General features: G+C 49.7%; 2 protein-coding genes across 2 annotated transcripts; one reads left to right on the forward strand and one right to left on the reverse strand.

The window, feature by feature from the left end:
* The first annotated feature begins 5459 nt into the window (after positions 1–5459).
* Positions 5460–6129, forward strand: LOC119950949 (calglandulin-like). Its single transcript, XM_038773962.1, has 2 exons — positions 5460–5661; positions 5761–6129. The coding sequence occupies exons 1-2, from the start codon at positions 5475–5477 to the stop codon at positions 5805–5807; spliced, it is 234 nt and encodes a 77-aa protein (XP_038629890.1). The 5' UTR covers positions 5460–5474; the 3' UTR covers positions 5808–6129.
* Positions 6130–13627: 7498 nt separating this feature from the next.
* LOC119950721 (transmembrane protein 52-like) lies at positions 13628–20322 on the reverse strand. Its single transcript, XM_038773395.1, has 5 exons — positions 20216–20322; positions 20004–20056; positions 18312–18347; positions 16554–16720; positions 13628–15035 (listed from the first exon to the last, which is right to left on the reverse strand). The coding sequence occupies exons 1-5, from the start codon at positions 20270–20272 to the stop codon at positions 14794–14796; spliced, it is 555 nt and encodes a 184-aa protein (XP_038629323.1). The 5' UTR covers positions 20273–20322; the 3' UTR covers positions 13628–14793.
* Positions 20323–71639: the final 51317 nt, after the last annotated feature.

The following is a 71639-nucleotide window of genomic DNA, read 5'->3' on the forward strand; positions in this document are numbered from 1 at the left end:
AACGCCGCTCCACCCCACTCCACCAACCCTGCTCCACCCCCCCGCTCCACCCAACCCTGCTCCACCCAACCCCGCTCCACCCCACTCCACCCAACCCCACTCCACCCAACCCTGCTCCACCCAACCCCGCCCACCCACCCTGCTCCACCCAACCCCGCTCCACCCCACTCCACCCAACCCCGCTCCACCCAACCCTGCTCCACCCAACCCCGCTCCACCCAACACCACCCAACCCTGCTCCACCCAACCCCGCTCCACCCCACTCCACCCAGCCCCGCTCCACCCAACCCTGCACCACCCAATCCCGCTCCACCCAACCCTGCTCCACCCAACCCTGCTCCACCCCACTCCACCCAACCCTGCTCCACCCAACCCCGCTCCACCCAACCCTGCTCCACCCCACTCCACCCAGCCCCGCTCCACCCAACCCTGCTCTACCCAACCTCGCTCCACCCAACCCTGCTCCACCCCGCTCCATCCCGCTCCACCCCGCTCCACCCTGCTCCACCCCACACCGCTCCACCCAACCCTGCTCCACCCAACCCCGCTCCACCCCACACCGCTCCACCCAACCCTGCTCCACCCCACTCCACCCAGCCCCGCTCCACCCAACCCTGCACCACCCAACCCTGCTCCACCCAACCCCGCTCCACCCAGCCCTGCTCCACCCAACCCTGCACCACCCAACCCTGCACCACCCAACCCTGCTCCACCCAACCCTGCTCTACCCAACCTCGCTCCACCCAACCCAGCTCCACCCCGCTCCATCCCGCTCCACCCCGCTCCACCCCACACCGCTCCACCCAACCCCGCTCCACCCAACCCCGCTCCACCCCACTCCACCCAACTCTGCTCCACCCAACTCTGCTCCACCGAACCCTGTTCCACCCCACTCCACCCAACCCCACTCCACCCAACCACGCTCCACCCAACCCAGCTCCACCCCGCTCCACCCCGCTCCACCCCGCTCCACCCCACACCGCTCCACCCAACCCCGCTCCACCCAACCCCGCTCCACCCCGCTCCACCCAACCCCACTCCACCCAACCACGCTCCACCCAACCCTGCTCCACCTAACCCTGCTCCACCCAACCCCACTCCACCCAACCCCACTCCACCCAACCCCCCACCCAACCCCACTCCACCCAACCCTGCTCCACCCACCCCGCTCCACCCAACCCTGCTCCACCCAACCCTGACCCACCCAACCCCGCTCCACCAAACCCCGCTCCACCCAACCCCGCTCCACCCAACCCCACTCCACCCAACCCCGCTCCACCCAACCCCGCTCCACCCAACCCTGCTCCACCCAACCCCGCTCCACCCAACCCCGCTCCACCCAACCCCGCTCCACCCAACCCCGCTCCACCCAACCCTGCTCCACCCAGCCCCGCTCCACCCAACCCCACTCCACCCAACCCCGCTCAACCCAACCCCACTCCACCCCACTCCACCCAACCCTGCTCCACCCAGCCCCGCTCGACCCCGCTCCACCCAACCCCGCTTCACCCCACCCCGCTCCACCCAACCCCACTCCACCCAACCCCACTCCACCCAACCCCGCTCCACCCAACCCCCGCTCCACCCAACCCTGCTCCACCCAACCCTGCTCCACCCCACCCCACTCCACCCAACCCCGCTCCACCTCACTCAACCCAACCCTGCTCCACCCACTCCACCCAACCCTGCTCCACCCCACTCCACCGAACCCTGCTCCACCCAACCCTGCACCACCCAACCCCGCTCCACCCAACCCTGCTCCACCCTGCTCCACCCAACCCTGCTCCACCCAACCCCCCTCCACCCAACCCTGCTCCACCAGCCCCGCTCCACCCAACCCCGCTCCACCCAACCCAGTTCCACCCCGCTCCATCCCGCTCCACACCGCTCACCCTGCTCCACCCCACACCGCTCCACCCAACCCCGCTCCACCCAACCCCGCTCCACCCAACCCTGCTCCACCCAACCCCGCTCCACCCAACTCTGCTCCACCCAACTCTGCTCCACCGAACCCTGCTCCACCCCACTTCACCCAACCCTGCTCCACCCAACCCTGCTCCACCACACTTCGCCCATCCCCGCTCCACCCAACCCTGCTCCACCCCACTCCACCCAACCCTGCTCCACCCAACCCTGCTCCACCCAACCCCGCTCCACCCCGCTCCACCCTGCTCCACCCAACCCCGCTCCACCCAACCCTGCTCCACCCAAACCCGCTCCACCACACTCCACCCAACACCGCTCCACCCCGCTGCACCCAACCCCGCTCCACCCAACCCTGCTCCACCCAACCCTGCTCCACCCAACCCCGCTCCACCCCGCTCCACCCTGCTCCACCCAACCCCGCTCCACCCAACCCTGCTCCACCCAAACCCGCTCCACCACACTCCACCCAACACCGCTCCACCCCACTCCGCCCAACCCCGCTCCACTCCACTCCACCCAACCCTGCTCCACCCCACTCCACCCAACCCTGCTCCACCCAACCCTGCTCCACCCAACCCCGCTCCACCCAACCCTGCTCCACCCAACCCCGCTCCACCCAACCCCGCTCCGCCCAACCCCGCTCCACTCCACTCCACCCAACCCTGCTCCACCCCACTCCACCCAACCCCGCTCCACCCAACCCTGCTCCACCCAACCCCGCTCCACCCAACCCTGCTCCACCCAACCCCGCTCCACCCAACCCCGCTCCACCCCACCCTGCTCCACCCAACCCTGCTCCACCCAACCCCGCTCCACCCAACCCCGCTCCACCCAACCCCGCTCCACCCAACCCTGCTCCACCCAACCCCGCTCCACCCAACCCCGCTCCACCCCGCTCCACCCAACCCCGCTCCACCCAACCCCGCTCCACCCAACCCCGCTCCACCCAACCCTGCTCCACCCAACCCCGCTCCACCCAACCCCGCTCCACCCAACCCCGCTCCACCCAACCCTGCTCCACCCAACCCCACTCCACCCAACCCCGCTCCACCCAACCCCGCTCCACCCAACCCCGCTCCACCCCGCTCCACCCCACCGCATGAATCAAGTGTTCTCCAGTGTGAGCAGAGAGTACGGTGAAATGGCTTCACAATGCATTAGAAATTGGTTTCACTGCTTGCTGAATGCTCTGTGCTTTTACCAAGGCAGCTCTACAACTAGGAACAGAATGCCCACCCAAATGTGTGAATGACACGTCCCAAGATTGCAGTTGATTTGTAAGAACGGGTGTTATTTTCAGCTTAAAACCAGCAGAGGGCAACCTTACCTCTCCAAATGGTCTTCCCCGGATTGGACCTGTGGCAATGTTTTCCTTGGATTGGGGGTTTGGGAATGGAGAAGGAAGGGAAACATCTTTGGATCAAAGCAAAACGCTACACTTTAAATCCTATCTAAATAGTTGCAGTAATTACATTTTCGCTGAGAATCGCTCAATTCCATTTGATTGGAATTGTGATCAGCTTCCTGTCATTACTCTCTGTACTGGGCAGATACAGTCAGACTCACTCTGTATCCGAACACAAACTCTCTGTACTGGGCAGATACAGTCAGACTTCACTCTGTATCCGAACACAAACTCTCTGTACTGGGCAGATACAGTCAGACTCATTCTGTATCCGAACACAAACTCTCTGTACTGGGCAGATACAGTCTGACTTCACTCTGTATCCGAACACAAACTCTCTGTACTGGGCAGATACAGTCAGACTCACTCTGTATCTGAACACAAACTCTCTGTACTGGGCAGATACAGTCAGACTCACTCTGTATCCGAACACAAACTCTCTGTACTGGGCAGATACAGTCAGACTTCACTCTGTATCCGAACACAAACTCTCTGTACTGGGCAGATACAGTCTGACTTCACTCTGTATCCGAACACAAACTCTCTGTACTGGGCAATTACAGTCTGACTTCACTCTGTATCCGAACACAAACTCTCTGTACTGGGCAGATACAGTCAGACTCACTCTGTATCCGAACACAAACTCTCTGTACTTGTCAGATACAGTCAGACTCACTCTGTATCCGAACACAAACTCTCTGTACTTGTCAGATACAGTCAGACTCACTCTGTATCCGAACACAAACTCTCTGTACTTGTCAGATACAGTCAGACTCACTCTGTATCCGAACACAAACTCTCTGTACTGGGCAGATACAGTCAGACTCACTCTGTATCCGAACACAAATTCTCTGTACTGGGCAGATACAGTCAGACTCACTCTGTATCCGAACACAAACTCTCTGTACTGGGCAGATACAGTCAGACCTCACTCTGTATCTGAACACAAACTCTCTGTACTGGGCAGATACAGTCAGACTCACTCTGTATCCGAACACAAACTCTCTGTACTGGGCAGGTACAGTCAGACTCACTCTGTATCCGAACACAAACTCTCTGTACTGGGCAGATACAGTCAGACTCACTCTGTATCCGAACACAAACTCTCTGTACTGGGCAGATACAGTCAGACTCACTCTGTATCCGAACACAAACTCTCTGTACTGGGCAGATACAGTCAGACTTCACTCTGTATCCGAACACAAAGAATGGGCTGCAATCTTTTCCATTGCGGAATATTCTCATTTCTGACTATGCTTCAGGCTTTGTCAATATTTGACTAATGTAATTAACTTGCTTTGCAAAGAGTCATCCAGACTCGAAATGTTAGCTTCCGTCTCTCACCACAGATACTGTCAGAACTGCTGAGATTGCCCATCATTTCCTGGATTCCAGCATCTGCAGTCATTTACTTTTATAATTAACTAATATTTTGTTGAAACTATTGATTTATGAAAAAGTGAACTAATATTTACCTGTAGCTATGGTAAATAGACGGACCAGGGATCTAATAATATTGCAATTAATTCTTCAACTTTAACTATTGTTTAAAGGGCAGCACGGTGGCGCAGTGGTTAGCACTGCTGCCTCACGGCGCCGAGGACCCGGGTTCGATCCCGGCTCTGGGTCACTGTCCGTGTGGAGTTTGCACATTCTCCCTGTGTCTGCATGGGTTTCGCCCCCACAACCCAAAGATGTGTCGGGCAGGTGGATTGGCCATGCTAAATTGCCCCTTAATTGGAAAAAAGATTTATTTGATAAAGTGATTTAATAACTATTTTTACTCTGTACTTTATTCTAAAATGAGAAGCTTCCCATTTAATTTCTCCTCTTCCTTCCTGAAGGCACTGACCACTGGAATAACTTTACAGGTTAAACTATCCTTTGGGGTCCAGTCCAGCATGCGAGTGTAGCCAGTGAATGCCGGCAGTCTCTCTGACCATAGGGCAAGATGGATGGGTCTAGCTTATCATTGGGTCTGAACAGGAGTACCTCAGTCTAGCTCAATCCTACCCTAACCGAATATTATTTTCCAATAAGCAGCTTTAGTTATATCCAAAGGTGCAGAGTTCATTTGCAACATTCCCACCTCCACTGTATCCCGTTCCATTAACCTGGCACAGGATTAAGCTTCCGCAGTTGTATGATTCAAGTCATCCATTTAGCAACTGAACCAGTACGACTTTATGACTTACATCTTTCTCGCTTCTTCGCCTTTTTTACATCAAGATATGTCCTGATGAATGTAGGGGAGCCTCTCAATGAAGATGAAGCAGAGCACATGATGAAAGAAGCTGATAAAGATGGCGATGGAACAATTGACTATCAAGGTTGGTTCAAATCGCAGATGTGCAGTGATTAGAAACTGTTAATGGAGCCAGGCTGGCACATGAGACTGAACTGACTCACAAATAACATTTCTTTTCTAGAATTTGTTGACATGATGACCGGTGAATCCTTTAAGCTAATCAAGTAAACAGCACTGAGGAAATATTTCCATCTGGACAGTGAATCACTTGTGCCACATCCAACAGACAACTGCACAACGGTCAACATTTACATCGAGACTCTTTACACCACGATTATTCGATATTTTTTTCACTTTGAGACCTTTCCTTGTTCTATTTTAAAGCATCGCACAGCTGTCATTTCACTTTTGAAAGTCATTTGGAACGATCCGGAAATATTCCGTTACATGGTGTCCAAACTGTCTCAAAGTGGGCTTCGATTCTTCAGTATTCCCAATTGTCAAGTATCTCCGCTCTCACATTTCTAATATTAAAGAAAAACACACATTATGGGTGGACTTTTATTACCCCATCTGTGTGTCTGTGTGTATCTGTGTCTGTGTGTATGTTTGCCTGCCTGTGTCTGTGTGTATCTGTGTCTGTGTGTGTTTGCTTGCCTGTGTATTTGTGTCTGTGTGTGTGTTTGCCTGCCTGTGTATGTGTGTATCTGTGTGTGTGTGTGTTTGCCTGCCTGTGTATCTGTGTGTGTGTGTGTGTGTGTGTATGTACCTGCCTGTGTATGTGTGTATCTGTGTCTGTGTGTATGTTTGCCTGCCTGTGTATGTGTGTATCTGTGTGTGTGTGTTTGCCTGCTTGTGTATCTGTGTGTGTGTGTGTGTATGTTTGCCTGCCTGTGTATGTGTGTATCTGTGTCTGTGTGTATGTTTGCCTGCCTGTGTATGTGTGTATCTGTGTGTGTGTTTGCCTGCCTGTGTATCTGTGTCTGTGTGTGTGTGTGTGTGTGTGTACCTGCCTGTGTATGTGTGTATCTGTGTGCGTGTGTGTGTACCTGCCTGCGTGTGTGTGTATCTGTGTCTGTGTGTGTTTGCCTGCCTGTGTATCTGTGTCTGTGTGTATGTTTGCCTGCCTATGTATGTGTGTATCTGTGTGTGTGTGTACCTGCCTGCATGTGTGTGTATCTGTGTCTGTGTGTGTGTTTGCCTGCCTGTGTATGTGTGTATATCTGTGTGTGTGTGTGTACCTGCCTGCGTGTGTGTGTATCTGTGTCTGTGTGTGTGTTTGCCTGCCTGTGTATGTGTGTATCTGTGTGTGTGTGAATGTGTGTGTGTGTATCTGCCAGCATGTGTGTGTATCTGTGTGTGTATCTGTGTGTGCCTACCTGTGTATGTGTGTATCTGAATGTGTATGTGTATGCTTTTCACAGTAACTTCATTGAAGCCTACGCGTGACAATAAGCGATTTTCATGCGTGTGCCCGTCTGTGTGTGTGTGTGGGTGACATTTTTCAACTCACTGACTGTCTCTATAAAATAATAATTAGCTTCATCTTTCCTGGATAGTGGAACTTTTCGACGCTGAACACCTTGATGCCAGTATATAAATCACAACTTGTTTCCTTAAAGGTGTCATTAAAATTAGATTTTTTTTTTTTTTTTATAAATTTAGATTACCCAATTATTTTTTCCAATTAAGGGGCAATTTAGCATGGCCAATCCACCTACTCCGCACATCTTTGGGTTGTGGGGGCGAAACCCACGCAGACACGGGGAGAATGTGCAAACTCCACACGGACAGTGACCCACAGCCGGGATCGAACCTGGGACCTCAGCGCCGTGAGGCGGTTGTGCTAACCACTAGGCCACCGTGCTGCCCTGTTAAAATTAGATTTAACTGTGCTGAAAGAAAATAAATTGTTAATATTATTTCTGGGTGATGGGTATCCATATCCCAATAGCCATTTACAATTCACAAAAAATAAGGTAGATACTTAATGGCTTGACAACACCTTCCAAGCCCACAACCTCTACCATCTAGAAGGACAAGGGCAGCAGACACCTAGGAAACCCACCACCTGGACATTCCCCTCCAAGTCACTCACCACCCTGACTTGGGAATATATCGGCCGTTCCTTCACTGTTACTGGGTCAAAATCCTGGAAATCCCTCCCTAACAGCACAGTGGGTGTACCTACACCCCAGGGACTGTAGCAACTCAAGAAGGCAGCTCACCCCCACCTTCTCACGGGCAATCAGGGATGGACAGTAAATACTAGCCTACCACAAGCCATGAATGGATGAAAAATAGACAGTGACATGAATGAGATCCTCTTCGCCCAATTCCTAGTGGGATAAGGGCTGGAATTTGCAGAGGTCTCACCCGCAAGCCATCAGAACAGTTAGTGTGTGAAAAGGTGTGGTAAAGAATGTGTTCTGCCGGTTCCACTTTCGACCTCATTGCTGAGCTGGGACTGGCTTCTCAATGTGAAGAAAGGAGGTCCAGCTCCCAGACCTTCCTTCAAATAGCCACATGCACCAATTCACCAATATAGAAATTGTTCGTTTTTAAAAAAAATGTTCAGCTTTAAAAGGGAATTTGTTTCACGTTACTTAAAGGCTTCTTCCATTCGGTGTACTTACAAGAATTCCAAATTAAGCTGCTGAAATCGAAAGGCTTGGCACCTTGATGAGTGAATTCAAAACAATAGCTGGCTGAGGTGAGACATGTCAGCAAAAAGCAATGATCTCAGCACTCCTGCTGACTCTGAGATTCTGATGCAGGTGCTGTTGATGTGCACTGGACACTCTCATCCCCTATTGTTGGTTACACTGGCATGAAGTCAATTAAGCATCTGATGTGCAATGGATGCCAAAACTCTATCCTCAAGGACTCGCTGTAGAGATCATGAGGTTCGTTTTAACCAAAGGTTTATGCAAGATAAAGCTCCGTCTCCTAATCCTGCTGGAATGAACAAAGAACAATACAGCACAGGGACAGGCCCTTCGGCCCTCCAAGCCTGTACTGGTCATGATACAAACCTTTGCCAAAACCCTCAGCACTTCATTGTGCCGTATCCCTCTATACCCATCCTATCCATGTGTTTGATAAGATGCCTTTTGAATGCCATTAATGTATCCGCTTCCACAACCTCCCAACGAAACATGTTCCAGGCACTCACCACCCTCTGTTTAAAAAACCTGCCTCGCACATCTCCTCTAAACTTTGCCCCACAGACCTTAAACCTATGCCCCCTGGTGACTGACCCCTCCACCCTGGGAAAGAGTGCCTGCCCATCCACTCTATCCATGCCCCTCATAATCGTGTAGACCTCTACCAGGTCACCCCTCAACCTTCGTCTTTCTAATTAAAACAGTCTGAGTCTATTCAGCCTCTCCACATAGCTAACACCCTCCAGACCAGGCAACATCCTGGTAAACCTCCTCTGCACCCTCTCCAAAGCTTCCGCATCCTTCTGCTAGCGTGGCGACCAGAGTTGTGTGCAATACTCCAAGTGTGGCCGTACCAAGGTTCTATACAACTGCAGCATGACTTGCCAGTTTTTATACTCGATGCCCCGTCCAATGAAGGCAAGCATTCCGTCTGCTTTCTTGACTACCTTGTCCACTTATGTTGCCACCTTCAAAGATCTGTGGACCTGCACGCCCAGATCTCTCTGACTTTCTATATTCCTAAGAGTTTTGCCATTTATGTTATAATGGCCGAGCAACGTTCAAATGGAATTGGCAGTCCAGGGGAAGCCTACAATAAAACCACTTTGCTTCTTTCTGGGTCATCTTGAACTTTGTTGCCCACTTCTTCAATTCCCAAGGGACAAGGCATTGAGGAGACCACTGTGTCTTAAACCAGTAAAATAGAACAAGGGCTCGTTAAAGCTGCTCATTTGTGTGCTTGTGATCCTTGTGTGCTGAGCAGGTGAAACATGGGAATAAAATGGCTCTTGCACCACAGTCTGAGACCAACTCAATGTAATCGAACCCGCACAGCACCACAGGTTGGAACTCCCTCCAAACACACAGGTCAAGGACGCGATAATGCAACCATCCTGCTAACTTCACACTCCACTCAAATTTCCCATCAATCTTATTCGAATGCGTCCCAATGTTAAAATGGGCATTAATGAGCAGTTCAGGAATATTCCCAATAAACCCCATAACCCAGGAGAAGCTAAAGTCTGAACTGATTTAATCACCATTCATACACATCAGGAACAACATGGGCAGCACGGTAGCACAGTGGTTAGCACAGTTGTTTCACAGCTCCAGGGTCCCAGGTTCGATTCCCGGCTTGGGTCTCTGTCTATGTGGAGTCTTAACTTTCGCGCCGTGTGTGCGTGGGTTTCCTCCAAGCACTCTGGTTTCGTCCCACAGTCTAAAGATGTGCGGGTTAGGTGGATTGGCCATGCTAAATTGCCCCTTAGTGGCCACAAAATGTTAAGTGGGGGGGGGGGGGTTACTGGGTTACAGGGAATAGGGTAGATACGTGGGCTTCAGTAGAGTGCTCTTTGTAAGGGCCGATGCAGACTCAATGGGCCGAATGGCCTCCTTCTGCACTGTAAATTCTGTGACTCTAACAGCATGTTCAAAAACTTTGGAAATGGGGAAGCTTTTTCAGTTTTTAACATGATTGTAGCAATTCCATAGAACTATTTTCCAAGAAACAGAGTAAGCCTGATTGACAATCTTTTAAAAACCTGAAACAATTGCAATAAAACACCAGAAAAATAACTTAACTTCCTGCTGCACCTGAAGGTGTGGTCAGAATGTGCAGTGTGTTTGTGCGAGTGCCAATGGGGGCAGGGCAATTATTCAGAACAGAGAGATTGATAGACGATTATATAAGGTGAAGGAGATTTGGGCATAAGACAAGTCACCGTCTGTGACTGTTTATTAATTTTCTGTGCCAATTGCAGCAAACAGGGGCACACATACACAGGAAATTCCAGGCCGGGAACACGAGCAGCCCTCTTCACAGCAAAACCTCAATAACTTCTCAACTGGATAAATGCAACATCTCATGTGTTGTCGAGTCATAACGCACAGGAGGACCCCAGACTCATTTTACGGCCCTTTTTAAGAAGAGGGAAAAATAAAAGAAACACCTGCATTTATATAGCACCTTCCATAACCTCCGGATTGCATTTTTGAAGTATAGTCACTGCTGTAACGTAGGAAAAGCAGCCAATTTGTGCACAGTAAGCTCTCACACACAGGAAAGTGATAATGAACAGATTTTTAAAAAAGTTGTTATTTGAGGTAAATGTGTTGGGTAGGACACCACTGCTATTTTTCCATTGATATCTTGGGATTCTTTACGTGCATGCGGGGGCTGTTGCCACTTTATTTTTGAACCACAAGCAGCGAGTACGTTTCTTGTATTGACCAAATGACCACACGACCAGTATGTTAGTTCAAAAGACAGTTTATTATTAAACACAAGACTTATCTCTGTGTGCAATGATACACGCGGCTATGCATTAAACTACACTGATCAACTAAGATGACCTTTAGTTAACTTCTGGGTGACTGGCTCTGTGCGGGTAGATAAGGCCTTTATCTGAGTACCCACGTGCGTCGGCTGGAAATCGTCAGGTTCGTCTCGGCTGCGGCTTGTCTCTCTCTCTCAGGTAGCGATCGCAGGTCTTGAACTTGGCTGTTCATTATGCTGCAGTTGGTGTGGGCACAGGCCGATCCCAAAAGAGACCGATCCCTAGCAGTTGGTGTGGGTTTCTTATCCTTCTTCTCTTTCGCGCCCTTTTGGGTGGGGTTAACTCAGGATCCAATGGATCGATAGGGTCTCGATCACTCTGATCGATACTGGCCAATTAGGGGTGGGTACCTTGATGGCTAGTCGTTACTGTTCCAAGTGCGTAGGCCTGTCCAAATAAGGGGAGGTTGCGCTGGGGAGTCTGCTACTGTTGCTATTCCTTTATTCGAGTCTATTGTCCTCGGGAAATCGGTGATTGACCTTTAACAGGTGCAAGTTTCAATTCGGTCTGGTTTTACTTTGATCAATACAGAGGGGCTGTGTACTGTCTGTGTCCTGACTTGACCACAATTCCCTTTACCCTTTGCGGGCGGCCATTTTCGATGGCCACAGGGCAAACGACAACTTCTCCGAAAGTCTCACCTCCTAGAGTCCAGCATTCCCTTAGTGCCACACAGAAATGGGGCACCATCAGGGTTCGCAGTGTCTGTGGGCTGATCACTCGGTGGGTCAATGGGGCAATGAAACAGCCACCAGGGCTCCCATTGCTGTTTATTATAGGCTCACCTGTGGGGCTGGATTCTCCGTTTTAGCGGCTAAGTGTTGGCTCGAACAGGGAATTCCGGGTTTATGACACCAAAATCGGCGCCGAACCCTCACTGATTCCGGGACCGGTGAGGGATTAGCAACAGTGCCGAGTAAAGCTCCCGGCTCCCGCACAAATATGGCCGGAGAATGGCTGGGTCCATGGCCACGCATGTGCACGGCGACGACCTGTAGCAATCGGGCCGTACAATATGGTGCCGGCCGCGCTCGGACCCGAGCTGCCATCTGCGACCCCACAGCCCCCTCCCCAGCCACCCCCCACCAGTCCCCACAGCCCTTGCAGAAACCCCCCCCCCCCCCCCCCAGAGGCACGGCTCCCGGCCGACTGTAGTGGCGCTGGACACAGTCCACGGCCGCCACACCGAATTCCCAACTGCTCAGACCACACGTTAACGGCACGGTCAGGAACTAGGCCCATCGGGGTCGGAGCACTGGGGGAGGGACTTCAGGTGACCCGCCAACGCCGTTCTAATGGCGTGCGCCGATGATGTCATTTCAGAGGGGGCGGAGACTCAAAAACTGGTGTCAAACCGGTGCCGCCCCCGATTTGGCCGTCGGAAGGGATTCTCTGCCCGATCGCCGATTACGATATAGGCGTCAGGCAACGGAAAATCCCACCCCAGATATCTGGATTGATTTTCGATGGAATATCTCTTCACACTTGCTAATACCTCCACTATCTGATGGATGACAAATAAATAAGCTGGTAGGAAACTAATCGGAGGGAAATGTTCCCTTTGTAGCCATCTCAGATGGCCACCTGCAAGGACCATGGGAATTATGGCCAACCCAGGACTCAGACACACTCAGAGCTTGCGTGTGTATTTGCAACCCAGATAGCTAGACGCGATCGAAACTCCCGCTCGTTTGCATTCTAATCGCCCATTTCCCCAGAACAATAGGACTGCACTCAAGAAACCGATACACATACAGACTGATCGGCGCCACTCCCTTTACTCAGGGAGCCCAAACAGCCAAGGTCAATGACCGCTAAGGACACGCCCAGCCTCCAAGGCACCCGCCCCTTTATTGGCCAAAATCAAAGGCAGTGATCGAAGCCTGTCAAATTATTGGGTCCAAGTTAAGGACCACCCTAAAGAGCGTGAAATTCCAGAGGGATAAGAAGAGACACAGCCATGTGCTCGGACTCTCTTGGATCCGGCCTATGCCAACCCAAGTGCAGCATAACGACCAGACAGACAAGTTCAAGACCAACGATCGCTACCAGACGGATGAGCCCAGCAGAAACAGAGCCACCTCTTCCACCCAGCCACGCAAGATCCAGACAAAGGCCTTGTCCATCTGCAAAGAGCTGGTTGCCCTGAAGTTAAGTACAGGTTATTGTAGTTGTTAGGTGCAGTTTAACTTGTATTGTTTTATGTTGCATGTCAAAGTAATCCTTGCGTGCAAATAAACCATCTTTGAACTTGAACTGACTAACTGGTTGTGTGGTCCTTTGATCGATATCCGGTAAAACCTTGTGGTGGTATCATCTGATACCTGGCGACTCTGAAGAGCAACATTATCAATTGGCAACATTATTGGTGCTGATTGGCAACACCTTCTCAATTTTGAAACGTTAGGATTTGTTTATTGGAATTTTGCAGAATTAAGTAAGGGAATTATCAATTTACTTTGAACGCTTCAAATGAGTTAGCACTCACTATCATTCCGATAGTTATCTTTGTATGTCCAAGATAACTTAAATAATAACAAAAACATTTTTAAAGCAGATTTATTTCATACAATATTAAACCCATGGGGCTTGTCATAAAAAACTGTACAGAAATTTGTGACATTAAAGTATACAAACAAACAATTTCATTCTAATACATTTCTACATTATGTAAACAAGACTTCACAACTTCTCTCCATGTTGGCGACAAGGTGATAGTTTTCCCCTTCTCGGCAAAAGCAGCTTCTGACCAGAAACTATGGATTTTTTTTTTCCAAATTATTTCACTGATGTAGAATCAGCATTGGTAGGTTTATTAGATTAAGTAGGTTTTAAATTTAACTCATTCACTGATTGGTTGGCTTTGCAATGCATTTTGATACAATTAACTAACATATGTGGGTCACAGAACATGAACATTAGGATCCACAATGGATGATGTTGACAGTACAAATAATTTATTTTTGATTTGAAGAGGTCCGATTTCTAATGAAAGTGATTTGATGAATACTAAAGGTTTCTTCAACTAAAAAAAGCATGGCCGCTTGCCTTTTGAAAACTAGAACTGTGCAAGAAGTGTAGTGATTAAACAACGGGCTAGATTCTCCGTTTCAGCGGCTAAGTGCTGGCTGAAACGGAGAATTCCCGGGCGTGTTAGAATGCCAAAAGCAGCGCCAAACCCTCACCGATTCTGGGACCGGTGATGGGCTAGCAGCGGCGTCGGGCAAAACTCCCGGCTCCCATGCCAAAAACGGCCGGAAAATGGCCAGGACCGTGGCTGCGCATGCGCATGGTGACGACCTGCAGCTGTCACGCTGTCCAACATGGCGCCGACCGTGCGTAAACCCAACCTGTCAAATATCCGCCACCAATCCCCCAGCCTTGGTGGAAGGTCATACTTCCTTTGTGACATTCAGATTGTTGAACTCCTTTCAGTATTTATTTGTATTGAATATCATTAATAGTGATACACCCAAACCGCACTGAACAAATGTCATTACTTAGTAATGGAGTTGGTTCTGCAGCAACCTGCTGAAAATGTTTTGTTTGCTAAAGCAAGGTGTAGCCACAATAAACAGCTCTCTTCGGAATCGGAGGATAACACTTGCTAGGTCAATCTGTGAGGGCTCTGAAAAGTATAAAAAGTGAAAAAAAAAAATCTGCACAAGTTTCGACTCAATTAATAAAATGCGTTGATTTCTCCAACAACACTCAGGAGGTGACTGGGAGTGTTTGCTCTTTAGGTCTGGGCACTTCATTTCTTGCCAAATTCTCGCCCAGGATCTTTGGGTCGTCGATCGCTGTAGGTTTGATCATTTTTAGGGCCATTTCATAGGGCGGCAGGGTTTCAATAGAATAAAGACTGTAGGGCGGAGGAGGCAGAATAAAGTTGTTGGCTTCCTGGAATGTGTTGCCATTCCTATTGGTGGAAATGTACTGCAATGGACTGTTTGCTATTGAAGAAAGAGAGAAAAATACCTGTGTTAAATAGGTTCAGCAGCAAATTGCATAAAAGATTTTTAAAAAACTCTGTTTATCCTGTTCATAATTCGAAGCAGACAATAACAGGTTAGAAAGTTGGTTAATATTGTTTTATAAATGGCAGATTCATTGATCTCATGCTCCAAACACAAATCTGTGCTTACAGGATCAATACTATCTCTAGTTTGTGCTATCTCAGATCACAGCTCCTCATGAAAGATATAGGACTAATGAGTTTACCCGCAAAATATCCTCAGAAACTTAACCACAGTAATTTTCAGCTAACATTTGAAAATGTCTTCGAATACATTAATGTCCTGCTGTGCCCATGCTGCTGGGCTGAATTACCCTTTTAAAACATGCCAATTATCTATTCTCCCATTGGTCAAGGGGAGGATTTCCATGACAATGTCCGCTTGCATGGATGAAAACGTTCATTCACGTGACCAATTTCCGCTACCTTTGATAGTGTTTGCCTGAGAATAAATCAATGTCTGGGGACACAGGTGTGGTATTCAAGCTGAATCTGATGTTGGCTTCACTCGGTCTCCATACACACTTTCCAATGATGAATAGTAATGTAGTTGTCTATTCTGAGAGAGGCTTTTACCAACTGTGTTACCACCAGCACCTGCTATCTCCAAAGTGAGCTAAGTCAGATTGGGAGTGCCTTCACCTGGTTAGCTCAGATACTCTCCATGTAAAACATGCGATCCAGCCAAAGTAAGTACATTCATACTCTTAACCATGTCAGATATTAGCAGCGTTCAACGAGAGGCGTTACAGGCATACAATGTGACAGCAGGTCAATGTGTGGAACAGTCATAGCCCAAGCTGGTGAACTGCTGACTTTCAGCTGTCCCATCAAATGGAAACACCAGGGGCTTAACTCCGCTCCACTGGGGCGGGGGGGGGGGGGGGGGGGGGGGGAATCGATGCGAGAGCCATGATCAAAGCACTTGTCCATCTCCCAAGTCTTTAAGTCGAGAGAGGAGCTAGGAGATTTTTGATCACAGGAATGTTGTTTTTGCAGTGACAGCCACAAGAGGCTAAAGGAAAGCAGAAAAAGAGAAATAGAAACCTCTTTTGCTCAATGACATTTTTTTGCTGGCCTGCAAGACAAAAGAACTGAGACCACAGGAGTAATTGTTAATATAAACACAAGCTAAGATTGAACATGTGCTGCCGGAAAGGCCAGTGGAAGCAGATTCAATAGGAGCTTTCATTAGGCAAGTTGATAAATATGTGAAGGGCTGTGGGGAAAGAGTAACTGGGGTGTTTATCAAAGAAATGAAGTGAAATGAAAATCGCTTATTGTCACGAGTAGGCTTCAAATAAAGTTACTGTGAAAAGCCCCTAGTCGCCACATTCCGGCGCCTGTTCGGGAAGGCTGTTACGGGAAGAGCTGACACCGGCACGTTGGGCCTTTAATGCTCTATCAATTCATGGTTCTAGTTAAGGACTGGACTGCCAAATAGATTGTTACTTACATGATACGGTGCTGTGAATGGTACTATCATTATCAATGGCGATCATTGTGACTTCATAAGGCCGAGTTGGAAACATGGGGAGCTGGGGTTTAGTCCTTTGGCAGCATTTCACACAACTGGCCATCACTCCGCACACCAACAGCAAGAAGATGGTCAACAAAATCAACCTGAAAAAGAAGAGGAAAATAATTACTTTCAAGACCTATAAATATTGGTTCAATCACCGTTATTAATCTGTGGCTTTTGTAACCCTCAAAGCAAGAAATCATAAATCTATTGGAGAATCAGCGATACAGTTATTACTCCAGGGTAATTATGACTTCTGTGCACGGCTTCCAGTTTGTTGATGAATGTTGTTTAATTCTCTATTTTGACATTTTTCAATGTTGTTCAGATAGTTAAGTAATCCTCCATTTAGTTATTTTTTATAAGTTCCTTTCTGAATGCTTGCCTAACCCTCCATTTACAGGTCTTTCCTCTACTGGTCAATCTGGCTGTCTAACCCATCATTACAATTTAAATATCAAACAAAACAGATTGAACGTAACATTTGTCACGTTTCTGGCACTTGGTGCAAAACATGTAGAGAGTAACTGGAATGGTCCAGGTGTAGGTCTTCTTATCAATCTAGATTTACGACCTTATAAACTGATTGCAATGGGTTTTACTCAGTTTGCAATCATTTTGTTTCCTGATAAAGTACGACAGTCTATTCCTTAACATTTATTTGGAAAATCTTAATCTTGTTTTATTAATTTCTATGAATTCCTGTTAAAGAGCTTTGATTGTGAAATATGTGCAGTTGATGTCTTATAAAACAAAAATCAAGATCAGCAGGTTGAGTGGATAAGGAATGATGAGAGTATGTATTTCTTTTGTGTATTTGATGTATTGAAATGTCCCAAAGTGTTCGCAAGAGCAATAGAAAGCAAAATTTGACATTGAGCTTCATAAGATGCAAGGCAGGAGACCAAAAATTTGATCAAAGGTGGGGAGGCAGGGGCAGCACAGTGGCACAGTGGGTTAGCCCTGCTGCCTCACGGCGCCGAGGTCCCAGGTTCGATCTCGGCCCTGGGTCACTGTCTGTGTGGAGTTTGCACATTCTCCCCATGTCTGCGTGGGTTTCACAACCACAACCCAAAGATATGCAGGGTAGGTGGATTGGACACGCTAAATTGCCCCTTGGAAAAAATGAATTTGGTACTCTAAATTTAAAATAAATAAATAAATAAAAAGATCGGGAGGCAGTGGTGCATTGTCACTGGACTAATAATCCAGAGACCCAGTGTATTGCTCTGGGGACCTTGATTCAAATCCCACTGGGGCAGACTGTGGAATTTGAACTCAATTTTGAAAATCTGGAATTAGAAGTCTATTGATGACACGTGACAATAAAATAAATAAAATCAAAATCAAATATAGGATTGCAAATCTTTCCTTCATTAAAGTGGATCAGGAGAGAGCCCCAATTGGGAGGTGGAATATCTGCATAATTACAGTCTATTCCTTCAAAAAAGCTGGAAATGTTTGTAAAGTCTTTGCACTAATTCATCTTCAGCAGTTAATTAGACCCACAATTTAATCCTTTGAAGTTCTGTGCCTAGAGTTCTGGAACCCGTTTATGCTAACTCTGAACACTTCTGAATGACGAAAGGTTGCTATCCTTCTGCCGGGACCTTCTGGTGTTGCTGTTCTTGCAGAAGTCAAAGTGACAATGTTAAACACTGTGATTAAACAGAGAGCCGGGCCAGTACTTACCACACATACCACAGACTGGTCCAACTGGAGGGACACCTGGAATCAATAAGACAGATAAATCGTTTAGGAAGAGTCATCATATTTAAGGATATCGAAGAGTTTGATTAATTAAGCAAAATACTGTGGAATCTGAAACAAGTAGAATGCAGGAAAAGCCAGCATTGGCATTGTCTATAGTCCAGAGAGAGAGCAAAGGGAGTTAACACTGATGGCAAAGCATTTGAAAGGTTAACTCTCTTCCTCTCACTATAGATGCTGCCACTCCCATTGAGTGTTTCCAGCATTCTGTTTGTCTCAAATATTCTTCTTGAATTCACGGACTGAAGGCAGCTTCCTAGCTCGGGTTCATCAAAAAAATTGACAAGTGCCGTGATTTACTTTTGTGGCTAGGGTGAGGGGGCAGGCGCCAAGTTTACCTCTGGTAAGAGGTTGGACCCTGTGGGGACGGTGTTAATCTGATCCACATACCAGCTACCTAGACACCCAGCTAACTCTTAATATTGCAACTTCTGATTAAATCAAAAAGACTGCAGGAGAGGGTGAGAGAGGAAGAAGAAGAAGAGGGCAGCATGGTAGCCTTGTGGATAGCACAATCGCTTCACAGCTCCAGGGTCCCAGGTTCGATTCCCGGCTGGGTCACTGTCTGTGTGGAGTCTGCACATCTTCCCCGTGTGTGCGTGGGTTTCCTCCGGGTGCTCCGGTTTCCTCCCACAGTCCAAAGATGTGCAGGTTAGGTGGATTGGCCATGATAAATTGCCCTTAGTGTCCAAAATTGCCCTTAGTGTTGGGTGGGGTTACTGGGTTATGGGGATAAGGTGGAGGTGTTGACCTTGGGTAGGGTGCTCTTTCCAAGAGCCGGTGCAGACTCGATGGGCTGAATGGCCTCCTTCTGCACTGCAAATGCTATGTAAAAAAAAGAAGCAAAGAGCAGACAAAATTTACCTATTCCACAGAATGATCAACTCAGAGAGCATGTCATGCTGGTATTTATACTCCACTTGGGTCTCCTCTAAGTCTTTCCTCACCTACCAATGCAATTTATCGGCTTCACCAGCTTTTCCATAAATGCATCCATACCATCCAGCTCTCTGTGATAGCAAGGTCCACATCCTCACTGATTAAAGAAGTTTCTTTGAATTTCCGATTGAGTCTCTTGGTGAACTATCTTATCGATGACCTCCAGCTTTGCTCTTTCAGGGAGACACATTCTCTATCAAAACCTGAAAGAGCTTTAGAGAGCGGCTCCTTCTCTTTCCAGCAGAACCCCCCCTGGTCACCCTCCCCTGCTCACTAAAACATACCCCGCGACACCTCCTTAGCAGTATGGTGAACAGACTTTATTGGGTTGAATGAACTGTTGCCTTTGATGGGATATATTTCCAGACCCTGAATCTATGGAATAACCGCCCCAATGTAAATAAAAGCAAAACTGTGTAACTGGCGCCACACACACGGGAAATGTGGGATTAAATAGGACAACCCAGGGTGTTGGGGGGGGGGGGGGGGGGGGAACCTGCCAGGAAAGTAAACGCCAAAATATTGAGAATGTTTATTGTTATTGACTTGAAATCCATCTCCTCAAATCCTGCACAGGGAGAATGGGCCGAATGGGCTCCTCCTGCCCCCTCTGATCTGACCACGAACTCATTGTTCAGGGAGAATGATTTAAAACAGAAATGGGAATAAGCTCACCCGCTGATTTCTCCCAGTTCTGTGTCACAGTTTCCAGCTCCAATGACAGGCGCCTGCACAGCAAAACGGCAAAGATCAATTCACAGGAACAATAAGAGCGGCTTTCAAACCCAACACAGCCCATAAACCTCCCGAGTCCCAAACACCAATCGCTGCAACAATCCCGTTCATTGGATTTTATGTGTGTGGCCATTCAGCCCCCAGAAACTAACCTCAAACATGCAGAGGGTGAGGACAACTGTTCTCAGGATCACCAGGTATTTCCCCATTCTCTTCACCAGCTCACTCTGTGTCACTTTCAATGTTTCTACTCCTATTTATAATTACCTGACCCTCCCCCCTCACACCCACAGAGCTAGAGAGAGAGCAGCCCTCCCTCCCTCTCTCCCTCCCCCTCTCTCTCGCTCCCTCTCACTCTCCCTCCCTCTCTGTCCCTCCCCCTCTCTCTCCCTGTCTCTCTCTCTCCCTGTCTCTCACGCCTTCTCTCTCTCCCTCCCTCTCTCTCACTCCCTCCCTGTCTCCCTCCTTCCTCCCTCTCTCCCTCTCCCTCTCCCTCCCTCTTCTCTCCCTCTCCTTCCCTCTCTCTCTCCCTCCCTCTCACTCTCCCTCCCTCTCTGTCCCTCCCTCCCTCTCTCTCACACTCCCTCCCTCCCTCTCCCTCCCTCTCTCACTCTCCCTCTCTCTCCCTCCTCCCTCACTCTCTCTCACTCCCTCCCTGTCTCCCTCCCTCTCCTCCCCTCCCTCCCACTCCCTCTCTCCCTCCCTCCCCCTCTCTCTCCCTCTCCCTCTCTTTCTCCCTCCCTCCCTTTCTCCCTCCTCTCTCCCTTTCCTTCCCTCTCTCTTTCTCTCCCTCCCTCTCTCCTTCCAGACACTGTGATAAAAGCAGTGACCATTGGAGAGATGGTGTCAGTGTGTGTGAGAGAGAGAGAGAGAGAGAGGGAGGGGGTTCTTTGTTCTGAAAAGTCACATTTTGTATCGTCTCTTTCCGAAACAATCTGTTATCTCAGTGCCTTTCCATTAGAGCCAATCAATGTTGCTGTTAAATGTATTCTGGATGGAATTGCTGCGGTTTAAAGGACAGTGTGGGCTGGAGTAATGTTTCAAACTAATCAGTGAGTGTCAGTGACATCCTCGAACTGTCCACAGCACAGGAGATGGGATATTGACGTGAGCCCATCTCCAAGTTTGGCATTTATGTGGGAGGCAGTTTTGACCATGTATAAAAACAAAATAATACATTGTTTATGCCTGGTTTAAATTAGAAACCCCATCACTTCAAAAAAAATCTGCTTGTCCAGACACAAAATCCCAGTAAATCATGTAAATGATGTGGCCGAATGTCCGAGTTGGTTAATCAGAAGTGGGCACATTCTGCGCAGCAAACACAGCGCTCACTCTGAAAGTACACAACCCAAACCGCAGCATGAAGCAGTTTCATACTGACACTCTCCAGCCTAACCACTGTGACTCATTCGTTAACAAAGCTGACTTATTCCAAGTCATTTCCGCTTTCCCAGACGGGCAGTATGGATTGAAGGAGGGAGGGATTGGGGATATTGATCATTACGATGGCGATTCACATAGCGGAAATAATCATGATTCATGACATAGTTATAGATACGTAACATAAAACTAACGCATGAAATAATATAAAGGTTGCACAATTATCAGTATAAACGTAATTAGAATACTTTGCAAAACGTGTTTCCTTAATTACGGAATAAGGTTCACTACATTCTGGATTTTGTATTAAAGGCCCCACCACCAGTTCGTTACATTCTCAATCATTTTATATTATTTATGAGTTTTATAAAGTGGTGGGTTTGGCTGTATCTTGTCCCTGGAATTGTGCATTTTCTCCTTAATTCAACAACACATTTATTTTTGTGTAGATTAAATTTACATTTATTGTCAGGTATAGACATCGGATTTACAGCGCAGAAGGAGGACATTCGGCCCATCGAATTTGCACCAGCCCCCGGAAAGAGCACCCCACTTAAACCCATACCTGTAACCCAGCAACCCCACCCAACCCCTTTGGGCACTAAGGGCAATTGATCATGGCCAATCCACCTAACCTGCATGTCTTTGGACTGTGGGAGGAAACCGGAGCACCCGGAGGAAACCCACGCAGACAAGGGGAGAACGTGCAGACTCCGCACAGACAGTGACCAAGCTGGGAATCGAACCTGGGACCCTGGAGCTGTGAAGTGACAGGGCTACCCACTGTGCTACTGTGCCGCCCATTACTGAGGTCCAGTGAAAGGTATTGTTCTGTGTACAGTCCAGACAGATCATTCCATACATGAAAAATTTCAGGCATACGATAAATACACAATGTAAATCCACGGAGCAAGACATAATGACAATGGTTGGGATTGGGGTTATATTGAAATGTACATAAACAGTAAAAGAAACGTCAAACACCAAATATTGCCTATTTTAGCAACTTTCCACAGTTCTACTGACTTAAAGAATGTGTTATCATCAGTAAATAAACATCTTTAGAGGCAATGTGAGCGTTGCCTGTCGTATAAAGGGTTATTCCAATATTCAATTGATCTAATCCCTGTTCACATTCACTAAATAACTTTTTAAAAGATCTAAGGACCCAGAATGGAAATCTCTGTTGCACAGGATGACTGTCTCACTAAACCTCAATGAAATTAAGCTGAAAGGACCCGACCTTGGTAGAAAGTGCATTCGATTTGCATTTTGCGTTTCTGCAGCATTTAGACAAGAAGTTGGTGGTGATCACCATGGTCGCATTGGCTCTCACAGTCCTTCAGCTGTTTTGCAGCTTCTATGTAGCCATAATCTGTAACTTTATCCACTTTATCCATATCTGTTATGTGGCCTGGACTTGCAAAATCCTACCAACTGTCCTGGTTTGAGACAATTCACACCTCTTTAACCTGGGATTACCCCCTATCTCTGGATCTGTAATGATTTGATTACCCGCAAATGCTCGCATTCCAAGCATTGTCTGGCATCTCTGACTTTGTCTATATAAATGTTTCTGGAACATACCTCTCCATTCACCTGAGGAAGGAGCAGTGCTCCGAAAGCTCGTGTTTGAAACAAACCTGTTGGACTTTAACCTGGTGTTGTAAGACTTCTTACTGTCCATATCTGTTGATATGGGCAACATGGTAGCACACTGGTTAGCACTGTTGTTTCACAGCACCAGGGTCCCAGTTTCGATTCCCGGCTTGGGTCACTGTCTGTGCGGAGTCTGCACGTTCTCCCCGTGTCTGCGTGGGTTTCCTCCGGGTGCTCCGGTTTCGTCCCACAAGTCCCGAAGGACGTGCTGTCAGGTGAATTGGACATTCTGAATTCTCCCTCTGTGAACCCGAACAGGCAGCGGAGTGTAGTGACTAGGGGATTTTCACAGTAACTTCATTGCAGTGTTAATGTAAGCCTACTTGTGACAATAATGATTCTTATTAGTATTATCCAATAACCTCTGCCCTAGGCTGATGTCAGTAAGAAGTCTTACAACACCAGGTTAAAGTCCAACAGGTTTGATTCAAACACGAGCTTTCGGAGCGCAGCTCCTTCCTCAGGTGAATGGAGAGGTATGTTCCAGAAACATTAGGGGCCTCACGGTAGCATGGTGGTTAGCATCAATGCTTCACAGCTCCAGGGTCCCAGGTTCGATTCCCGGCTGGGTCACTGTCTGTGTGGAGTCTGCACGTTCTCCCCGTGTGTGCGTGGGTTTCCTCCGGGTGCTCCGGTTTCCTCCCACAATCCAAAGATGTGCGGGTTAGGTGGATTGGCCATGCTAAATTGCCCATAGTGTAAGGTTAATGGGGGGATTGTTGGGATACGGGTTACGTGGGTTTAAGTAGGGTGATCATTGCTCGGCACAACATCGAGGGCCGAAGGGCCTGTTCTGTGCTGTACTGTTCTATGTTCTATGTTCTATGTTCTATTTATATAGACAAATCCACCTAACCTGCAAGGCTTTACAACACAGTGGATAGCGACCTACCACTGGACCAGAAGCTCTTGGTTCATGCCCAACATGAAGGCATGTTAACTATGGAAGAAGCAGTTCTTCTCTGCAATACCTGCAAGAATATATATTTTATTCTTCCAGAGCTTTCTATTTGTAAAGTGCTGCTTTGTGTAATCTTTCGTGCATCATGAATGGACTGATGGTCCCTCATGATTCTTCTTCCTCAACCAGCATGTTTAGAAATGGCAAGGAATGCTTATCACTTTCTATTGCGCAGTTTACAAACCGCAGCTAACAGGATTACTGAAGGAAAGAGCGGGCAAGAGAGAATAGCCCAAAATGCAAAATTGGCAGAGTTCCCAACACAAATACAATGCCAATGGATAGGGCAAAATGTTGTACTAAACCTCATCCCTCCCTAAGTTATCTCTTTATCAATGTGCAGCATAGATCTCTTTAAGAGAGCCGTTTCCTCCAGCCAATGGGGATACAGCTAGTTTTGGCAACCTCTCACTCAAGTCAAAGCCTTTGCAAATGACTAAGTACGGGGTGCACAATTGCAGATTGGAATCAGTGCTCCTGACAGCCATTAGAAATGTGAACCCAAGTGTTAGGACAACAAAGGCAGCTTTAAGAGATTTATATTTGTAATGGTAAACATTAGAAATAAGATATAGTTTTAAGTGTGTTCACTTAAATGTTTCTGTGCCTGGAAGAGTAAAATCTATAGTTAGATTCATGCTGGACAAAGGTGGCTTATTTGTGTGGGGTTGGCTAAGTGCTAACTGTGGTTCTACAGTGCTTAGAGAGGGCTATGGCATGAACATTAAATAGACCAGCAGAGGTATGTATGCGTTGCTTAGTAACTGGAGGCCCTTGTAAGGTAGGAAAGTTGTTAAGTGTTAGTTTGAGCTGGATGTATTGCAGTTGGAGACTGGACATTGGGGAATGCAGCCTTCCAAAGGAACAAGTTACATTTCAGATAACCAGGGAATTGGTACAGGAATAATTTCTTAAGATGACTGAATTTAAGAGAACAGAAGCCAAGGTATGAAACATTTGATATAATTTTAATATGGTCTGGGAATTTAGAGTTAGAGCAATTGTGAGCAGTTTGTACAGCCGTCAAGACAAAGAAATCCTAAAGAGGTTGGTGTCAAACCTGGACTGGATTCTCTGTTAAAAGTGGAGTGGAAACTTGTTTAGTAGTGTTATTTTCAAAACATGGACTGGATTTTGGAATGCAAATTGCTAAGGGAAATCATTATCATGAGAGAAGATTTTAAAGCTTGTTTATGGGAGTGAAGTTTGGAAACTCTCATGTGATAATGATCTTGGGGGATTTTGTGGAAAAATCCACAGCCACTAACTTGGGTTCAGAGCAGAGCCCGTGTTTGATCACATCCATCTTGAGTACTCAAAAGGGACTTTGTGTGTTAATGAAACCATTGCAGTTTAAAATATACTTTGCAATCTGTGTTAGTCCTCAAAACCTGAATCTAATTGAAGGCTAAATGTTTCAGTTTTTTTCTTGTCGTTTGAATTAATCAGAGGCTCTGTGATTCTGTTCCTCCACGTTTATACAAAAATTTGCAAGTATACATCCTAACGTTTAAGAATGGGTAGCACGGTAGCACAGTGGTTAGCACTGTTGCTTCATAGCTCCAGGGTCCCAGGTTCGATTCCCGGCTTGGGTCACTGTCTGTGAGGAGTCTGCGCGTTCTCCCCGTGTCTGCGTGGGTTTCCTCCGGGTGCTCCAGTTTCCTCCCACACTCCAAAGACGTGCAGGTTAGGTGGATTGCTAAATTGCTCTCAGTGTCCAAAAAAGGTTAGGTGGGGTTGCTGGGTTGTGGGGATAGGGTGGAGGCGTGGGCTTACGTAAGGTGCTCTTTCCAAGGTGCAGACTCGATCGGCTGAATGCCTCCTTCTGCACTGTAAATTCTATGATGCTATGAACAGGTAGATGGGGCTTCATAATCAATATGAAAGACAGCACCTCAGGCAATGCAGCACTGCCTCACTGCTGTACTGGTGTGCCAAGCTGATACGCAGGTACCTGGACCTTTAACCATGTCTCGCGAGCCAATGTGACCAAAGAAAAATGGGAACAGTTTCATATTTTTATTCTTTCCTTGATGTATCCACTAGGGTACAGCTGAGGATAGGCAATAAATACTGGAGTAGTCCACATCCTGTAAATGAATTTTAAACATTGCCACTAATATCTAACAGGGAAGTATATAGGAAAGGCATAAAAAAATAGGTAGCAAACAGATTGGGTTACAATGTCTGTCCAGTCTCCTGGAGAGAGGGAGTGAGGTAGAAAGGTGGAGGGGGATTCCCTGAGATTGAGAGGAGTTATTGGGAGGTAGTCACACCTCAGGTAAAAGGAGAAGGTAGATGGGTTACCGTCAGGGGAGGGAGAGGGAACCGGCAGGCAGTGCAGGGATCCCCTGTGGTCGTTCCCCTCTATAATAAGTATATCGGGCGCGATTCTCCCAGAGAGGGAGAAATCGTAAGGCTGGCGTCAAATCCGGGCGGGTTTGACGCCAGCCTCCCCCTCCCCGACCGGGAACCGATTCTGGTCCCCAGTCGGGGCTAGCATGCCGCCGCCGTAAACTCCGGCATCGCGGGCTTAACGAATTTCGTTAAGCCCGCTTGCCAGAGTTTGCGCCGGCTGACGCGTCACATGACGTCAGCCGCGCATGCGCGGATTGGAAGACTCCAACCCGCGCATGCGCGGATGACGTCATTGCGCATTTGCACGAAACTCACGCATGCGCGGGCCGGGATGCCCTTCAGCCGCCCCGCGAAGTGATACAGCGGGGCAGCGGAAGGACAAAGAGTGCGCGGGTATCGGACCCGCTGCCCGCGATCGGTGCCCACCGATCGCGGGCCCATGGCACCCTTGGCACGGCCGTGGTACTGCCGTGTCAATCGGTGCCATGGTTTTAAAAATCGCCACTTTACGGCCGTTTTTACGAACGGCCAGACCAGGTGAGTTTGCCGTTCGTAAAAATGGCCGTAAAGGGCTTGGAACTCGGCCCATCGGCCAGCTGAGAATCGCTGCTGTCCGTAAAAAAACGGCGGCAGCGATTCGTATCGGGAGTCGGGCGTGGGGGGGGGGGGGGGGAGAATAGCGGGAGGGCGTCAGACTAGCTTGGCTGTAAAATTTTATGAACCCCGCTATTCTCCGCACCGTCGTGAGTGCGGAGAATTGCGCCCATCGTTTTGTATACTGTTGGGGGGGGGGGCGACTTACCAGGGGTAAGCAATGGGGCACAGGTCTCTGGCACAGAGTCTGTCCCTGTTGCTCAGAAGGGAAGGGAGAAGAGGAACAGAGCACTTGTCATTGGGGACTCCATAGTTAGAGGAAAAGACAGGAGGTTCTGTGGGAACGAAAGAGACTCACGGTTGGTGTGTTGCCTCCCAGGTGCCAGGGTTTGTGATGTCTCTGATCGTGTTTTTGGGATCCTTAAGGGGGTGGGGGAGCAGCCCCAAGTCATGGTCCACATAGGTACCAACGACATAGGTAGGAAGAGAGAGCTAGGGTGGAAGCTGAGAGCTAGAACAAACAGAGTTGTTATCTCTGGGTTGTTACCCGTGCCACGTGCTAGCGAAGTTAGAAATAAGGAGAGAGAGGAGTTGGACACGTGGCTACAGGGATGGTGCAGGAGGGAGGGTTTTGGTTTCCTGGATAATTGGGGCTCATTCTGGGGTAGGTGGGACCTCTACAAACAGGATGGTCTTCACCTGAACCAGAGGGGTACCAATATCCTGGGGGAGAGATTTGCTAGTGCTCTTCGGGGGGGGGTTTAAACTAATTCAGCAGGGGGATGGGAACCTAAATTGTAGTCCCAGTGTACAGGATGTTGAGAGTAGTGAGGTCAGGGATAAGGTTAAAAGTTCGAAAGAGGGCACCGGCAAGCAAGATGCTGGTTTGAAGTGTGTCTACTTCAACGCCAGGAGCATCCGGAAAAAGGTGGGTGAGCTTGCAGCATGGGTTGGTACCTGGGACCTCGATGTTGTGGCGATTTCGGAGACATGGGTAGAGCAGGGACAGGAATGGTTGTTGCAGGTTCCAGGATTTAGATGTTTCTGTAAGAACAGAGAAGATGGTAAAAGAGGGGGGGGGGGGGGGGGTGGCATTGTTAATCAAAGAAAGTATTACGGCGGCAGAAAGGACGTTTGAGGACCCGTCTACTGAGGTAGTATGGGCCGAGCTTAGGAACAGGAGAGGAGAGGTCACATTGTTGGGAGTTGCCTATAGACCTCCGAATAGTTCCAGAGATGTAGAGGAAAGGATTGCAAAGATGATTCTCGACAGAAGCGAGAGTAACAGGGTAGTTGTTATGGGGGACTTTAACTTTCTAAATATTGCCTGGAAATACAATAGTTCGAGTACTATAGATGGGTCAGTTTTTGTGCAGTGTGTGCAGGAGGGTTTTCTGACACAGTATGTAGACAGGCCAACAAGGGGCGAGGCCACATTGGATTTGGTACTGGGTAATGAACCCGGCAGGTGTTAGATTTAGATGTAGGTGAGCACTTTTGTGATAGTGATCACAATTCGGTTATGTTTACTTTAGCGATGGGCAGAGATAGGTATATACCTCAAGGCAAGAATTATAGCTGGGGGAAAGGCAATTATGATGCTATTCGGCAAGATTTAGGATGTATAGGATGGGGAAGGAAACTGCAGGGGATGGGTACAATCGAAATGTGGAACTTTTTCAAGGAACAGCTACTGCGTGTCCTTGATAAGTATGTACCTGTCAGGCAGGGAGGAAGTTGTCGAGCAAGAGAACCGTGGTTTACTAAGGAAGTTGAAGCACTTGTCAAGAGGAAGAAGAAGGCTTATGTTAGGATGAGACATGAAGGCTCAGTTAGGGCACTTGAGAGTTACAAGTTAGCCAGGAAGGATCTAAAGGGAGAGTTAAGAAGAGCGAGGAGAGGACACGAAAAGTCGTTGGCGGATAGGATCAAGGAAAACCCTAAGGCTTTCTATAGGTATATCAGGAACAAAAGAATGACTAGAGTAAGATTAGGGCCAATCAAGGATAGTAGTGGAAAGTTGTGTGTGGAATCAGAGGAGATAGGGGAAGCGTTAAATGGATATTTTTCGTCAGTGTTTACACTGGAAAAAGACAATATTGTCGAGGAGAATACTCAGGTACAGTCGACCAGGCTAGATGGGATTGAGGTTCAGGCAACTTTAGCAATTTTGGAAAGTGTAAAAATAGATAAGTCCCCTGGGCCAGATGGGATTTATCCTAGGATTCTCTGGGAAGCCAGGGAGGAGATTGCAGAGCCTTTGTCCTTGATCTTTATGTCGTCTTTGTCAACAGGAATAGTGCCGGAAGACTGGAGGATAGCAAATGTTGTCCCCTTGTTCAAGAAGGGGAGTAGAGACAACCCTGGTAATTATAGACCTGTGAGCCTTACTTTGGTTGTGGGTAAAATGTTGGAAAAGGTTATAAGAGATAGGGTTTATAATCATCTTGAAAAGAACAAGTTGATTAGCGATACTCAACACGGTTTTGTGAAGGGTAGGTCATGCCTCACAAACCTTATTGAGTTTTTTGAGAAGGTGACCAAACAGGTGGATGAGGGTAAAGCGGTTGATGTGGTGTATATGGATTTCAGTAAGGCATTTGATAAGGTTCCCCACGGTAGGCTATTGCAGAAAATACGGAAGTATGGGATTGAAGGTGATTTAGCGGTTTGGATCAGTAATTGGCTAGCTGAAAGAAGACAGAGGGTGGTGGTTGATGGCAAATGTTCATCCTGGAGTTCAGTTACTAGTGGTGTACCGCAAGGATCTGTTTTGGGGCCACTGCTGTTTGTCATTTTTATAAATGACCTGGAAGAGGGTGTAGAAGGATGGGTTAGTAAATTTGCAGATGACACGAAGGTCGGTGGAGTTATGGATAGTGTTGAAGGAAGTTATAGGTTACAGAAGGACATAGATAAGCTGCAGAGCTGGGTTGAGAGGTGGCAGATGGAGTTTAATGCGGAAAAGTGTGAGGTGGTTCACTTTGGAAGGAGTAACAGGAATGCAGAGTACTGGGCTAATGGCAAGATTCTTGGTAGTGTAGATGAACAGAGAGCTCTCGGCATCCAGGTACATAAATCCCTGAAAGTTGCCACCCAGGTTAATAGGGCTGTTAAGAAGGCATATGGTGTGCTAGCCTTTATCAGCAGGGGGATTGAGTTTCGGAGCCACAAGGTCATGGCAGCTGTACAAAACTCTGGTGCGGCCGCTCCTGGAGTACTGCGTGCAGTTCTGGTCACCACATTATAGGAAGGATGTGGAAGCTTTGGAAAGGGTTCAGAGGAGATTTACTAGGATGTTGCCTGGTTTGGAGGGATGGTCTTACGAGGAAAGGCTCAGGGACTTGAGGTTGTTTTCGTTGGAGAGGAGAAGGCTGAGAGGTGACTTAATAGAGACATATAAGATAGTCAGAGGGTTAGATAGGGTGGACAGTGAGAGTCTTTTTCCTCGGGTGGTGATGACCAACACGAGGGGACATAGCTTTAAATTGAGGGGTGATAGATATAGGACAGATGTCAGAGGCAGTTTCTTTACTCGGAGAGTAGTAGGGGTGTGGAACGCCCTGCCTGCAACAGTAGTAGACTCGCCAACTTTAAGGGCATTTAAGTGGTCACTGGATAGACATATGGATGAAAATGGAATAGTGTAGGTCAGATAGGCTTCAGATGGTTTCACGGGTCGGCGCAACATCGAGGGCCGAAGGGCCCGTACTGCGCTGTAATGTTCTATTAAGACTGAAGACACAGCCATTCATTAACAAAAGGAAGTCCTGTTCCTGGCCAGCTGTACATCGATGGGGGAGAATTGATGGTTTTCAGTCAGACTTCAGGCGAAATAAAAGCAAATTACTGGGGAGCTTTGACAAAGAGTCATCGGACTCGAAACTTTAGCTCTTTTCTCTCCGTACAGATGCTGCCAGACCTGCTGAGGTTGTCCAGCATTTTCTCCTTGGCTTCAGGTAAGATAATTGTTGAGTCCCGGTGACACTTTGGGTGGGAATCAACGACTTTCACTCAACATGTCGGACTCCTGGTGACTCTGTGACATATAAATAACCCAGTCAATTTCAGCCACCCACTTGCCTGGTTTCCACTGAAAGGATAAGGTTAAAATCCCCCCCCCACGGTAGACAATCAGGAATGTTGGAGTTCTTCCGCTTGACTCTGCTCGGTATAATTATTCTTTGGAAATGGGGGAATGTGTGTTGTTAGAAGAGCTTCATTGAAGCATTGCCAAGAAGAGTGTTCCAGTCCAAACCCACAGCACCACCTGTCCCTCCCGCATTCCTGCAATGAAGCAAATCAGAATTTGGAAAAGTGCTGAGTGAAACATTGTGCAGGGGCTTGTGGAGGAACTGAAGCACGAGAGTGTTTTATTGCTACTGTGATCACAGCTCAGGTCTATCGCTACTTCATTTAGGATCTTTAAAAAAATTCATTTATGGGGTGTGGGTGTCGCTGGTTAGCCCAGCATTTATTGCCCATCCCTCGTTGCCCTTCAGAAGGTGGTGGTGAGCTGCCTTCTTGAACCGCTGCAGTCTCTGAGGTTTAGGTAGAATGCAACCCATCAAGACCTTATCTGCCTTTAGCCCATTAGTTTGTCGAATATGACTTCTGTGGTGGCATTTAATTCCTCCCCCATATTCTTAAGTATTAATGAGATGTTTGAAGTCCCTTCCACCATAAAGACAGATGAAAAATAATTATTTAACTCCTCTGCCATTTCCTTCTTCCTCATAACTATCTCCCCAGATTCATTTTCTAAGAAGCCTATGTTCACTTTGACCTCTCTCTTTTTAAAAATATATTTGCAGAAGCTCTTATTGTTGGTTTTTATATTCCTCGCTAGTTTGTCCTGGTAGTTTATTTTCTGTCTTTTTATTATCTTTTTAGTCCTCCTTAGTGGGATTCTGAATTTGAATTTTGCAGTCTTTCCTGCTAATCTATCTGCCCAGTCCACTTTAACTAACTCTTCATTTCATTGTATTTCCCTTTATTTAAGTTCAACACAGTTGTTTCCAACCCAAGTTTCTGACTCTCTAACTGAATATTAAATTATATCATGTTATGATCACTACTTCCTTGAGGGTCTTTTATTCGGAGGTCATTTATTAAACCTGCCTAATTACCAATTCCCAGATCCAAGATAATCTGTTCCTTGGTTGGCTCCATGATATATTGCTCCAGGAAACTATCCCTAATGCACTCTATGAATTTGTTGTTGTAGCTACCCTTTCCAACTTGATTAACCCAATCAACGTAAGATTAAAGTCACCCATTATTATTGCTCCATTCTTTTTACATGCTTCTATTATTTGTTGATTAATACTCTTTCTTACCGTGTGGCTACCGTTTGGAGGTTTATACACTGCTCCTAACAATATCTTCTTTTCCTTGCTTTTTTTCACCTCCACCCAATTGGACTCTACATCATCTGAGTCTAGATCTTCCCTCACCATAAAGACCATAAGACATAGGAGCAGAATTAGGCTACTCGGCCCTCAGAGTCTGCTCCGCCATTCAATAATGGCTGATATTTTTCTCATCCCCATTCTCCTGCTTTCTCCCCATAACCCCTGATCCCCTTATTAATCAAGAACCTATCTATCTCTGTCTTAAACACACTCAGTGATTTGGCCTCCACAGCCTTCTGCGGCAAAGAGTTCCACAGATTCACCACCCTCTGGCTGAAGAAATTCCTCCTCATCTCTGTTTTAAAGGATTGTCTCTTTAGTCTGAGATGGTGCCCTCTGCTTCTAGTTTTTTCTGCAAGTGGAAACATCCTCTCCACCTCCACTCTATCCAGGCCTCGCAGAATCCTGTAAATTTCAATAGCCTCATCCTTCCAAACTCCAACTCACAACTGTACTCATTTCACCTCTTATTAACAGTGCTACCCCACCACCATTTCCTTCCCCCCGTCCTTCTGAAAGGTTAAATATCCATGAATATTTTTTTTTTGACATGTTTTTTATTGAGTTTTCATATTTTATATCCAACAAATTACAAATTATTAGAGAAAAAGAAAAAAAACACGCAAAAATTAACATGTATATTTACAGGTAAGCATCTTCATAACAACAACTGTGGCCGCCCCCTTTAGCCAGCATACATATTTTACATTCCCCAATATGGCCGAGGCACATGTTTATAGGCAATTATTTACAGTTTGGTTTTGGGACTTAGCTTGCCATCAAACCCCCATACCGAGCCCGTATCCCCCCCCCCCCGGCTACCTTCCCCCAATTCCCGTCCATTTTCCCCTGATTCTTTTTTTTTTAAATAATTTTTATTGAAAGAGTTTTTCCATACAGACATTTACCCCTACTAATTTTTAAATTATTTACAACACAATCCCTCTAGGCAAATGTCCCTCCCTCGCCCGCCCTCTCGCGCGCACCAGTCCTCCCCCCCCCCCCCCCCCCCCAGGCAACCTTAACAAACAAGGCAGCCTTCAGTTTCAGACATGAGCAGCGAGCAGACTTGCCCGCGTTACAGTCGTGCATGTCCCCCCCCGACCCTTGCTGCCCCCCCTCCCCCCCCCCTCCCTCCCCCCCCCCCCCCCCCCCCCCCGGGTTGCTGCTGCCACGACCCCGAACGTCTATCTCTGATCTAAAAAGTCAAGGAAAGGTTGCCACCCGCCTGGCGAATCCCTGTACCGACCCTCTCAGGGCAAATTTGATCCTTTCTAGCTGAATATAGCTAGCCATATCGTTAATCCAAGTTTCAACGCTTGGAGGCCTCGCGTCCTTCCATTGAATTAATATCCTTCGTCGAGCCACTAGGGACGCAAAGGCCAGTATTCCGGCCTCCCTAGCCTCCTGTACCCCCGGTTCTACCCCGACCCCAAAGATCGCAAGCCCCCATCCTGGTTTGACCCTGGACCCCACCACCTTCGACACCGTCCTTGCCACCCCCTTCCAGAACCCTTCCAGCACCGGACATGCCCAGAACATATGCACATGGTTCGCTGGGCTTCCCAGACATCTGACACACCTGTCCTCACCCCCAAAGAACCGGCTCATCCTTGTCCCCGTCATGTGAGCTCTATGCAGCACCTTAAATTGAATGAGGCTCAGTCTCGCACACGAGGAGGAAGAGTTGACCTTCTCCAGTGCATCCGCCCACGTCCCGTCTTCTATCTGCTCTCCCAGCTCCCCTTCCCACTTGGCTTTCAGCTCCTCCCCTGATGCTGCTTCCGCCTCCTGCATTATCTTGTAGATGTCTGATATCTTCCCCCCTCCGACCCAGACCCCCGAGAGCACCCTATCACTCGCCCCCTTACTGGGGAGCAGGGGAAACCCCTCCACCTGCCGCCTAGCAAATGCCTTCACTTGTAAATATCTGAACATGTTTCCCGGGGGGAGCTCAAACTTCTCCTCCAGCCCTCCCAGGCTCGCAAACCTCCCCTCTATAAACAGGTCCTTCAGCTGCCGTATGCCCACCCTGTACCAGCTCTGAAATCCCCCGTCGATGTTCCCCGGGATGAATCTATGGTTCCCTCTTATTGGCGCCGCCAACAGACCTCCCATTTCCCCCCTATGTCGCCTCCACTGCCCCCATATCTTGAGGGTGGCCGCCACCACCGGGCTCGTGGTGTACCTCGTGGGGGGGAGCGGCCATGGTGCCGTTACTAGGGCCCCCAGGCTTGTGTTGCCACAGGACGCCCTCTCCATTCGTTTCCAAGCTGCCCCCTCCCCTTCCATCATCCACTTGCGCACCATTGACACATTTGCCGCCCAGTAGTACCCCGAGAGATTGGGCAGTGCCAGCCCTCCACTGTCCCTACTCCGCTCCAAAAAGACCCTCCTCACCCTTGGGGTGCCATGCGCCCACACGTAGCTCATGATGCTACTCGTCACCTTTTTGAAGAAGGCCCTAGGGAGGAAGATGGGCAAGCACTGAAATAAAAACAAGAACCTTGGGAGGACCGTCATTTTGATTGACTGCACCCTCCCCGCCAGCGACAACGGTACCATGTCCCACCTCTTAAATTCCTCCTCCATCTGTTCCACCAGCCTGGAAAAGTTCAACTTGTGGAGGGTCCCCCAGTTCCTTGCCACCTGCACCCCTAAGTACCTAAAGCTCTTTCCTGCTCGCTTGAAGGGGAGTCTCCCAATACCCTCTCCCTGGTCCCCCGGGTGTATCACAAAAACCTCGCTTTTGCCCAAATTTAGTTTGTACCCCGAAAAGTCCCCAAACTCTGCTAATAGTTCCATTATCTCCGGCATTCCCCCTTCTGGGTCTGCCACGTACAGCAGTAGATCATCCGCATACAGCGATACTCGATGTTCCTCCCCTCCCCTAGTCAGTCCTCTCCACCCCCCTGAACCCCTCAGTGCCATCGCCAACGGTTCAATCGCCAGTGCGAAAAGTAGGGGGGATAGGGGACATCCCTGCCTGGTCCCTCGGTGGAGCCCGAAATACTCCGACCTCCTCCCATTTGTCACTACACTCGCCGTCGGGGCCGAGTAGAGCAACTTCACCCACTTAATAAACCCTTCCCCAAACCCAAACCGTTCCAACGTCTCCCACAGGTACTCCCACTCCACCCTATCGAATGCCTTCTCCGCGTCCAGCGCTACCACTATCTCAGCCTCCCCCTCCACTGCCGGCATCATAATTACATTCAGCAATCTCCGCACGTTCGTGTTGAGCTGCCGCCCCTTCACGAACCCCGTCTGGTCCTCATGGATTACCCCTGGCACACAATCCTCTATTCTAGCTGCCAGGATCTTTGCCAGCAACTTGGCATCCACGTTCAGAAGCGAGATAGGCCTGTAGGACCCGCACTGCACGGGGTCTTTATCCCGCTTCAATATCAGGGAGATCAGAGCCTGCGACATTGTCGGGGGCAGAACCCCCCCCTCTCGCGCCTCATTAAAGGCTCGTACCAGTACCGGTCCCACCAAGTCCACATTTTTCTTATAGAATTCCACCGGGAACCCATCTGGCCCCGGCGCCTTCCCCGCTTGCATCTGACCTATTCCCTTGACTAGCTCCTCTAGCCCTATTGGCGCCCCCAGCCCTTCTACCAGCCCCTCCTGGACCCTTGGGAACCTCAATTTGTTTAGGAAGTCCTCCATTCCCCCTCTCCTCGTCGGCGGCTCAGACCGATACAACTCCTTGTAAAAATCCCTGAAGACCCCGTTCACTTCTTGCCCCTTCTGCACTACCTTCCCGCCCCTCTCCTTCACTCCCCCAATCTCCCTAGCCGCATCTCGTTTGCGAAGCTGGTGTGCCAGCATCCTGCTCGCCTTTTCCCCATACTCATAGACCGCGCCCTGTGCCCTTCTCCACTGCGTCTCTGCCTTCCTGGTGGTCAGCAGGTCGAACTTGACCTGCAGGCTGCGCCGTTCTCCCAGCAGCCCCTCCTCTGGTGCCTCCGCATATCTCCTATCCACTTCCAATAGCTCCCCCACCAGCCTCTCCCTCTCCTGCCTCTCCTTTCTTTCTCTGTGCGCCCTTATGGAGATCAGCTCTCCCCTGATCACTGCCTTCAGGGCCTCCCAGACCATCCCCACCTGCACCTCACCCGTGTCATTCAAGTCCAGATAGCTCTCAATGCTCTTCCGGACCCTTTTACACACCTCGTCGTCCGCTAACAGCCCCACATCCAGCCGCCACAGCGGGCGCTGGTCCCGCGCCTCCCCCATTTCCACATCCACCCAATGCGGTGCATGATCAGAGATCGCAATGGCCGAGTACTCAGCTTCCCGTACCCTCGGGATCAGCCCCCTGCTCAACACGAAGAAATCGATTCTGGAGTACACTCTATGGACGTGGGAGAAAAAGGAATACTCCCTCGCCCTCGGCCTACCAAACCTCCATGGGTCTACTCCTCCCATCTGCTCCATGTACCCCCTCAGCACTTCTGCCGCTGCCGGCCTCCTATTGGTCCTTGAGCTCGATCTGTCTAGCCCGGGGTCCAGCACTGTGTTAAAGTCCCCCCCCATGATCAAGCCCCCTGCCTCCAGTCCCGGAATGAGGCCCAATAGGCGCCTCATAAAACCCGCGTCATCCCAGTTCGGGGCATATACGTTGACCATCACCACTTTCTCCCCCTGCAGCTTACCCTTCACCATCACATACCTACCCTCCTTATCCGCCACCACCTCCTCCGCCACGAACGACACCCTCTTTCCCACCAGAATCGCCACCCCCCGGTTCTTTGCGTCCAATCCAGAGTGGAACACCTGTCCCACCCACCCCCTTCTCAGGCGAACCTGGTCCACTACCTTCAAATGGGTCTCCTGTAACATTGCTACATCAGCCTTCAGTCCCTTCAGGTGTGAGAATACCCTTGATCTCTTGACCGGCCCATTCAACCCCCTCACGTTCCAAGTGATCAGCCGGGTCGCGGGACGACCCGCCCCCTTCCCCTGCCGATTAGCCATGTCCTGTTCCCTGCTCGCCCCGGGTCGACCCTCCCCTTCTGACCCGCTCCCCATGGCGATGTCCCCCTCCCCCCACCTCTCCAGTCCTCCACTTCCCGTTTCTGGTCTTTTCAGCAGCAACCCGGTGTCCCTCCCTAACCCCCCTCCCCCCCCCCCAGGCTAGGACCCCTCCTAGCCGCGATGTACCCTCCATCGTACTCCCGTAAGTCAGCTGGTTCACGCTGACCCGGCTGCTCCTGCCACACTCCGACTCCCCCCGGCTCGGGGGGGGGGGGGCCTCCCCCCCCTTGCCACTCCTCCCTGGCCCCGCTCCAGCGCGGGAAAGGTCGCCATTGCTAGCCACGCCCCGCACTCCTCCCCTCCCCCCTCCTCTGCCCCGCGCGCGGGAAAACAGAGGAAAGCCCGCGCTTTCGCCCTGCCACACCCCACCCCGCCATCTTCAGTTCCACCCCCGTCCCCGTCCATGCCTGTAAAAGAACCCCCCCCTAGGGGCCCATATCCCCGATCTGCTCTCCCCCCCGTCCCACCTCCCCAACTTAACATTATAAATAACAGATAAATAACAAATAACAATGTACTTAACAGTCGCCCTCTACCAAACAGCATAAATAACCATAAATAACCATGAATAACCACAATAACAATAACTAAGGGAAGTTGGCAAAGGGGGAAAAAACATCAGAAGAAAAACCACAGCAAGAGTTCAAAATCCAAACAAAGAATTCAGCTGAAAGTACCCGAGCGGCTACGGCCGCCAAGTATCCCCTGGGTCTAATTCAAGTCCAGTTTCTCTTCCTGTACAAAGGCCCACGCCTCCTCTGGGGACTCAAAATAGTGGTGTTGGTTCCTGTAGGTGACCCACAAGCGCGCTGGCTGCAGCATTCCGAACCTGATCCGTTTGCATGTAGCACCGCCTTCGTCCGGTTGTACCGGGCCCGCCGCTTTGCCACCTCCGCACTCCAGTCCTGGTAGACCCTCACCGTCGAATTCTCCCACTTGCTGCTCCTTTCCCTCTTGGCCCACTCCAGCACTCTCTCACGGTCGCTGAGTCGCTGGAACCGCACCAGCACCGCCCTCGGGGGCTCATTTGCTCTTGGCCTCCTAGCCATGACCCTGTAGGCCTCTTCCAGCTCCAGGGGCGAAGGGACGGCCCCTGCCCCCATCAGGGAGCTCAGCATTTCTGCTACATATCCCGGGAGGTCTGACCCCTCCAGGCCTTCTGCCAGGCCCAAGATCCTCAGGTTCTTCCGCCTCATTCGGGTATCCAGCTCCTCAAAACGGCTCTGCCATTTCAGGTGGAGTGCCTCGTGCACCTCTACCTTTCCCACGAGGACCGTGGCCTCCTCCTCCCTCACAGTCATCTCCTGTTGCAGCTCCCGAATCGACGCCTCTTGGGTCGCCTGGGCTCCCATCAGCCTGGTGGTCGTCGCATTCATTGACTCCAAGAGCTCCATTTTCAGCTCCGTAAAGAAGCGCAGGAGAGCGGCCTGCTGCTCCTCCGCCCATTTCCTCCATTCCTCGGGTGCGCCACCGGCCGCCATTTTGGTCTTCTTCCCCCGCTTTTTTTTGGGAGCTGCTGTTGCTTTCTTTACCACCCCACTCCGGGTACCGACCATAAAGTTGGTCTGGTTCTCTTCAGGGAGCCTTCCCCCACCGGGATTTGTCCTTACAGCGCCGTTGGGGCCCTCCAATCGGCCCGAAAACACCTTTGTAGCAGGAGCAGCCAAACGTGCGACTTAGCTGGTCATAGCCGCAACCGGAAGTCATTTTCCCCTGATTCTTGGCCACCCGACTATTCTTCCTCTTGTTCGTTGGCCACAAACAGGTCCCGGAACAATTGCATGAATGGCTCCCACGTTCTGTGGAAGCCGTCGTCCGACCCTCGGATGGCGAATTTGATTTTCTCCATTTGGAGAGATTCCGAGAGGTCGGACAGCCAGTCTGCAGCTCTGGGTGGTGGTGCTGACCGCCAGCCAAACAGGATTCTACGGCGGGCGATCAGGGAGGCAAAGGCAAGGGCGTCCGCCCTCCTCCCCAGGAAGAGATCTGGCTGGTCTGAAACCCCGAAGACCGCCACTATCGGGCATGGCTCCATCCTCACCCCCACCACTTTGGACATAGCCTCGAAGAAGGCTGTCCAGTACTCCACAAGTCTGGGGCAAGACCAGAACATGTGGGCGTGGTTGGCCGGGCCTCTTTGGCACCGTTCACATCTGTCCTCCACCTCCGGGAAGAACCTACTCATACGGTTTCTCGTTAAGTGGGCTCTATGTACCACTTTTAGTTGCGTCAGGCTGAGCCTTGCGCACGTGGAGGTGGAGTTGACCCTATGCAGTGCTTCGCTCCAGAGTCCCCACCCTATCTCCATCCCCAGGTCGTCCTCCCATTTCCTCCTTGTTGCGTCCAGTACGGTGTCGTCCCTGTCTACCAGTCGGTCATACATGTCACTACAGTTCCCTTTCTCTAGGATACTTGCGTCCAGTAGGTCTTCCAGTAGTGTCTGTCGTGGCGGTTGTGGGTACGTCCTTGTCTCCTTTCGTAGGAAGTTTTTGAGCTGCAGGTACCGTAGCTCGTTCCCCCCGGCTAGCCGAAATTTCTCTGTCAGTTCGTCCAGTGTTGCAATCCTGTCGTCCGTGTATAGGTCCCTGACTGTCAGTGTCCCCCCGTCCTGCCTCCACCTTTTGAAGGTGGCGTCAGTCAGTGCTGGTGTGAACCTATGGTTGTTGCAGATGGGAGCCTTGTCCGAGATTTTGGTCAGGCCAAATTGCTGCCGCAGTTGGTTCCAGGATTGGAGGGTGGCTGTCACCACTGGGCTGCTGGAGTGATTTTTGGGTGGGGTTGGGAGTGCTGCCGTGGCGAGGGCCCGGAGGGAGGTCCCCATGCAGGAGGCCTCCTCCGCACGCACCCACTCGGCTTCTGGCTCCTGGATCCATCCCCTTACTCGCTTGGCTGTTGCCGCCCAATGGTAGAATTGTAGATTCGGGAGGGCTAGCCCCCCCCTGGATTTTGTCTTTTGTATGACCTTCTTTGGGATCCTAGCATTTTTACCTCCCCATACGAACGCCATGATAAGTTTGTCCAGCACTTTGAAAAAGGCCTTGGGGATGTAGATCGGAATGGATTTAAACAGGAAGAGGAACCTGGGCAGTACGTTCATTTTGATCGTCTGGACTCTCCCCGCGAGGGAGAGCGGGAGTGTGTTCCATCTTTGCAGGTCCTTTTTAACTTCCTCCGTCAGGCTGGTGAGGTTCCATTTGTGGATCCCTTTCCAGTCATGGGCTATTTGGATCCCCAGGTAGCGGAATTTGTGTCGGGCTTGTTTGAACGGCAGCCCCTTTAGCTGTCCATGCTGCTTTGTGGGTCCGAGATGTAGAGGAGCAGATCATCTGCATAGAGTGAGACTCTGTGCTCTCTGCCTCCCCTTCGGATCCCCCTCCAATTTTTTGCTGCCCTGAGTGTGAAATATCCATGAATATTAAGTTCCCTGTTTTGATATCTTTGAACCATGTCTCCATAATGGCTATGAGATCATAGCCATTTACTGTGATTTGCACTGTCTATTCACCTTCCTTATTCTGAACGCTTTGTGGTGGCACAGTGGTTAGCACTGCTGCCTCACACCAACAGATACCAAAAAATTCCAGCTTTGTGTCACTGTCTGTGTGGAGTTTGCACTTTCTTCCCGTGTCTGTGTGGGTTTCCGCCAGGTGCTCCAGTTTCCTCCCACAGGTTAGGTGGATTAGCCATGGTAAATTGCCCCTTAGTGTCCAAACAAGATATGTAGGTTAGATTAATTGAGTTGGTGGGATAGGATGGGGGAGTGAGCTTGGTTGGAGTATTCTTTCAGAGGTTTGCTGCACTCGATGGGCTGAATGGCCCAAGTAGGGATTCCATGATTCTATGAAAATACAAAGCCATTAGGCTTGTCTTTTTGCCATCTTGAATAATCCTAACTTTTCTTTGTACTGTGACCCTATTTGCCCCTCACCCTTGATGACCCTGTCTACCGTTTTTGCTTTTTACTGTTCTTTCTTTTATTACTGTCCTTGTTTCTCTTTCCAATATCGCCCTGTTTAGGTTCCCTTACCCCTGCCATTCTAGTTTAAACCTTCCCCCGTCCACATCACTAATTATATGATTGGCCAGGACATTGGTTCCAGCTGCTTCAATTGGATCCCATCTCAACAGAATAGCCCACTCCCCAATTCTGAGTATTGATGTCAGGGTCCTATCAATCAAAGCCCCTCATCCCACACCACTCTTTGGGTCCCATCAATCGAAGCCCCTCATCCCACACCACTCTTTGAGAAACACATTTAATTTTCTAATCTGTTTAACTCATATGGCTCAGGTAACAATCCAGAGATAATTACCTTTGATGTTTTGCTTTTTTAGTTGGGCCCTAACTCCTCAAATTCCCTGAACAGAACATAATTCCTAGTGCTACCTATGCCATGGGTGCCCATGAACCATGACAACTGGATCCTCCCCTTCCTGTTCCAAGTTCCTCTCCAGCCACGAGATGTCCTTGACCCTGGAGCTGGGTGGGTAACACAACCTTCGGGGCTCTTGGTGACGGTTGGATCTATCCCCCAATTACATTGTCTCCTATCACTACCACATTCTTCTTCACTTCCTCCACTTGAATGGCATCTTCACCATGGTCAGTCCACTCATGCACCTTGCAGTCCGTCTCCTCATCATCACAGATAGCAAAGCACCTCAATGCAGTTGGATAAAGTCAGGGCTGAGACCCCTCCATCCCTACATGCTGGTTCCCTCATGTCGGCCTGACTCACGGTTACACCCACCTGTCCCTGACCATTGACCAACTCTGCCAAGTCCTGCCTAATATAAGGGGCATGACTGCCTCCCGGAACAAAGTATCCAGGTAACGTTCCTCCTTGCTGATGCCCTGGAATATCCGCAACTCAGACTCGGACCCAGGAATTCGGAGACAAAGTTGGCCGAGCTGCAGACACTTTCTGCAGAGCTGGATGTCTGGGATTGCTGTGTATTTCACCGATTCCCACACTCTGCAGTCACAGCACACCATCAGCCATTTCTGCCATTTCTGTTCAACCATTTTATTGAATCGGTTTATTAGTGAATCAGTTACACAGACAAAATAATAGAAAGTTCGACTCAACTTGTGCAGAGACAAGTAAGAAAACTCACCAATTATTGGAGGCTGGAAAAAGAGTAGATAAAGAAACATCTCTCTGTCCCTCTTCAGCAGATTCCCAGCGCTCCCTCTGGAGTAGTGTCCTGTCTGAATGCCCCTTTCTCCCTGTGTGTTTAAAACCCCTCAGTTTATAAATCAAGCGTCTGATGACTCACTAGCTAGGATCTTCACAGCCTGGATTTTGCTGGTATCTGCAGCCTCCATCACACCTTGTGTACCCCACAATGCTCACCCACCAATACTCTTACCAGCCAGACCTTGCACCCTATACAACCCACACCCTGTGCCATTCACACACACTGGACAACCTATGGCCTATACCAGCCATCTGCCCCCCCCCCCCCACATCCCCTCCCTGTGCCCTCACCCCACACCCTCTCCCTGTTCCCCCCCCACACCCTCTCCCTGTGCCTCCCCCCCCACATCCCCTCCCTGTGCCCTCCCCCCCACATCCTCTCCCTGTGCCCCCCCTCCCCCCACACCCTCTCCCTGTGCCCCCCCACACCCTCTCCCTGTGCCCTCCCCCCCACACCCTCTCCCTGTGACCCCCCCCACATCCCCTCCATGTGCCCTCCCCCCACACCCTCTCCCTGTGCCCCCCTCCCCCCCACACCCCCTCCCTGTGCCACCCCCCACACCCTCTCCCTGTGCCCCCCCACACCCTCTCCCTGTGCCCCCCCCCACATCCCCTCCCTGTGCCCCCCCGCACCCTCTCCCTGTGCCCCCCCCACCCTCTCCCTGTGCCCCCCAACACCCTCTCCCTGTGCCCCCCCCACACCCTCTCCCTGTTCCTCCCCCCACACCCTCTCCCTGTGCCCCCCCACACCCTCTCCCTGTGCCCCCCCACACCCTCTCCTTGTTCCTCCCCCCACACCCTCTCCCTGTGCCCCCCCACACCCTCTCCCTGTTCCTCCCCCCACATCCCCTCCCTGTGCCCCCCCCACACCCTCTCCCTGTTCCTCCCCCCACACCCTCTCCCTGTGCCCCCCCCCACATCCTCTCCCTGTGCCCCCCCACACCCTCTCCCTGTGCCCCCCCCACACCCTCTCCCTGTGCCCCCCCCACACCCTCTCCCTATGCCTCCCCTCTCATCCTCTCCCTGTGCCCCCCCCCCCCCCCCCCCCCCCCCACATCTACACTTTCCTGCCCCTTGATCTTTGGGGCCTTGTCTGATTTAGTGACCTCTTCGTGAGCTGCAGCCAATGGTTGTGCGTTTCCTGCTGTGGTGAATTTTTATTCCCAAAATTAAGATGGAGCAGTTTCTGGAAAGAGACTGAAGGTGATTCCATTCCCAAACCTTGCTGACTTTTTCTCTCCGCATTCTGACCGTTTCCAGCATTTTCTATTTTCTTGAAGTAAAGGTTTGGGTTCTCCTGCCAGATAGTAGCTACCAAATCTTCATTTGGAAAATGTAGAGTTACTGATGTTTTACTGCCCAGAGGCTGATTCCGTTTCCTATTGGAACACGGCTAGAGGCCATTCATCCCATCGTGTGTGCTTCGCCGTTCAATGACTACACTTCAGAAGATACTCCACTGGCTGCAAAGCACTTTGAAATATCTGGTGGATGTCTGGGATTGCTGTGTGACAAATGCCAAATAAATGCAGAGTTTTTCTCAGCAGAGGAAGCAGTGATTTCAGTGTGGAGAGATTGTTAGAGGTGTTACAGGATGTTTTGGAGATTGCTGCAATCACGATTCTGCCTCGGCAAAGGGACTCGTCGAAGGCCAAGTGCGACACAGAGGAGCAACAGCAAGTGGAGGATGTCCATGAAAATGAGACAGAAAACTGCACAAACTGCGCAACTGAACTGATGTTGAGACGGGTAGAATCCTCGAGTGGCGCCCAATAGACTAAATATTGAGCCTAACTCCTCTAATAGACAACAGTCATCTTTGTATCTTCCAAATAGACATGTCACATAGAACATTATTCCCATGAGTCACCACGGCCCCCACAATGTTCTTGAGCCACTGTGAACTTACCCAGGAATAACATGAACTTTCCTGTAAATTTAGCAAAATAAACAATTGGCAAAACGTAACAGATCCTCCCTGAGTTCAGCAAGTTCAGAGTGTGGTGTGTTATTCAGCAACATTAATAAAGAAAGCCTCCTTAACCCGACAAACACCTTCCACAACTTTCTCCAGCGTCTGCACTGTATTGCTTTCGCAAACATCTTCCACACCTGTTCTCAGGTGAAGTGTAACTGGTGAACAGTAGCAACAAGCTCGATTACCTCCAGCAAAGATCTCGCACTTGACACTTCCGAAGTCTGAAGAAATCCGTACTAAATTTGACGGGTTTTCCTGCCCCTGTTTAGCTGCAATCACTTACTTCTCTTTTTCACAGGTTGGCTGATGGCCGTTTAAGTGCGACTGGATGACATGTGCCTGGGGCCTCCTGGGCCATAGCTGGCCTGTATTGCATGGCAGGGGGTGGGGGTTAGAAAGTGAGATCAGTATCCTGCTGCACAGATACATGAGCTGCAGCCACCAAGACTGGTAACAAGATACCCCCGGGGAGGGACGTGGGGAGGAGGGGCAGGGGGTAACAGCAACCCCCTCCATCAGGGCCGCACCCTGAGGAGATCAGTTTTTGTGGTTTGAAATCTGGAAGAATAGAAAGAACAAGGATGGAAAACAGAAGCACTGACCATTCATATTTTTTGGCTGTGGGTTATTTCTGCGAACGTAACCATGGCTGAAAACGCATACTGCCCCTGTCACAACAGCCAAACTGAGGAATCCTTTTGGCTGAAACAGTCAATAAGAACAACAACTTATCCATTGTTAATGACAACACACCCACCTACCTGATCTCTCACTAAACCCTATATTAAAAAATGACTACATGTCAACACACTTCCTGTTTTAATTTCAGATCGGCAGCGTTCACAGTATTTTGCTTTTATTTTAGTGAATACAAATCAAAATCACTTCATTGGCTCTGAAGTGATTTGGGGTCATCCTGAGGCCATGAAAGGCGCTAGAGAAATGAAAGTTCCGCCATTTATATTCTTCAGTCTCTTCACCGCCCTCTAATCTTCTTGAAATGTAACTTGAAACAGGATGGCGATCTTTGGATATTCTCTCAGTGCCCTCTCCCTCCCTCCTGACTGCCCCCCCCCCCGGCCGCCGCCCAACCCACCGCCCAACCCACCACCCACAAAACCCAAGATGGTGGTAATTAAAGCCTTGGGTGGGGCGGGGGCACTGGTGGTTGGAGGGGGGGGGGGGGGGGGAGATAGTATCAATCTCGTTAGGAGGGGAAATCATTCAACCACATTCATTATTCAGGAGAAGGGGCCAACCATTTTGGACTGGGGTGAGGAGAAGTCGCTTCACTCAGAGGGTTGTACCCTCAGTATCCTCAGAACAGAGATAGATTCTGGCCAAGAAGGGAATCAAGCAACAGGGCTGGACAATTCTGCCATGGTCCTATTGATCGCGGAACAGGCTTGAGGGGCTGAATGGCCTCCTCCTGCTCCCATTTCTTATGATCCTGATCGTCGCCAAGTTGCTCCTTGCTTTGTTGCCTGTCAAGAAGCCAATTCTGTAGCACCTATCCAGGACAACCTCCCGAATATGGTTAAAATGGGCATTGATCAAACTAAGAGTGGAGGCCATGATGTGGAGATGCCGGCGTTGGACTGGGGTGAGCACAGTAAGAAGTCTTACAACAGCAGGTTAAAGCCTAACAGGTTTGTTTCGAATCACTCAATCACAGTGCTCCGAAAGCTAGTGATTCAAAACAAACCTGTTGGACTTTAACCTTATGTTCTACGACTTCTGAGAGTGGAGGGTTAGAGGTTGGAGTTTATGAAACGTAACAGTCTGGATGTGGTAGTCACCACTAACTGTATATTAGATGTAGTACGGAAAGGCTCCTGTACTAGAGGTACAGGGGTAAATCGCTGCCTGCTGGCTCCGCCCAGTAGAGTATCTCTGCTCAATAAAGCCTCGATTATTCTCTACTCTGGTCTTTGTAGTAATTGAAAGTGCATCAATTTATTGAGCAAAGATTTAAAAACGATGGATCTTCTCATCAAGCCTGATCGCCTACAGCTGCACCCTCAAGAAGCTAATGCCACATCCGCCTTTGACCATTGGCTAGCCTGCTTCGAAAGCTACCTCCGAACATCGGCTGAACAACCCTCAGACGTACAGAAGCTCCAGGTCCTTTATTCACGGGTGAGCCCTGACATTTTTCCTCTCATCCAGGATGAGCCCACTTACTCTGAAGCAATGGAGCTCCTGAAAGGACGTTACGTTCGGCCGGTTAACAAACTCTACGCCAGGCACCTCCTGTCCACGAGACAGCAACTCCCCAGTGAGTCCCTAGACGATTTCTGGTGTGCCCTGCACATCCTGGCGAGGAATTGTGAATGCCAGGCAGTTTCGGGAGTCGGGCATTACAGACCTTTTAATCAGAGACGCTTTTGTTACGGGCATGGGGTCGGCGTACATCCGCCAGCGCCTTTTGGAAAGGGGTACGCTTGAACTTGCGGGAACGAGGTAGCTCGCAAACTCACTAACAGTGGCCTCCCGTAACGTACAGACGTGTGCCCCCGACCACACGGCACCCACATGGGCATCGTGGGCCCCACCAGCTACCGCCCCCAGCCCACCCCAAGCCTGCGCCGCACGGCAGCCAGCCAACCCTGGGGGCCCAAATGCTACTTCTGCGGGCAGACCAAACACCCCCGGCAGCGCTGCCCAGCGCGGAGCGCAACCTGCAAGGGCTGCGGAAAGAAAGGACATTTTGCTGCTGTGTGTCAGGCCCGGTCGATCGCCACTGTTTCTAGGCCCAGTGTTCCTACCACGTGCGGCCCGTGGGCGCCGCCATCTTCGGCGCCATTTTGGACGGCGCCTCAGGACCACTGCTCGTCGTGAAGTTCGTCTGGCTAACTTATCACCCGCCACCTCCGCCGACCACCCCGAGGCCTTCCAGCACCAGCCGCTGCTCCGTTCCATCACCCTCCACCAGTCCTGGCCTCACAACCTCGCAACCACAATGACTACGGTGAAAATCGATGGGCACAAGACTTCCAGCCTTTTTGACTCCAGGAGCACGGAAAGCTTCATCCACCCCACTACGGTAAGGCGCTGCTCCCTCGCGGTACACCCCGTTACGCAGAGAATCTCCCAGGCCTCCGGATCCCATTCCGTGGAAATCCGGGGGTACTGCATCGCTACCCTCACCATCCAGGGCATAGTGTTCAGCAACCTCCGGCTCTACGTCCTCCCCCACCTCTGCTCTGGCCTGTTACTCGGTCTGGACTTCCAATGCAACCTCCAAAGCTTAACTTTAAAATTCGGCGGACCCCTATCACCCCTCACCATATGCGGCCTCACGACCCTAAAGGTCGATCCACCTTCCCTGTTTGCAAACCTCACCCCGGATTGCAAACCCGTCGCCACCGGGAGCAGACGGTACAGCGCCCAGGACAGGACCTTCATCAGGTCGGAGGTCCAGCGGCTGCTTTGGGAAGGCGTCATTGAGGCCAGCAACAGCCCCTGGAGAGCCCAAGTGGTAGTAGTAAAGACTGGGGAGAAACAGAGGATGGTCATTGACGACAGTCAGACCATCAATCGGTACACACAGCTCAACACGTACCCCCTCCCACGCATATCTGATATGGTCAATCAGATTGCGCAGTACCGGGTCTTCTCAACTGTGGACCTGAAATCTGCCTACCACCAGCTCCCCATTCGCAAGGAGGACCGCCCAGACACTGCGTTCGAAGCAGATCATAGAAATCATCATAGAATTTACAGTGCAGAAGGAGGCCATTCGGCCCATCGAGTCTGCACCGGCTCTTGGAAAGAGCACCCTGCCCAAGGTCAACACCTCCACCCTCTCCCCATAACCCAGTAACCCCACCCAACACTAAGGGCAATTTTGGACACTAAGGGCAACTTATCATGGCCAATCCACCTAACCTGCACATCTTTGTGACCGTGGGAGGAAACCGGAGCACCCGGAGGAAACCCACGCACATAGGGGGAGGATGTGCAGACTCCGCACAGACAGTGACCCAAGCCGGAATCGAACCTGGGACCCTGGAGCTGTGAAGCAATTGTGCTATCCACAATGCTACCGTGCTGCCCCAGATGGCTGCCTCTATCACTTACTTAGGGTTCCCTTTGGCGTCACTAATGGGGTCTCGGTCTTCCAACGTGACATGGACCGAATGGTTGGTTGGTACGGGCTTCGGGCCACCTTCCCTAGACAACGTCACCATCTGCAGCCACGATCAGCAGGATCACGACGCTAACCTTCACAAATTTCTCCACTCTGCCAAACTCCTTAATCTCATGTACAATAAGCAGAAGTGCGTGTTCCACACCAACCGCTTAGCCATCCTTGGCTATGTTGTGGAAAATGGGGTTCTGGGGCCCGACCCCGACTGCATGCGCCCCTCATGGAACTCCCCCTCCCCCACTGCCCCAAGGCCCTGAAACGATGCCTGGGGTTTTTCTCCTATTATGCCCAGTGGGTCCCTAACTCTGCGGACAAGGCCCGCCCGCTCATTCACTCCACAGTTTTCCCCCTGACGGCTGAGGCTCGCCAGGCCTTTAACCGCATCAAGGCCGACATGGCCAAGGCCACGATGCACGCGGTCGATGAGTCCCTCCCTTTTCAGGTCGAGAGCGATGCATTGGACGTCGCTCTGGCCGCCACCCTCACCCAGGCAGGCAGGCCTGTGGCATTCTTTTCCCGCACCCTCCATGCCTCTGAAATTCAGAACTCCTCTGTCAAAAAGGAGGCCCAGGCCATTGTGGAAGCTGTGCGGCATTGGAAACATTACCTGCCCAGCAGGGATTCACTCTCCTCACTGACCAATGGTCGGTTGCCTTCATGTTTAATAATACACAGCGGGGCAAGATCAAAAACGCTAAGATCTTGAGGTGGAGGATCGAGCTCTCCACCTATAATTACGAGATTTTGTATCGACCCGGTAAGCTCAACGAGCCCCCTGATGCCCTATCCCGAGGTACATGTTCCAGCGCACAAGTGGACCGACTCCGGGCCCTACACGATGGTCTCTGTCACCCGGAGGTCACCCAGTTCTTCCACTTCATAAAGGCCTGCAACCTGCCCTACTCCATTGCGGAAGTCAGGGCTATCACCAGAGACTGCCAGGTCTGGGCGGGGTGTAAACTGCCCTTCTACCGGCCAGATCGAGCGCACCTGGTGAAGGCCCCCTGCCCCTTTGAATGCCTCAGCGTGGACTTCAAAGGCCCCTCCCCTCCACCGACCGAAACACGTACTTCCTGAACGTGGTCGATGAGTACTCCCGATTTCCCTTCGCCATCCCATGCCCCGATATGACATCTGCCACGGTCATTAAAGCCCGCCACAGTATCTTCGCCCTGTTCGGTTTCCCCGCCTACGTCCACAGCGACTGAGTTCCTGCCTCAGTTCCTGCTCAGCAAGGGCATTGCCTCAAGTAGGACGACCAGCTACAACCCCCGGGGAAACGGGCAGGTGGAGAGGGAGAACGGGACGGTCTGGAAGGCCGTCCTGCTGGCCCTATGGTCTCAAAGTCTCCCGGTCTCCCACTGGCAGGATGTCTTCCCTGACACGCTCCACTCCATCCGATCACTCCTCTGCACTACAACTGACGAAACCCCCCATGAACGTCTCCTTGCTTTCCCCAGGAAGTCCACCTCCGGGGTTTCGCTCCCAACATGGCTGGCAGCTCCTGGACCCGTTCTCCTCCGCAAACACGTGCAGACTCATAAGGCGGACCTGTTGGTCGAAAGAGTACAACTACTGCACGCAAACCCGCAATATGCCTACGTGGCGCACCCCGACGGGCACCAGGACAGAGTCTCCCTCCGGGTCCTGGGACCCGCTGGTTCCCCACCCACGTCCCACCCCCCTCCGTTTGCCCTGGCACCACTCACCCTTCCCCCAGCGCACCTCACCACGACCCTCACCCCAGGAGGATCCGTCCTCCCACTGGTTCCACTCGGGGGCGATGAAGACGAGGACAACATGCTGCCGGAGTCACAGGAGACCAAGTCGCCGCCCGCATCACCACCAGGACCGAGGCGATCACACCGGAGGGTCAAGGCACCTGGCTGACTGAACTTGTAAATTTTCCACCACCTCCGTCGGACTCTTTTTTTTAACAGGGGGTGAATGTGGTAGTCACCACTAACTGTATATTAGATGTAGTACGGTAAAGCTCCTGAACTAGAGGTACATGGGTAAATCCCTGCCTGCTGGCTCCGCCCAGTAGGCGCCGTATAAATGTGTGTGTTCGCCGGAGCTGCTCCCATTCTGGTAGCAGCTACAGGAGGCCACACATCTTTGCTCAATAAAGCCTCGTTTATTCACTACTCTGGTCTTTGTAGTAATTGATAGTGCATCACGGGATTAACACGTGACTAAGGGATTGGTTTGGTGAAAAACAGCTTTTTAAAAACATTCATTTGTCCTTGAAATCACTTTGATTAAATCAAGACAAACCCCAGGGATTGGAATAAAATGTGCCACATGATTGACCTCAGAGTCTACTAATTAAAAGCCCTCTGATCCTTTGTCTAATACAGACTCTGGGAGCTGAACTAAAATTTCTGTGACGTGGCAAAGATTACACTCAGTCGCAACGCTGGGATGGTAGTTGGGGTGGAGCATCAAACTCACAACAGAGTATTCTTTCCATCACCCTTAATGGTTGATCAGCTGGCAACACAACTATTTCACAGTGGGAGGTCACAGATGCTTAGTTTTATGAGTGAGCTTCTAACTTTCTCTGGCATTTTCATTCCCATTGTATCAACCTTTCTGCTGAGGTTGGCATTCATTTCTATAACAGAGCACGTTTCCAGTCTTTGGCTGCTGACATCATCGCGTCCGGGAGTAGGAAAACCTTTCAGATAAGCGAAGGTTAAACTTGTTCAGATTGAAAATGGTGGTCGCATATCGGCCACTGTTATAATTTCAAGTCAGATGTTGGCGTGTCTGTTCGATGGTTGACGCGTTGTTTTAGTTTTTTGGAAATATGCTGAACGTTGCCTTCAGACTTTGTGGCATACTTGACTTTCAGGGCAAACCAGTTTTATAAATATTCAGCTCACATTGTTATGCTGAACGAAACATTATTGCAATTGGTACTCAAGTCTGCAGGAGCAATAAATGGGACAAACAAATGCATGAAGCAATATAAATAAGGGCAAAGGAGCACCGAATAAACTGGAAAAATAACCAGTGTGGACAAACACTACCACCAGTATTACGGGCAGTGCCAACTGGCCCCCTGGTATTGTGAAAGGACGGTTTCTACTGGCAGTTTGTACTGGAACTTGGGGTGGGATTCTCTGACCCTCCACGCTGGACTCGCACCCGGCGCGGGGGTGGAGAATAACCGTTCACGGCGGAAATCCGGTGCGACGGCGCTTCTGTGATTCTCCGCGGACCCGCCAGTCGTGCGCGCGCGTGGTCGACACGTTGCCGGTCGGGGGACATTGGAACAGGCCCCTGCGGCGATTCTTCGCAGTTGACTGGCCGAATTCCCACCGGCGGTTTACATCTGGTACCACCCGGCGGGAGCTTGGACCCGTGGCCGTGGTGGCGGTCCAGGTGGGGGACAGGGGGGTATCGGCGGGCCATCGCGATCTGGGGGGGACCTACCTTCCTCCGCACGGGCCCGCTGTGTGGGTCCGCCATGTCGGTGGAATCCGCGCTGAGGTGGGCCGCCGTGCGCAGGCACGGCCACGTGGTCTAGGCAGCAGGGCCCCTCCAGCAGCCAGAGCTGCGGGACGTGCGTCAGGGCCCCGCTAGCCCCCTGGAAACCGGGGAATCACCCCGGACATTCGAGGAAAAGTCCGGAGTGTTTTTCACCCATTTTCCGGCGGGCGCGCGGACTTAGTCCCCAAAAGGGAGAATCCCGCCCCTGGTTCTCAACTGTTCCCTTTCCCCGTTCAGAACAGGTTCTCCTGGTACCAGCCCTACAGGAACTTCCCTCTGAGCAGTCACACGTGTGTGGCTCACTCCACGTATGCTTGCCTAGGGGTCAGAAGGTTATGGGCCCAGCCTCCATCTCTAAGACTGACGCTCCAGTGCAGTAACGAGGGATTGTTGCGCTGCCGGGGGTGGGGTAACTGCCTTCTACTGAGGTGTTAAACAGGGCCCCATTAGCCCCTGGGAAGAAGGTCAGGGGAGTATTCCCCGGTGTTCCGGCCAATATGTATCCCTCAACCAACGCCAGTAAAAGCAGATTTTCTGGTTGCTGCATTGCTACTGTTGGTGGGATCTTGCTATGCGGAAATTGCCTGCCCTATTTTCTGTATCACAGCAATGACTGCACCTCAGAAATACTTTATCGACTGTGTCATGCTTCAGGGCGTCTCGGGAGACCTTGCAGATGGTCTGTAAGATATTAGTCTGTATACACCAACATCACTCTGCACTCACCATCTTCAGAAATGCAATCGGTTTGACAAGCATAATTTTTGAATCTGAAATCTGTATTGGCTGCTTCCAGTCAGGTTTTCTCTATCCAGAAATCGAGTAAAGTCGTCTCTAATTGAAGATTCTTCAGTTGGAACGCCACCGCCTGCAAGCTTCCTTCTCAGCCACACATTTTCCTGACTTGCAAATATATTGCCATTCCGTCACTGTCACTGGGTCAAAATCCTGGAACTCTGTCCCTAACAGCGCAGTGGGTGTACCTACACCACAAGGGGGCCTCACGGTAGCATGGTGGTTAGCATCAATGCTTCACAGCTCCAGGGTCCCAGGTTCGATTCCCGGCTGGGTCACTGTCTGTGTGGAGTCTGCACGTCCTCCCCGTGTGTGCGTGGGTTTCCTCCGGGTGCTCCGGTTTCCTCCCACAGTCCAAAGATGTGCGGGTTAGGTGGATTGGCCATGCTAAATTCCCCGTAGTGTAAGGTTAATGGGGGGATTGTTGGGTTACGGGTATAGGGTGGATACGTGGGTTTGAGTAGGGTGATCATTGCTCGGCACAACATCGAGGGCCGAAGGGCCTGTTCTGTGCTGCACTGTTCTATGATCTATGACTGCAGTGGTTCAAGAAGACAGCTTACTTCCAGCAGAGCAGGCAGAGAGGGGAGTGATTTTTTGGTAAGCAGAGCAGAGGGCAAGCTGAATTTTTGTTTTTTAAGTAACTTTTTTTTTCGGAGTTGTTTTTTTTGTTTCAGAGCAGCAGGAAACTGGAAGTCGGCCGTGGGGACTTCTGGGAAGGTGTGTAGTACCTGTATATATGTTGGGCGGTTGCTTTCTTTTTCTTGTTTTATCTAGAGGGGATGGCAGGGAAGGCAGTGCAATGTTCCTCCTGCAGGATGTTTGAGGTGAGGGACGCCGTCAGTGTCCCTACTGATTTCACCTGTGGGACATGCACCCACCTCCAGCTCCTCAAAAACCGTGTTAGGGAACTGGAGCTGGAGCTGGATGAACTTTGGATCATTCGGGAGGCAGAGGTGGTCATAGATAGAAGCTTCAGGGATGTAGTTACTCCGAAGGATGAAGATAGATGGGTGACGGTGAGAGGGGCTGGGAGGAAGCAGTCAGTACAGGGATCCCCTGTGGTCGTTCCCCTTAGTAACAAGTATACCGCTTTGGATACTGTTGGGGGGGACTACTTACCAGGAGTAAGCCATGGGGTACAGGTCTCTGGCACAGAGTCTGTCCTTGTTGCTCAGAAGGGAAGGGGGGAGGAGAATAACATTAGTCATTGGAGACTCCGTAGTTAGGGGGATAGATAGGAGATTCTGTGGGAATGAGAGAATCGCAGTTGGTGTGTTGCCTCCCAGGTGCCAGGGTCCGTGATGTCTCGGATCGTGTTTTCAGGATCCTTGAGGGGGAGAGGGAGCAGCCCCAAGTGGTGGTCCACATAGGCACCAATGGCATAGGTAGGAAAAGGGATAGGGATGTAAGGCAGGAATTCAGGGAGCTAGGGTGGAAACTTAGAGCTAGGGCAAACAGAGTTATTATCTCTGGGTTGTTACCCGTGCCACGTGCTAGTGAGACTAGGAATAGGGAGAGGGAGCAGTTGAACACGTGGCTGCAGGGATGGTGCAGGAGGGAGGGTTTCAGATACCTGGATAATTGGGGCTCATTCTGCGGTAGGTGGGACCTCTACAAACGGGATGGTCTACACACGGACCAGAGGGGTACCAATATCCTGGGTGTGGGGGGGGGGGGGGGGGGGGATTTGCTAATGCTCTTCAGGAGGGTTTAAACTAATTCAGCAGGGGGTTGGGAACCTGAATTGTAGCTCCAGTATACAGGAGGTTGCGAATAGTGAGGTCATGAGTAAGGTTTCAAAGTTGCAGGAGTGTACCGGCAGGCAGGAAGGTGGTTTAAAGTGTGTCTACTTCAATGCCAGGAGCATCCGGAATAAGGTGGGTGAGCTTGTGGCATGGGTTGGTACCTGGGACTTCGATGTTGTGGCGATTTCGGAGACATGGATAGAGCAGGGCGAGGAATGGTTGTTGCAGGTTCCGGGCTTTAGATATTTCAGTTAGCTCAGGGAAGGTGGTAAGAGAGGGGGAGGGGTGGCATTGTTAGTCAAGGACAGTATTACAGTGGCAGAAAGGACGTTTGTTGAGGACTTGTCTACTGAGGTAGTATGGGCTGAGGTTAGAAACAGGAAAGGAGAGGTCACCCTGTTGGGAGTTGTCTATAGGCCTCCGAAAAGTTCCAGAGATGTAGAGGAAAGGATTGCAAAGATGATTCTAATAGGAGCGAAAGTAAGAGGGTAGTTGCTATGGGGGACTTTAACTTTCCAAATATTGACTGGAAATGCTATAGTTTGAGTACTTTAGATGGGTCTGTTTTTGTCCAATGTGTGCAGGAGGGTTTCCTGATGCAGTATGTAGATAGGCCAACGAGAGGCGAGGCCACATTGGATTTGGTACTGGGTAATGAACCAGGACAGGTGTTAGATTTGGAGGTAGGTGAGCACTTCGGTGATAGTGACCACAATTCAGTTACGTTTACTTTAGCGATGGAAAGGGATAGGTATATACCGCAAGGCAAGAGTTATAGCTGGGGGAAAGGCAATTATGATGCGATGAGGCAAGACTTAGGATGCATAGGATGGGGAAGGAAACTGCAGGGGATGGGCACAATTCCTTGTTCAGGGAATAGCTACTGTGTGTTCTTAGAAGTATGTACCTGTCAGGCACGAAGGAAGTGGTTGAGCGAGGGAACCGTGGTTTACTAAAGTAGTTGAATCACTTGCCAAGAGGAAGAAATGAAAAAATGAAATGAAAATCGCTTATTGTCACGAGTTGGCTTCAATGAAGTTACTGTGAAAAGCCCCTAATCACCACATTCCGGCGCCTGTCCGGGGAGGCTGGTACGGGAATCGAACCATGCTGCTGGCCTGCTTGGTAAGCCAGCGATTTAGCTCAGTGAGCTAAACCAGCCCACATAAGAAGGAGGCTTATGTAAAGATGAGACATGAAGGTTCAGTTAGGGCGCTCGAGAGTTACAGGTTAGCTAGGAAGGACCCACAGAGAGAGCTAAGAAGAGCCAGGAGGGGACATGAGAAGTCTTTGGCAGGAAGGATCGAGGATAACCCTAAAGCTTTCTATAGGTATGTCAGGAATAAAAGAATTACTAGGATAAGAGTAGGACCAGTCAAGGACAGTAGTGGGAAGTTATGGAGTCTGAGGAGATAGGAGAGGTGCTAAATGAATATTTTTCGTCAGTATACACACAGGAAAAAGACAATGTTGTCGCGGAGAATACTGAGATACAGGTGACTAGACTAGAAGGGCTTGAGGTTCGTAAAGAGGAAGTGTTTGCAATTTTGGAAAGTGTGAAAATAGATAAATCCCCTGGGCCGGATGGGATTAATTAGTTGTTATGGTTTTTATGGATTTCAGTAAAGCGTTTGATAAGGTTCCTCGCGGTGGGCTATTGCAGAAAATTCGGAGGCATGGGATTCAGGGTGATTTAACCGTTTGGATCAGAAATTGCCTAGCTGTAAGAAGACAGAGGGTGGTGGTTGATGGGAAATGTTCAGCCTGGAGTTTGGTTACTAGTGGTGTGCCACAAGGATCTGTTTTGGGGCCACTGCTGTTTGTCATTTTTATAAATGACCTGGAGGAGGGCGTAGAAGGATGGGTGAGTAAACACTAAAGTCGGTGGAGTTGTGGACAGTGCAGAAGGATGTTACAAGTTACAGAGGGACATAGATAAGCTGCAGAGCTGGGCTGAGAGGTGGCAAATGGAGTTTAATGCAGAAAAGTGTGAGGTGATTCATTTTGGAAGGAGTAACAGGAAGACAGAGTACTGGGTAATGGTAAGATTCTTGGTAGTGTGGATGAGCAGAGAGATCTCAGTGTCCATGTATATAGATCCCTGAAAGTTGCCACCCAGGTTGATAGGGTTGTTAAGAAGGCGTATGGTGTGTTAGCTTTTATTGGTAGAGAGATTGAGTTTTGGAGCCATGAGGTCATGTTGCAGCTGTACAAAACTCTGGTGCGGCCGCATCTGGAGTATTGCGTACAGTTCTGGTCGCCACATTATTGGAAGAATGTGGAAGCATTGGAAAGGGTGCAGAGGAGATTTACCAGGATGTTGCCTGGTATGGAGGGAAGATCTTATGAGGAAAGGCTGAGGGACTTAAGGCTGTTTTCATTAGAGAGAAGAAGGTTAAGAGGTGACTTAATTGAGGCATACAAGATGATCAGAGGATTAGATAGGGTGGACAGTGAGAGCCTTTTTCCTCGGATGGTGATGTCTAGCACGAGGGGACATAGCTTTAAATTTAAGGGAGATAGATATAGGACAGATATCAGAGGTAGGTTCTTTACTCAGAGAGTAGTAAGGGCGTGGAATGCCCTGCCTGGAACAGTAGTGGACTCGCCAACATTAAGGGCATTTAAATGGTCATTGAATAAACACATGGATGATAAGGGAATAGTGTAGATGGACTTTTGAGTGGTTTCACAGGCCGGCGCAACACCGAGGGCCGAAGGGCCTGTACTGCGCTGTAATGTTCTATGTTCACTACGACCTTCTCAAAGGCAGCGAGGGATGGGCAATAAATGCTGGTCCAGCCAGCGAAGCCCACATCCTACAAGCTGTGAATGAATTTTTAAAATATGATCATGTTTTTCGATAAATAAGTTACACATTGGCAAGTGTGACACAATTGAGAATGACACAGTTTGAGCTATTAAGAGAATGAACACGCACCTGCTTTCTCAACCTTGCCCTTTGCCTGAGGTGTTGGTGACCCTCAAGTTAAATCACCATCAGTCAGCTCTCTCCCTCAAAGGGGAAGAGCAGCCTCTTGCCCTCTGGGACTGTGGGGACTTTACTGTACTTGTGATAAACAGGAAGAGAATCCAGACAGATAATGTCACTATTGTACTACAAAGGAATTAAACTGTCATAATTATTGGTCTTGAAATAATTAAACTGGTTTTACATGACTACAGAGGAAATTCATACATGCCATAACTAAGAACATTCTAGACTTCCGCTGTGCTATAAACAGCACGAGAACAATGGGTATGGGCTGATTTGCCTCCTCGTGAGCCTAGTGGAATTTGAGCTTCCTGGTTCGGGGCAGGGCCCGTATCAATAGCCTTACATAAAAGCTGGCCCAGACAGGAGTGGAGCAACACCTGAATGTTAATGTGTATATAGTTACTTTAAAACAATAAAAGTTTTTCTCTGTGTTCACGACCTGGACTCCTCTGTGACCATTAAATGTTGGATCACTAAAATTCTATGAGTAGACTCCCATTGGGGGGGTGCAAAGCAGTACTATTTTTGTAACCAATTTTAACCTTTTAACTTGCTTCTGGTGAAATGTGACGAGTGGTGAGGGATGTGACACTGGATTTTTGAACAGCTTGTACCAGTTTCAGCTCAGGAATACGGATGGTGGGTGCCCAGGGCATCTACTTGTCAGGTCATAAAAACGCAGCAATTTGACCTTAATTCTGCTGCATAGTGGGAGTTAAAGTGCCCAATTTATTTAAAGCTTTGGTGAGACCATTGTTAGAATACCGCACAGCTTACACTGCGCACAGTGGCATGGATGGATGGATACTGGGCAGAATCACCAAGAGGGTCAACACAATGAAGGCAACTTGAAAAATTGGGGTTGCTGTTTAGAAGAGCAGAGATTGCAATTTGTTTTGTTTGCTAATATATGAGAGGGGCAACATAGAGTTCAACGAAGATTCAGACAAGTGTCATGTGAGAGTACCTTTAAGAAATGGGTGTTTATAAATGGGTGTGTATATAAATATCTGTAGTGAGAGTACCTTTAAGAAATGGGTGTTTATAAATGGGTGTGTATATAAATATCTGTAGTGAGAGTACCTTTAAGAAATGTGTGTTTATTACTGCAGTGATGTCAGAGTGGGTGGAGCTGGGCTGTCCGTCAGCTTTTTACTTTTGTTTTTGAGCAGGCTGCAGGGTGTGCTTTAGTTTTGTTTTCAGAGCTGAATAGCTGCAGTCACAGCCAGAAGGTGTATGACTCTCTCTAATCTAAAAACTGTAAATCGATCCTGGTGATTTAAAACTAATAACAGTAATGACTTTAACCTGATGTGCTTCTGGTAAAAGGTGTTTTAAGTCTTATGGATGTTAAAAGGAAAGCTTAAAGGTTTACTTATTGTTGTAGTCTTTGGGGGATGTATTTGAATTAATGATTGCTAAGATGTTCACTGTATGTTTTAAAAAGGTTAACTTGAGTTCATAGAATAAACATTGTTTTCCTTTAAAAAATACTTTTCCATTTCTGCTGTACCAACCTGTAGAGTGGGTCGTGTGCTCCCCATACCACAATCTAGTAAAAGTTGTGGGTCAGGTGAAATCCATGATACACTTTGGGGTTCTCTAAACTCCGGCCCATAACACAAGGAATGAGAATAGAGAAAGGGGATTAGGACTAAACCCATGTGCACGGTGAGCACTGATACCCCCTCACTGGTACGAACAGCTTGGGTTGTATTGTAATGTTGTAATCCTCTGAAGGTTCAGGATCATTGGTAACTATCTTCTGCTTTAGCAGTTACAATGAATACCAGACAGGTCCTGCCAGGGTCCAGTGGGATAGGTGTCAGTTTAATATTCAGGACTGACTAACTTAGAGCTGCATGTGAGGTCCTAATGTGTTATAAAGTGGAAAATTGAGATATATAAATCAGATTCCAATCACTTACATCGGATCCCGGTTACATTTAATCTGTCAACTGAACAGGGCGTCTACTGTGGTTATTTCCCTCAATGCCAATTGGGTTGAATTAGGTCGAGAAGGCAGCTCACCACCACCTTCTCAAGGACAATGAGATTTTGGTTGCTTTGTCAACTAAGGTCTCCGTGATAGAGGACAGCAAGGACTGAGAGGCATTTCTGTCACTGGGCTTCACATCACAGTCCAGCATAAAAGGATTTGCTAATCCTCAGGATGTCAAAACGTGACAACTTTACTGAGCTGTCTGCTTCCTGCAGGCTGCTGATCACAGAGGTCTCTCTCTGTACCATTCAGAAGGAGAAATGCCAGCAAGTGTCATTCTGCCCCATGGAGCACACTCTGGACCAGAAGATGATCTTGGAGGCCTCCGAGGTACAGAGCAAGGCTGGCTGGCACCTAACCTCCTGGAGGCCCTCCTTAAACATCGACCTCCATCGACTGCAGCCAAAGCAGAATGTGCATGTCTTTCTTCAGCCAGGCCATTCCCATCTTTTCCTTCCTGGTTTTCTGCATACCTTTGAGGATGAAGAGCCTCTTGATGTTCTCCTTGATCTCCTCCCATGGGATTTAAAGGGGGAATTCACAGTTCTCCAACCTTTGTAATTCCTCGGGTTCCTCATTGTTCTGTGGGATCAACAGTCTCACACCCGGCCCCTGCGTGCCGCTGCCTAACCCCTGGTCCTCCCGTCAGTGACAGCCGGCCAGTAGGTGGCAGTAGTCAGAGAAGAATATCAGTTTGGCGTTGGTGGATGTGATTGTGAAAGCTCGGGACAGGGAAATCTATCCTGGAGCAAGCCGACCCGTTTGGCTGTGGCCTGGCATATCTACGCTGCGCTCCATCTGTAGGGTCGCGCAGCTTGGCATCTTTGACTGGATGAGGCGTCCAGTTTGCTGACGGCCCTGTCGGATCATCCAGCCGGATGTTTGATACCGTTGAAGTCACCAACCAGAATGACCAGCCTGGAAGCCGCCAGCAGCAATGGCAACTTTAAAATGAAATTATTGATGGCATGAGGGTGTCGTTTGTCAGCCCAGCATTTATTCTCCATCCATAGATTCCCTGCTGAAGAACAGCCAGCTGCTCGCTGAGGTGGGAGTTACACATTAACTAATCTGAGTGGAGAATTCTTGGACACTGTGTGCTGGCCATCACCTCCTTGACTGCGGAGATGGTAAAGTCCAGATCAATGACCATTGTGACCCCTGCCTGTAGGAGCGGAGGTTTTGTATTGCACACTCCTATAGAAACAGCATTCCGCCTCGACCTTGGCAAGATAATCCAAGGTCACAGCACATTGCATAGTTGATTTAACATTGCACACATTAATTAAAAAAAAAATTTAGAGTACCCAATTCATTTTTTCCAATTAAGGGGCAATTTAGCGTGGCCAACCCACCTACCCTGCACATCTTTGGGTTTTGGGGGCGAAACCCACGCAGACACAGGGAGAATGTGCAAACTCCACACGGACAGTGACCCAGAGCCGGGATCGAACCTGGGACCTCGGTGCCGTGAGGCAGCAGAGCTAACCACTGTGCTGCCATGCTGCCTCACTGCACACATTAATGACACTGATCTTTATACCCATTTCTAAACATTTTGTTGTTTACCGGACCTGTTGTCCTCGACAGTTCCAGTTCATGGTCCTGCTCCGTAGTGTTCACAAATAGCCTGACCTGTGGTGGGCTGTGGAACGTCTCCTGGTCCTGCCCCTCCCCCCCCCCCAGAATTATTCTGCCCCAGTGACTTTGGGGGCTTCACATAAGGAGCAAGGTGGGGACTGTTCTTTGTTGGAGAGGTTTTTTCTATGCCTTTTCCCTCAGGGATGTTACTGCTCCCAGCTTCTCGGAGCTGGGGTAAGCTGAGTGCTTCCCTGCTCCTTGGAAGCGATCCCCACATTCTCACCAATCATCTCCCTGGGCAGCAACCCCTGTTGGATGCTCACTCATTCCAGTTGCTGCAGCTTTAATGAAGGGAGAGCGTGTCTCGGTTCCAGCAGGCTATTCAATGGTGTACCTGTACTGAGAGGCTCTACCTGCTCAGCTCTGCCCCAAGGCAGCTTCTCCATCGCACCGTCATTCACCTGTCATTGCTCCAGCCCATTACTTGATCCTCCCCTGTGTACATTCATTCTGCTTGAGGTGTTCCAGTTTATTTATCTAAGGTAAAACTACCGTTGTGGTTTTTACTTATATAAGGGCATCATTATATTTCCTCAATATTAGATCTGTTACACAATCTGTCTTTGCTTCTTGTGTGTTCTGCTCCATTGGAGCGTTTCATGCTTTCAATGCAATTCTCCACACAAAGAAATTCCAAATATGGCCTTACAGGAACAGGGATGACTATGTTAGAATCAGGCTTAATGCTGCAAATAAAGGTGGCAATATGAAAGAGGACAGAGTGTGTTTACAAACTGTAATTGTCCAGGAGGCGCGGAGTGAAAGGTCAGAGGCGGGGAATAGTTTCCGACGTCAAAACGCCGCACGTGCCGGTTTGACGGCAAATGGCGATTCGCCGTCACTTCAAAAACAGCGCCAAGGGCTGCGTTCCACTCCACACGTACTTTAAACACCGTTTGCATATCATTATTGGGCCCACCCGCTATTCTGCGCTGCCGTTGTACTGAGTTCCTGACAGCGCGGTCCACACGTGCTTTCAAAACTCATGAATCTGGCATGGTAGCTGCTGAGAGAGAGAGAGAGAGTACGGACAGTGTCCAGCATCGCCATACTTGACCGCTGGCCAGGGGGTTCTGCCAGGGCCAGGGGAGGAGTGGGGGGTGGCCATGAGGCGGGCTGTGGGGTCGGGGTGCACAAGACCATTACCGTAGCTGGCAAGGCAGCCATGCGGCTGCGCACACCGCTGACAGCCCATTTTAAACCTGGTGCCCTGGGTCCTATAGGTGACCTCCCTCCAAGGCATGCCCCTGGGTGCCCTCTGCCAACCCATCAGCTGTATGGGCGCTCCAGCACAACCTCCCATCTTTCCGGCCGCGATCAGTGTGTGGTGTCAACTCAGAAACAGAGAATCCCGCCCCATATTTATTTACACTTAAAGTAAAGAAGCTATCGCGACACACAAACAAACGTCCTGGCCCAGGAATATCGGGAAATGCCGCTCCGGATCCGGGAGCTACATTTAAAGGTCCCACTAATGAGCCCCAGCTGGGTGAGCCTCTGCCAATCTCCACGGGAACTGCTATTCCCCAAAACCCCCGGGGAGGTCACTGAGCGATTCCCTGTGGGCCTCCTGAGGGCTATCACACAAATTAGTACTGCAGAGCAGGGGCCAAATAAATATAGTCATCCAATCTTCCTGATGCATTTCTGTAAGGAAGCATTTTGAATTGAGCTATTGTAAACAGTGAATTGAATGCCATCCTGGAGGTGAGTTTGGTGGGGGGTGTAGGATAATCATGTGGGGGGAGCAGGTGTGGAGTCTGCCACCTTCCCTCCTCTGCTCCACTCGAGTACGAGGCTGGAATCACTGCCGATTGAAGGGTATTATCCCACTCCTGCTGGGATTCACACAGCAGGGGACAGGGGAGGCTGGAAACCCCAAAAGCAAATCCTTTTCTGTTGCAGGCTTCCAGGGGCAGTCCCGATTTATTGTCAGGAATCTGGGGTCTGACCAAGGAGCCTGGCATCAAGAAGATTGGGCAGCCCATTCAGAGCCATCCCTGTGGCCAACACGCTTCCTCTACTCCGCTGTATTCCCCAGGGAACCCCCCCCAGCTGTTGCCTGGCACCCTCGGGTGGGCACGTTACCGGCAGCGACCAGTCCCTCCTCAGTGGCATCAACAAGCAATTCATATCTGCTGGCCTCTGATTGGCTGGCACCTCTTGTGGGGGTGGGATTTGTATCCCTGGGTCCTTGTTCCCAGGGAAGGTCACCATTGCCCAGTTAAGTGCCTGACTGATACTCAGCAGGGCGGGGGTGACGCAGGGGTCTGGACAGCTCACCAGCTGCTGGACAAGACTCCGACTGCCTGCATTAAATTCGACCTGTAAAAACTGAATTTACAGCACAGGAGGAGACAATTCGGCCCATCAAGTCCAGACCAGCTTGTTATTACCCCCAGGAGGACCACGGAGAAACCATTGTTGATCTCATTGTTGGAGGACGGGATAGAGGACGGAGTCACCCAGCTGGAGCTTGTTACAGGATTACATAAAAGCCGGCCCAAAGCCGGGCCGGGGTGGTTGGTTCTCCAGCAAGGACTGGAGTGGGAGCCAGTTGCTGCCTTGAGCAGAATATTGTGTGTAGTTAAATAAACTTCTGTTCGGGTTCGATCCCGGCCCTGGGTCACTGTCTGTGTGGAGTTTGCACATTCTCCCCGTCTCTGCGTGGGTCTCACCCCCACAACACAAAGATGTGCAGGGTAGGTGGATTGGCCACTCTAAATTGCGTCTAAATTGGAAAAAATAATAATTGGGTACTCTAAATTTATTTTAAAAAATAAAAGTAAACCTCTGTTCTGTTACTGCTGGCTTCCTCAAGTTACTAAACTGGCAAAAGGACAACTCTGGACTTCCTCGTGGAATCGTCTAGCCACCAGGTCGATTGCTATCCTGGAACGAGGAGACATTTTGGCCGGCACGGTAGCACAGTGGTTAGCACTGCTGCTTCACAGCTCCAGGGTCCCAGGTTCGATTCCCGGCTTGGGTCACTGTCTGTGCGGAGTCTGCACGTCCTCCCCGTGTGTGCGTGGGTTTCCTCCGGGTGCTCCGGTTTCCTCCCACAGTCCAAAGATAGGCAGGTTAGGTGGATTGTCCCTTAGTGTCCAAAATGGCTGGGTGGGGTTACTGGGTTATGGGGATAGGGTGGAGGCGTGGGCTTAAGTAGGCTCCTCTTTCCCAGGGCCGGTGCAGACCCGATGGGCTGAATGGCCTCCTCCTGCACTGTAAATTCTGTGATCTATCACAGTTCAGGATGCCACTATTCTGGAATCTGGAGGCCTCTCATGGATTCTGGAGCCAGTGGGCTGAACGCATGAGGCATTTCTTCCAGGCTAACGAGAGTTTGGGGAGGACCGTCAGAAAGTCGTCCTCCTAACTGCCTGTGGGGCCCCAATTTTTGGGATAATAAAATGTCTGACTTAACCGGCTGCACCCAACTCCAAGTCATTTGACGTGCTGGTCACTTTGGTTGCTGAGCATTATCGCCCTAGACCTTCCGTGATCATGCAGATGTGCCGCTCAGAAGGCCCACACCATTGGTGGCTGCAGGGGAACTTGCAGACTTTGGTGAAGACGGTGTTTTAACCCTCACAAGGAAACCATTGTTGATTCCCTGTAGGACCTGTGGAGTACGGGCAGTCCAGCCAGCTGGAGCTTGTTACAGACTTAAATAAAGCAGGGCCTGGTGTGGCTAGCTCTCCCAGAAAGGACTGGAGTGGGAATGAGTTGCTGCCCAGAGCAGAATATTGTAGATAGTTAAATAAATATCTGTTCAACTACCGCTGGCTTCCTCAAATTACTAAACAGCTGAAAAAGAGCTACAGAGCCTAATCCCACTTTCCAGTTCTTGATCCATGATCCTGTAGATTATAACAATTCAACTGCATTTTATTACAATCTCAGACCAGACTCCAATATTTTAGTTTGTTTTGTAAGACAGTGCAGAAAGAATGATTCACTGCAGGAGTGATTGCAAGTAGAAATAGGGATTTAGTATTTTTAAAACGAAACTTTGTTGTGAATAGAATATTAACTTCTTTAATTTCACACCCGAAAAGAGCATCTTACAATTACCGCCTTAAACACTACTATACAATTTCCCATAAAACAACAAGAAAAGAAACATGCAGCTCTCAATCCATCTTAAATTAGCAGGGAAGAGAGTTGCAGTACATAACAGATTCTGGCTCTTGTTAGAACCCCTTCAGACTCTGGCTGAACATCTTTAAATGCTTCAACTGGGTTGTTTCAGCCTTTTCCTTGTCTTCAGACAAGAATGCTCTGCTTTTAAAATGTTATTACTTTTGTTTCTCTATTCTGCAGGGAAAGAAAATTGCCTTTTTCTGTGGGCAAAGAGCCACAAGTGTTGCCAGATCAGACTTCACTTCCAAAAGCCTTTTTTCCAAACTCCTGTCCCTTTCCACATCTTTCTTCAAAATGGCCTCTCTCCACAAGCTTCGCAAAACACCATTCTTCTTTCTATGGCTCCACCTTATCTCCCCAAGCTAAAAAACCCCCAAATTATCTTTGCCGGTTGCTTTAACGACTCAGGGTGTAACCACTAGGCATTAACCCAAACTGAAAAACATATTCATTGGTCAATTTCACATGTTGGCTGCTAAAATTATCCAAGCCGTACAGAACAGACCATTCCTTTATAAGGAACATATCATTGCAAAAACACACATTCTAACCCCAGAGCTTTAACACTTAAACTGCCCAATACATTTATAATCCAATTTTCCTAACACATTCCAATCGGCACAATATCCAAGTGTTTTGAAATGCAGTGAGGGTTTCTGCCCTGTTTACCCTTCCAGGCAATGTGTTCCAGACCCCATCACCCTCTTGGTAAAACTAAACTCTCCTCAACCCCCCTCTAATCTAGAATGATTGGGAGTAGGTTGATTTGATTTTAGTTTCAGACTAGTTCGGCACAATATCGTGGGCCGAAGGGCCTGTACTGTGCTGCACAGTTCTGTGTTCTAATCCATTCACCAATTACTTTCAATCCTCTTGATGAGATGTTACATAAAAAGAGGTCCATTAATTTTCCACCTTTTTCTTTCCACTTTCTCAGTGTTAAACCCCGATTCTGTTGTGTAACACCTATCTCCACTTAAACAGCACTTTTTTAATTTTATGGTCAATTCAAAAAATGTACGCATAGATGTCAAAATGGATTGATTAGATGCAAGTGCAATACTTAGATCATAATAGTCAGAACATGTTTATATTTATCCATCAAAACTCAGCTATATTTGGCCTTATTTCCTGTCAAAATCTATAAATAACCTCTTCCATCCCCCTGCCGAATCTTAGGACCTAATCAAACAAATGCCTAGTTTTCCTTCCCCTGTTTTCAGATGGGAGGAGACTGATGCACCATCGACAGATCATCCGTTTCATGGGCTGAATGAGAAAACTGAAATGGGGTTATGAAAGCTAAATGAAGGTTTGATAATTTCACTTATTGGAATCTCTTTATAGAGTCAAAACTAACTTGTACCGTAAGAATGGAGAGGAAGGAAGAGTTTGAGGTCATCAGTCAGACCTGGTGCCATGCAGTTTGATGATTGGGTTACCCAGAAACATAGAAAATAGGAGCAAGGTGAAGCCATTCACCCCTTTGAGCCTGTTCCGCCATTATTATGATCATGGTTGATCCATCCTGGTAACCTATTCCCGCTTTCCCCCCATATCCTTTGATCCCTTCAGTCCCTAACTCCTTCTTGAAATGATGACAGTCCATACAAGGAGCACGATCCACACATAATTCACAGTGCTGATATTTATAGTAAGAAGTCTTACAACACCAGGTTAAAGTCCAACAGGTTTGTTTCAAACACGAGCTTTCGGAGCACGGCTCCTTCTTCAGGTGAATGGAAAGGCTTGTTCCAGAAATGTTTATATAGACACAGTCAGAGATGCCCCGGAATGCGAGCACCTGCAGGCAATCAAATCATCAAAGATGCAGAGAGAGAGGTAACTCCAGGTTAAAGAGGTGTGAATTGTCCCAAGCCAGTTCAGTCGGTAGGCCTCTGCAAGTCCAGGCTTGTTGGTGGGGGCCGAATGTAATGCGACATGAATCCCAGATCCCGGTTGAGTCCGCATTCATGCGTGCGGAACTTAGCTATAAGTTTTTGCTCAGCAATTTTGCGTTGTCGCGTCTCCTGAAGGCCTCCTTGTAGAATGCTGACCCGGAGATCAGAGGCTGAATGTCCTTGACTGCTGAAGTGTTCCCCAACTGGAAGGGAACAGTCCTGCCTGTTGATAGTCGCACGATGCCCGTTTATTCGTTGTCGCAGTGTCTGCATGGTCTCGCCAATGTACCACGCTTCGGGACATCCTTTCCTGCAGCGTATGAGGTAGACTACATTGGTCGAGTCGCACGAGTATGCGCCGCGTACCTGGTGGGTGGTGTTTCCACGTGTAATGGTGGTGTCCATGTCGATGATCTGGCATGTCTCTGACTGTGTCTATATAAACATTTCTGGAACAAGCCTTTCCATTCACCTGAAGAAGGAGCCGTGCTCCGAAAGCTCGTGTTTGAAACAAACCTGTTGGACTTTAACCTGGTGTTGTAAGACTTCTTACTGTGCTCACCCCAGTCCAACGCCGGCATCTCCACATCACTGATATTTATAGACATTTTAGTCCATATTCTTCTAAAACCCGTTAGAGAAGCAAAAACAGTTGAAAATGCACTGAAAGTGCAGACAAGCAGTAGGAATGGACAGACTGCATCCTGTCCTGGGTACTGTGACAAAAGGGAGGCATTAAAGAGCTTGAGACAGTTCAGAAAACAATCATACAGCTCATCCCTAGTGCGAGATATCTCCACCGTGAGGAAATACAGAACTTCAGAGGCAGCAGAGGTGATCATATGGAGGATTACTAAATTAGACAAGGACTTGATTCCTACTGGCAAACATCCCTGATGAATTGGCACAGTGGCCATCATATCTGTCCAATCACTGGATGTAAATGTCCTTTTTGTTTCTAAGTTTAATTGCACACCACCTGATCATTTGAGTCATTTCCATTTCCTTTCCTTTCATAGCTTCAGCAGAGAAGTGGATATTCAGCCAATGATATAATTTGAATTCAGCTCAATGCTCTGATTGGCCATTCCTGCTTTCATGTTCCCATGAGAGATGCTGTCGACAAGATTTAAAAACGCGCCTGAACTCACTTCACCAGTCGATGTACCTTGAATCTGAACCTGAACGAGATGCAGTTTGAGTAACAACTTGCAGGGGTAGAATCATAGAAATTACAGTGCAGAAGGAGGCCATTCAGCCCATCTAATCTTCACCGGCCCTTGGAAAGAGCACCCTACCTAAGCCCATACATCCACCCTATCCCTACACCTCCACCCTATCCCCGTAACCCCAACTAACCTTTTGGGACAATAAGGGGAAATTTAGCATGGCCAATTCACCTAACCTGCACATCTTTGGACTGTGGGAGGAAACCGGAGCACCCGGAGGAAACCCACGCACACACGGGGAGGACGTGCAGACTCCGCACAGACAGTGACCCAAGCCAGGAATCGAACCTTGGACCCTGGAGCTGTGAAGCAACAGTGCTAACCACCATGCTACCGTGCTGCCACGGTATTGTCAGATAGATGAAGAGTGTGTTGAATTCCAAACCGCAACTCACTGGCTGAATGGTTGAAACATGATATCAAAATGAACCTTTATCCAAATTGAAACCCTTTCATTTGGTTTCAGTCAGTTGTCTACATGAGAAATATTTGCTTAAATTAGCACACAAATGGCTGGCGTTAACCCTGGGAATATTGACCAGGTGTGTTTATTTTTTGTCTTTGAATAGATGTACAATGGGGCGTGTCTGCTGCGTGAAATGTCAAAGTAGACAACAGGGTAACTGTGCTATGATCAGAATGTTTGTCTAACACACAGGAAAAGCTGATTGCCCAATGTGGTGTTAAACTTGCTTCTCGGCACTTGATAGCTGAACGTGTGAATCTGATTAAGAAATGTATTTTGTTACGTGCTCTGATCTGGGTGCTGTCTCATCTGTTGTGTTATGTACTCTGGGATAACACAGGCTGCAACTAGATGCAGCTTTAACCAGAAGATACTCCAGACCTTGAAGTTAGTTCAGTCTGATTTATTGAACCAGTAGCACAGTTAGCACAGTTCTCTATGAGTTTGACTCTCTGCTAACCTAAGTGTGGTTACTCTGTCTGACTGCACCAGACTAGCTCTTAGCCGCGTGCAGGAGGTGTGATACTGTACATACACCCTGACTCACTCTGTAGATGTTCATCAGTGGAAGGAGGCGGAGTGTGAGAGCCTTTTATAGTCAGATCCCACCCCTGAGTGTCCTGCCTGCTCATTGGTCATGTCCTGTTCTCTGTGTTCATTAGCTGCATGTCTGTATATCATGACATCATCCTGCACTGTTGTGTGGATTCACACTGAGGTGAAATTAAAGTGAGTTTACCAACCTCAGTGAATATGGTTAATGCGCCGAGGTAACAAGTCCATTAACGAAGCCAGCAGGAGGTAGTGGATATGTTACAGCGTTCTCTCAAACAAACGATTGTGTGTTAAAGAAGATTTCTCATGTGGGTAGTAAAACACAAATTATGAAGTCAGCTCCACACAAAGGAGCAACTGACAGGGTTTGTTTTTGTCAGGAATTGCTGAATGTTTCACTAATAAAGGCCAGGATTCTCCGACCCTGCGGCGAGTCGGGGAATTCCCAGGGGGGATGCGAGACTCCCATCCCGCTGCCCCAACGCCGGCGTACATATTCACCAACACCGTTTTCTGGGCGCCCGCAGGATTCCCGCCGCGCCAGTCGGGGCCGGTGACAGCGCCCCCCCCCCCACCCCCCCACCCCCCCCGGCGATTCTCCGGGCTCTGATGGGCCGTGTGGGCAGCGAGTTTGGCCGAGTCTCCCCGGCGTGGGTTACTCAGGTCCCCCCACGGCGGGACCTGGAAGGTGTGTGTGCGGATAGCCCCATTATTACAGAATCCCACCCAAACTGTTTACTGATATTAGACAGCCCCAGGTAGACGAGGCAAATTCCACATTGAGTTCCAGACGTGCTGTTAGGTGAATTGGACATTCTGAATTCACCCTCTGTGTACCCGAACAGGCGTCGGAATGTGGCGACTAGGGGCTTTTCACAGTAGCTTCATTGCAGGTTAATGTAAGCCGACTTGTGACAATAATAAATATTATAAACTGCAAAGACGCCACTTTGGATTCTGACCAAAGCCAGTGAGGGGCTACGCTGGTGGGGGTGTGGGGGTTGCCAGTGAGGGGCTATGCTGGTGGGGGTGTGGGGGTTGCCAGTGAGGGGCTACGCTGGTGGGGGTGTGGGGGTTGTCAGTGAGGGGCTACGCTGGTGGGGGTGTGGGGGTTGTCAGTGAGGGGCTACGCTGGTGGGAGTGTGGGGGTTGCCAGTGAGGGGCTATGCTGGTGGGGGTTGCCAGTGAGGGGCTACGCTGGTGGGGGTGTGGGGGTTGTCAGTGAGGGGCTACGCTGGTGGGGGTGTGGGGGTTGCCAGTGAGGGGCTACGCTGGTGGGAGTGTGGGGGTTGCCAGTGAGGGGCTACGCTGGTGGGGGTGTGGGGGATGCCAGTGAGGGGCTATGCTGGTGGGGGTGTGGGGGATGCCAGTGAGGGGCTACGCTGGTGGGGGTGTGGGGGTTGCCAGTGAGGGGCTACCCTGGTGGGGGTGTGGGGGTTGCCAGTGAGGGGCTACGCTGGTGGGGGTTGCCAGTGAGGGGCTACGCTGGTGGGGGTGTGGGGGTTGCCAGTAAGGGGCTACGCTGGTGGGGGTGTGGGGGTTGCCAGTGAGGGGCTACGCTGGTGGGGGTGTGGGGGATGCCAGTGAGGGGCTACGCTGGTGGGGGTGTGGGGATTGTCAGTGAGGGGCTACGCTGGTGGGGGTGTGGGGGTTGTCAGTGAGGGGCTACGCTGGTGGGGGTTGCCAGTGACGGGCTACGCTGGTGGGGGTTGCCAGTGAGGGGCTACGCTGGTCGGGGTGTGGGGGTTGCCAGTGAGGGGCTACGCTGGTGGGGGTGTGGGGGTTGTCAGTAAGGGGCTAGGCTGGTGGGGGTGTGGGGGTTGCCAGTGAGGGGCTACGCTGGTGGGGGTGTGGGG

Source organism: Scyliorhinus canicula, chromosome 16, assembly GCF_902713615.1.
Source record: "Scyliorhinus canicula chromosome 16, sScyCan1.1, whole genome shotgun sequence".
Taxonomy (NCBI): domain Eukaryota; kingdom Metazoa; phylum Chordata; class Chondrichthyes; order Carcharhiniformes; family Scyliorhinidae; genus Scyliorhinus; species Scyliorhinus canicula.

Excerpts from the sequence above, each read along its gene's own strand:
- LOC119950949 (XM_038773962.1), top strand. The coding sequence starts at position 5,475 with ATGATTCAAGTCATCCATTTAGCAACTGAACCAGTACGACTTTATGAC. Across the intron at positions 5,662-5,760 it reads TGGAACAATTGACTATCAAG|AATTTGTTGACATGATGACC; the intron begins GTTGGTTCAAAT and ends TTTCTTTTCTAG.
- LOC119950721 (XM_038773395.1), bottom strand. The coding sequence starts at position 20,272 with ATGGGGAAATACCTGGTGATCCTGAGAACAGTTGTCCTCACCCTCTGC. Across the intron at positions 16,721-18,311 it reads ACCAGTCTGTGGTATGTGTG|GTTGATTTTGTTGACCATCT; the intron begins GTAAGTACTGGC and ends CTTCTTTTTCAG. Across the intron at positions 15,036-16,553 it reads CATTCACAGCACCGTATCAT|CAAACAGTCCATTGCAGTAC; the intron begins GTAAGTAACAAT and ends TTTCTTCAATAG.